At 43.9% G+C, this 72,089-nt stretch overlaps 2 protein-coding genes and 2 long non-coding RNA genes across 4 annotated transcripts; 2 read left to right on the top strand and 2 right to left on the bottom strand.

The window, feature by feature from the left end:
- Nucleotides 1-25,301: 25,301 nt before the first annotated feature.
- LOC124678954 lies at nucleotides 25,302-28,407 on the top strand. Its single transcript, XR_006994721.1, has 3 exons — nucleotides 25,302-25,438; nucleotides 27,600-27,646; nucleotides 27,767-28,407. It is a non-coding gene; the product is annotated as an uncharacterized LOC124678954 (long non-coding RNA).
- A 79-nt stretch (nucleotides 28,408-28,486) lies between these two features.
- Nucleotides 28,487-30,504, top strand: LOC124676947. The gene is made up of 2 exons (XR_006993861.1): nucleotides 28,487-30,046; nucleotides 30,214-30,504. It is a non-coding gene; the product is annotated as an uncharacterized LOC124676947 (long non-coding RNA).
- Nucleotides 30,505-57,722: 27,218 nt separating this feature from the next.
- On the bottom strand, nucleotides 57,723-60,414 carry LOC124670624 (cation transporter HKT4-like). The gene is made up of 3 exons (XM_047207101.1): nucleotides 59,052-60,414; nucleotides 58,268-58,492; nucleotides 57,723-58,090 (listed from the first exon to the last, which is right to left on the bottom strand). The coding sequence occupies exons 1-3, from the start codon at nucleotides 60,296-60,298 to the stop codon at nucleotides 57,853-57,855; spliced, it is 1,710 nt and encodes a 569-aa protein (XP_047063057.1). The 5' UTR covers nucleotides 60,299-60,414; the 3' UTR covers nucleotides 57,723-57,852.
- A 1,139-nt stretch (nucleotides 60,415-61,553) lies between these two features.
- LOC124678696 (probable cation transporter HKT7) lies at nucleotides 61,554-66,036 on the bottom strand. Its single transcript, XM_047214567.1, has 3 exons — nucleotides 64,826-66,036; nucleotides 62,137-62,358; nucleotides 61,554-61,993 (listed from the first exon to the last, which is right to left on the bottom strand). Exons 1-3 carry the CDS (start codon nucleotides 66,034-66,036, stop codon nucleotides 61,795-61,797), a joined length of 1,632 nt encoding a protein of 543 aa, XP_047070523.1. The 3' UTR covers nucleotides 61,554-61,794.
- Nucleotides 66,037-72,089: the final 6,053 nt, after the last annotated feature.

The following is a 72,089-nucleotide window of genomic DNA, read 5'->3' as shown; positions in this document are numbered from 1 at the left end:
AGGCTAGCAAGGTTATTTGTAACAAACACAAGGATGAACCGGTGCAGCAAAACTCACATAAAAGACATATTGTAAACATTATAAGACTATACACCGTCTTCCTTTTTGTTCAAAACTCGATACTAGATATTATCTAGACTCTAGAGAAACCAAATATGCAAACGAAATTAGCAAGCTCTAAGTGTTTCTTCATTAATGAGTGCAAAGTATATGATGCAAGAGCTTAAACATGAGCACAACAATTGCCAAGTATCAAATTATCCAAGACATTTTAGAATTACTACATGTAGTATTTTCCAATTCCAACCATATAACAATTTAACGAAGAAGAAACTTCGCCATGAATATTATAAGTAGAGCCTAAGGACATACTTGTCCATATGCTACAGCGGAGCGTGTCTCTCTCCCACAAAGTGAATGCTAGGATCCATTTTATTCAAACAAAACAAAAACAAAAACAAACCGACGCTCCAAGCAAAGTGCATAAGATGTGACGGAATAAAAATATAGTTTCAGGGGAGGAACCTGATAATGTTGTCAATGAAGAAGGGGATGCCTTGGGCATCCCCAAGCTTAGACGCTTGAGTCTTCTTAGAATATGCAGGGGTGAACCACCGGGGCATCCCCAAGCTTAGAGCTTTCACTCTTCTTGATCATAGTATATCATCCTCCTCTCTTGACCCTTGAAAACTTCCTCCACACCAAACTCAAAACAAACTCATTAGAGGGTTAGTGCATGATCAAAAACTCACATGTTCAGAGGTGACACAATCATTCTTAACACTTCTGGACATTGCTCAAAGCTACTGGAAGGTAATGGAACAAATAAATCCACCCAACACAGCGAAAGAAGCAATGCGAAATAAAAGGCAGAACCTGTCAAAACAGAACAGTCCGTAAAGACGAATTTTAAAATGGCACCAGACTTGCTCAAATGAAATTGCCCAAATTGAATGAAAGTTGCGTACATATCTGAGGATCACTCACGTAAATTGGCTTAATTTTCTGAGTTACCTGCAGAGAATTAGACCCAGATTCGTGACAGACAAAGAAATCTGTTTCTGCGCAGTAATCCAAATCTAGTATTTACTTTACTATCAAAGACTTTACTTGGCACAACAAAACACAAAACTAAGATAAGGAGAGGTTGCTACAGTAGTAAACAACTTCCAAGACACAAATATAAAACAAAGTACTGTAGCAAAATAACACATGGGTTATCTCCCAAGAAGTTCTTTCTTTATAGCCATTAAGATGGGCTCAGCAGTTTTAATGATGCACTCGCAAGAAATAGTAGTTGAAGCAAAAAAGAGAGCATCAAGAGGCAAATTCAAAACACATTTAAGTCTAACATGCTTCCTATGCATAGGAATCTTGTAAATAAACAAGTTCATGAAGAGCAAAGTAACAAGCATAGGAAGATAAAACAAGTGTAGCTTCAATAATTTCAGCACATAGAGAGGTGTTTTAGTAACATGAAAATTTCTACAACCATATTTTCCTCTCTTATAATAACTTCCAGTAGCAACATGAGCAAACTCAACAATATAAGTATCACATAAAGCATTCTTATCATGAGTCTCATGCATAAAATTATTACTCTCCACATAAGCATAATCAATTTTATTAGTTGTAGTGGGAGAAAATTCAACAAAGTAGCTATCATTATTATTCTCATCAAGTGTAGGAGGCATAGTATAATCACAACAAAATTTACTCTCCATAGTAGGTGGCACCAAAAGACCACTATCATTATAATCATCATAAATAGGAGGCAAAGTATCATCATAGAAAATTTTCTCCTCAATGCTTGGGGGACTAAAAATATCATGCTCATCAAAGCTAGCTTCCCCAAGCTTAGAATTTTCCATATCATTAGCAACAATGGTATTCAAAGTATTCATGCTAATATGTTCCATGGGTTTTTTAATTTTCGCATCAAACCATCCATGTCTTAAATCAGGAAATAGAATAAGAAGCTCATTGGTGTCCATTATGCCAAACTAGTGTAAACAAGAAACAAAAAGATGCAATTGCAGGATCTAAAGGAAATAGCTTCGAGTACTTACAACGGCGAAAATAGCTTAGTAGCCGAGATCCGGAGTGTGAGTACCTTTTACCTTTCCTCCCCGACAACGGCGCCGGAAAATAGCTTGATGTCTACGGGAGCTTCTATTCTTGTAGACAGTGTTGGGCCTCCAAGAGCAGAGGTTTGTAGAACAGACAGCAAGTTTCCCTTAAGTGGATCACCCAAGGTTTATCGATCTCGGGGAGGAAGAGGTCAAAGATATCCCTCTCATGCAACCCCGCAACCACAAAGCAAGAAGTCTCTTGTGTCCCCAACACACCTAATAGGTGCACTAGTTCGGCGAAGAGATAGTGAAATACAGGTGGTATGAATAAATAGTAGCAAGTAGCAACGGTGCCGTAAAATAGCTTGCCGGCGTGTAGTTGATGGTGGTAATATGGTAGCAATAGTAACGCATAGAAACGAGTAAACAAGCAGCGATAGCGATATTTAGGAACAAGGCCTAGGGATCATACTTTCACTAGTGGACACTCTCAACATTGATCGCATAATAAATAACTCTTTCTCATATGTGCTACATACACTCTTTTGTTGGATGATGAACACATTGCGTAGGATTACACGAACCCTCAATGCCGGAGTTAACAAGCTCCACAATTCAATGTTCATATTTAAATAACCTTAGAGCATAATAGATCATTGAAAAATAAACCAAGAACTAACATAGTGCACACACTGTCCACATTACACTATGAAGGAGGAATAGATCACATCACTACTATCATAATGATAATTAACTCCACAATCTACAAGAGATCATGATCATAGCCTACGACAAGAACCACACGGTGCACACACTAGTCACCTTTACACCATGCAGGAGGAATAGACTACTTTAATAACATCACATGAGTAGCACACAACTAGTAGCGATACAAAGCTCATCATATGGATCTCAATCATGTAAAGCAGCTCATGAGATCATTGTATTGAAGTACATAGGAGAGAGATTAACCATATAGCTACCGGTACAGCCCCGAGCCTCGATGGAGAACTACTCCCTCCTCATGGGAGACAGCAGCGTTGATGAAGATGGCGGTGGTGTCGATGGAGATGCCTTCCGGGGCACTTCCCCGTCCCGGCGGCGTGCCGGAACAGAGACTCCTGTCCCCCAGATCTTGGCTTCGCGATAGCGGCGGCTCTGGAAGGTTTCTCGTACCGTGGCTTTTTCGTCTCGAGGTTTTAGGTCAGGGACCTTTATATAGGCGAAGAGGCGGAGTCGGAGGGGCGACGAGGCGACGACACCATAAGGCGGCGCGGCCAGGGCCTGGGCCGCGCCGGCCTATCATCTGGGGCCTGTGTGGCCCCCTCCGGCGACTCTCGGGTGTTCTGGATGCTTCCGGGCAAAATAGGATGCTGGGTCTTGATTTCGTCCGATTCCGAGAATATTTCCTTACTAGGATTTCTGGAACCAAAAACAGCAGAAAACAGGAACTAGCCCTTCGGCATCTCGTCAATAGGTTAGTTCCGGAAAACGCATAAATATGACATATAATGTGCATAAAACATGTAGATATCATCAATAATGTGGCATGGAACATAAGAAATTATCGATACGTTGGAGACGTATCAGAGATGCAATAGGCAAACGTGGCTGGTAACACCACCTCTACTGCTCTCGTCGCCCAGGCTATGCGCCCGGTGGCTCCTGCACCCACGTGCACCGGCACCGCTTGTCAAGGTGGGTCGTCCAACTCTGGCCTGCCTCACAAAGGCAAGAAGAAGAACACCACCACCCAGGTTGTCGCGCCCTACCGCATGCCTAACCCTGCACCTACGGGTCCCTGGTTCTGCATCCCTCCCGGAGCCAGACAGTGGTGCCCACCTACGGGCGCTGGCATCCTCAGCCCCCGTCCTCAGGCCTACAACACCATCAACACGCCTTTGTTCCAGTCCACGCCCTCAACCTCCACATTGACATCGCCTGCCTGGGACAATGGCGGCCTCATCGCTGCCCTCAACTCGCTGTACCAGCAGGGTCGCTGGGTCATGGACTCTGGCGCCACGTCTCACATGACGAACGACGAGGGTAACATCCAGTTCTCTGCTCCCGTATCTTGTCCACACTTTGTCACTGTTGGGAACGGTACCTCTGTGCCAATCTCCTCTTACGGTTCTACTTCCTTCCGATCTCCTTCTGGTCATGTGTTTTGACTCAACCATGTTCTCCTTGTTCCACGATTAATTCGCAACCTTCTCTCTATTCGCAAATTTCTCGTGACAATTCATGTTCTGTTGAGTTTGACTCTCTTGGTTTTCTGTGAAGGACCTGAAGACATTCGCTGCAATAGTGAAGGGGATCTCTACACGTTTCTTGGCACCCCTCGCCGAGCACCACCCACCACCGCCATGCTTGTCTCCACCAACGCTGATCTCTGGCACCAAAGGCTTGGTCACCCCGTCAAGATACTATGTCGGCACTCTAGAGTCTATCTTTTATAAGTCACGCTTGTCAGCTCGGCAAACACGTGCGTCTTCCGTTTAGTTCTTCCACTTCTACGTCTAGTGCCAAGTTTGAGTTGATACATTGTGATTTGTGGACATCACCAATTATTAGTAATTCTGATTTTTGATATTACCTTGTTATTGTCGATGATTATTCTCACTTTTATTGGTCCTTTCCGCTGCGAAAAAAATCTAGCGTCTCCAGTACTCTTGCTAATTTTTTCGCGTATGCACGCACTCAGTTTGGCACCGCCATCCCTTCTATCCAAATGGACAACGGCACCGAGTTCCTAAATTCTATCGTTGATGATCTTCTTACAAAACACGGCACCACTCTTCGTCTGTTGTGTCCATACACATCTCAAAAAAATGGCAAGGCCGAGCGTGTCATTCGTACTATCAATGATACAATGCGCACCATCATGTTTCATGCTCATATTCCTGAAAGTTTTTGGGATGAAGCCCTTGCTGCTGCGACCTTTCTCCTTAATCGCCGTCCTTGCAAGGCCATTGGGTCGCTGATTCCTTACAAACGTCTTCATGGTCGTCCTCCTACATATGACTCGTTGCGTGTCTTCGGATGTCTATGTTACCCCAATGTTGTGTCTACAGCTGCACACAAAACTTCGACCTCGCTCGGTCTCGTGCGTGTTCCTTGGCTATCCGTCTCAACACCGTGGTTACCGCTGATTTGATCCATCCTCCGTGAAAATAATAATCTCTCTACATGTTGTTTTCGACGAAGGTGTGTTTCCGTTTCAGCTTGCAGCGTCTACTTCGGGAATGTCTGCTGCCTCGCCCACGCCACGACAGCTGGACTTCCTCTTTAGCGACATACGGGAGCCAGCCCTGCACGTGCCACCCAGCCCGCCCGCGCATTCAGCTGGTTCTCCTCCTAGGGCAGCTGGATCGCCTGTCGCTGCCCCGCGGCAGCCTCGGCAGCCTGCCTCGGCCACTTCGTCTGCCCCGGCAGAGCACAGTGCTCCCGCGGCTGCCCCGACACGCTCGCGCGCCCTTGCCCGGACCGAGCCCTCTGCACCCAAGACGACACGCTCTGGCCGTGTGTCTTGATGCGTGTAGTTAACACGTCCGTTGGGAACCCCAAGAGGAAGGTGATGCGCACAGCAGCAAGTTTCCCTCAGTAAGAAACCAAGGTTTATCGAACCAGTAGGAGCCAAGAAGCACGTTGAAGGTTGATGGCGGCGGAGTGTAGTGCGGCGCAACACCCACTACAAGAAAAGTTGCCATGGCCGACGAAGTTGAAGTCGCGCCGTGGTTGCTGGTGTACAATGGCCGACGATTTTTGGTCTCTCCGTTGTGCATGTCAAAACGTTTTTTTCTCGTTTTTGAGGCCACCTAGCCCGACGAAAACGGCCAAAACGTGGCGTATGGTGTCCCGGGACGTGGTGCATCTCGAATTCTCGGGTTCGCCGGCCGAGTCAACGCAAATCCGCACCGCCGAGGGATGTAGGGCCCGGATGGCAGCCTCTCCGGCATTGTTTTTTTCTCGATCGCGCCATCTCGTTCAACGCTCTCCGATCGAGCCGTTTACGATGCAGGATCATGGGTCCCGCATGTCATCCTCTATGAACCAAAATTCTTTCTATTCTTGGATTTTTTTGATCCCCGATTTCCGGCTACTTCCTTTTTCTTTTGATCCCTTGCCGCCTTGGAAACGTTGAGACCGCTGCTGCTAATTGGCACCCGCATGTCATCCTCTATGAGCAATCAACTTTCTTTTCTTGGAGTTTTTTTGGCACCTCAAATTTGGTCACTTGCCTTTTTCTTTCGATCCCCTGCCGCCTCTCAAACGGTGATACCGCTGCTGCTAAATGGGACCCGCATGTCATCCTCTATGTACTATAAAACTTTCTTTTCTTGGATTTTTTTGGAACCTCATATTTGGTCACTTGCCTTTTTCTTTCGATCCCGTGCAGCCTCTCAAACGGTGATACCGCTGCTCGCTAAATGGGACCCGCATGTCATCCTCTATGTACAATCAAGTTTCTTTTCTTGAATTATTTTTGGCTCCCGATATTTGGTCACTTGCATTTTTCTTTCGATCTCATGCCATGTTGAGGACCCCGCGGGCTCATGGGACCCGCATGTCATCCTCTATGTACTATAAAACTTTCTTTTCTTGGATTTTTTTGGAACCTCATATTTGGTCACTTGCCTTTTTCTTTCGATCCCGTGCAGCCTCTCAAACGGTGATACCGCCGTCGCTAAATGGGACCCGCATGTCATCCTCTATGTACAATCAAGTTTCTTTTCTTGAATTATTTTTGGCTCCTGATATTTGGTCACTTGCATTTTTCTTTCGATCTCATGCCATGTTGAGGACCCTGCGGGCTCATGGGACCCGCATGTCATCCTCTATGTACTATAAAACTTTCTTTTCTTGGATTTTTTTGGCACCTCATATTTGGTCACTTGCCTTTTTCTTTCGATCCCCTGCCGCTTCTCAAACGGTGATACCGCTGCTGCTAATTGGGACCCGCATGTCATCCTCTATGTACAATCAAGTTTCTTTTCTTGAATTATTTTTGGCTCCTGATATTTGGTCACTTGCCTTTTTCTTTCGATCTCATGCCACGTTGAGGACCCTGCAGGCTCATGGGACCCGCATGTCATCCTCTATGTGCTATAAAAGTTTATTTTCTTGGGTTTTTTTTCACCCTCTGATTTTTGGCTATTTCCTTTTTCTTTTGATCCCCTGCCGCCTTGGAAACGTTGAGTAAGCTGCTGACTCATGGGACCCGCATGGCATCCTCTATGTACAATCAACTTTCTTTTTCTTTTGATCTCAAGCCGCATTTGAAACGTTGGGACCCGCATGTCATCCTCTATGTACAATAAAGTTTTTTTCTTGGATTATCTTTGGCTCCTGATATTTTGTCACTTGCCTTTTTCTTTCGATCTCATGCCGCCTTTGAAACGTTGAGTAAGCTGCTGGCTCATGGGTCCCGCATGTCATCCTCTACGAACAATAAAAGTTTCCTTTCTTGGAGTTATTTTTGACCCCTAATTTCCGGCTATTTGCCTTTTTCTTTTGATCTCCTGCCCCCTTTGAAACGATGAGGACGCTGTTGGCAGGTCGGTCCCACATGTCATCCTCTGTGAACAATAAAAGTTTCCTTTGATGGATTTATTTTGAACCCCTAATTAATTTCGGGATATTTCCTTTTTTTCCTTTGATCCCCTGCCGCCTTGGAATCGTTGAGGATGCTGCTGCCTCATGAGTCCCGCATGTCATCTTCTCAGAACGGTAAATGTTTCTTTTCTTGGATTTTGTTGACCAAACGATTTTTGGCTTATTCTTTCTTTCGATCTCCTGCAGCCTTTAAAACGTTCGGACGCCGCTCGGCTCACGGGTCCCACATGTCAACCTCTATGAACAATAAACGCCGAGGATGCCGCTGCCTCATGGGTCCCGCATGTCATCCTCTCGTAACGAAAATGTTTCCTTTCTTGGATTTTTTACCAACAGATTTTTGGTTTATTTTTTCTTTCCATCCCCGCCGCCTTTAAAACGTTGACGACGCCGTCGGCTCATGGGTCCCCGATGTCAGCCTCCCCGTACAAGAAACATGTGATATCTTGATTATTTTGCAGACAATAAACATTGTATTTCGCTCTGAGCTATTGCAAACGGATAAATTAAATCTTTATTTTTGCATAAACAAACTTATATGTTGAATCTCCTTGTTTTGTGTTTTTGCGAAGCATAGGACTTTCCTGTTTTTTTTAGAAAAATCCGAACTTTCATGTTTTGGAGTGCGCTGAAATTGTACGAGTCAAAAGGCCCAGCAGGATAGTTCGAAGGCCCAGATGTGCAGATGCAGCCCAATTGAAATCTTTCTTTTCTTGGATTTTTTTCACCCCCTGATTTCTGGCTACTTCATTTTTCTTTTGGTCCTGTGCCGCCTTGGAAATGTTGAGACCGCTGTTGCAAAATGGGACCCGCATGTCATCCTCTATGTACAATAAAATTTCTTTTCTTGGATTATTTTTGGCTCCTGATATTTGGTCACTTGCCTTTTTCTTTCAATCTCATGCCGACTTTGAAACGTTGAGGAAACTGCTGGCTCATGGGTCCCGCATGTCATCCTCTATGAACAATAAAAGTTTCCTTTGTTGGATTTATTTTTTACCCCTAATTTCTGGCTATTTGCCTTTTTCTTTTGATCCCCTGCCCCCTTTGAAACCATGACGACGCAACTGGCAGGTCGGTCCCACATGTCATCCTCTATGAACAATAAAGGTTTCCTTTGATAGATTTATTTTTGACCCTAATTAATTTCTGGCTATTTCCTATTTTTATTTTGATCCCCTCGCCGCCTTGGAATAGTTGAGGATGCCGCTGCCTCATGGGTCCCGCATGTCATCCTCTCGTAAAGGTAAAAGTTTCATTTCTTGGATTTTGTTTACCAACTGATTTTTGGCTTTTTTTTGTTTCGATCTCCTGCCGCCTTTAAAACGTTGACGACGCCGCTCGGCTCATGTGTCCCCAATGTCAGCCTCCCGTACCGCAAATCCTCTTTCGCAAAGGTTGTATTTCTAGCTAGATAGCTAAGGTGGATTCGAATCGCCGTGGTTCGGTGCAGCTCGTGTAAGCCTTCTTGCACCGATTAATGGAACTAGTGTATAGCAAGGTCAAGACATGTGGCTTGGTGTAATGAATCTATTTGAATCATGTTGTGGATTCAATCCGATAGTTCTCTAACGAGTCAGCCAAAATAGAAATTAAGTTTTTTTCTAAAACGGAAATGCAAATTAAGATGAACACAAACATTAGTTATCATAATAGCCGACCATACATACATACTTGCTAAGAGCAAAAGCTTGCCGTAGTTTTACCACCCATACAATTAATTAGCAGTTCGTATAAGATAACCTTATATAATTATAACTACAAATGCATTTGCTACGGGCTCATGGGACAATAGAACTAGACAACCGCAAACTTGATGACCAAGCATGTCACAAGCCGGCATCGAAAGATCTTGACCTTCAACTTTGATCCAATGCGAAGTTTGGCACCGTCAATGAACTTTTTCCACTCGGAAGTAACAGACCAAGCGACCATCCGTGGGACCGACGGAGTACCGTCCCTCCACTGGTGAGACCTTCACTCTCCATGACGAGGGAAATCTTGCCCCTTCGGCCAGCATTGAGATCCTTGGCGATACTTTTAGGCAATTTCTGATTCAAAGCAAGAGATACCAACAAAAATTAGTCAATGACACCAATGCACCGAAGACCGAACCATGTGAGACTTTGAGCAGAGAAGACATCAAGATAAGAGCAGCTTATGCTGTCATATACTCACGAACATCGCCTTCAGATGCGTCCTGGTCACCACACGGGTGGCCACAGCAATGAGCCGAGACCTCGGTGATCTGGCTGGGGCAGGTGCAGGAGCCTGGGCTGGTACACGAGCTGGTGCTGATGCAGGAGACTGCTGGGCAGGTGCAATAAACGGTGCCTCTAGAGGAACCGGTGCTGATGCAGGAGATTGTTGGGCAGGTGCAGTAAACGGTGCAGCTAGAGGAACCAGAGTGTCGATGCGAGAGCCTCGCTGGGCAGGTGTAGTATATGGGGTCTCTACAGGAACCAATGCCGATGTAGGGGCCTCGCTGGGTAGATGCAATAAACGGTGCCGGCACGAGAACCGGTGCCGATGCAGAGAGTGGGAAGCCGGTGCCGGTGCCGGTGTGGGTGTGGGTGCCCTTTGTGACATCCGCTCCTGTTCCATCAGGGGATCTGCAGCTTTGATCATGTTAAACCCAGCAAGCTAGAACAGAGGGAATGGTTTAGAACAACTGCTCAGAATGCAGTAATCAAAAGATATGAGTACAAAAAAGTTACATATTATATATTTGGAAGTGTCTCCAACTATGTAAGCAGTTACGTATATCTGCCCATTTGAGTTTCTGATCCTCGCCTCGTCGCCCTTCTTCGCACCGTAGTCAAAAGCAAACTTTCTCCAATCATGTCCATACAAATATGTGATGGCTCGCGTCTTGTAGACATACACCTCATAGACCGTGTAGGTGTTCATCAATTTGCCATTGCCATGCATAGTGAAAGACCCTTCATGCGGACACATCCGGTTAATCATTGGACGAAGTTCACAAGGTACAATCCGTAGGTGAAAATTGATACTAATGTAAGAAGCAGGAAGACTAAAAACAAGACTTTACTATATGCCAATTCATGCTAAACCACCGAGAATACATACCCGTAACTCGTGAAGGAGTTATTAGAAAGGTAGATAGAGCCATAGGAGGTGTTATATGCGGGGTATGTACATGGGCCCGCCATATTCCCGCAAGCTCGGTATCGGGATGGTGAAGGAAACATGGGAGGTACTACTGGTGCGTAGCGCTGAATGTAAGTGGAAGAATTAGGTTGTGTAAAGTGCATAGTTCAGAGCAATGCAAATGTTGACAAGCGAGTGCATAACACTATGTTACAAACTGAACAGATCAAAATTTAGTGTATGATGAATATAAGCATGCTAATTTGGCGTTTCCGAATTCCAAGAAGCATTAGACAGAGCCGGTGATAATATCATACATAAATCATGGCATGTATATGTGGCTTAAGAAAATATACCCGAACCCTTGGATGGTTACGGCCCGGCTGGTCCTTGGACTTGAGCTTATATAAGCATCCGTAAGGTGGGGCCGACAAGAACTTGGTGGCAGCCTCTGCAGATGCCTCATCAAGCAAGCAGCTTGCAATCCTTTTGACCAATGAAGGCTTAGCAGCTTCGACTCGCATATGAAAATTGAAGAGCAACAGACATCAGCAGTGATATATAAAATGAATCTATGAGACACTGATGCATATAGTGTTGGATGTAAGTGGAAGAATAGGGTTGTGTGTGTTTCGGAACTATTGGTAAGCATAATTAGACAAAGCCGGCAATAAACAGACAAATCAAATCATGTATGAGGATTAAGAAAATATACCTGCTTATCGAAAAGGATACCACCCAACTGGCCCGTGGCCTTGTGCTTGAGGAGGTTTTCGAAGATGGTGGCGGCACCATCGTCTTCACAAGCAGCCTCATCGAGATCATTTTTTATCCATTTGAGTAGAGGCACATAAGCTTCATCCTGCATATGAATAGCAACAGTAACTCATCATTGATATTTAATAAATCTATGAGATAGACTGATGCAAATAGTGCGGGATGTAAGTGGAAGAATAGGGTTGTGCATAGACAACAGCTTGACAACAATGCAAATGATTATAAAAGAAGCCAACGGAACTCAACAAGCTTATATACTCGGATGAGACAGATCGAAAAGTGAAAAATTAGTGTATGATGATTGTAAGCAAACGCAGGTGTTTCGAACTTTTGGTAAGCATTAGGCAAAGCCAACAGTAATTAAACAGATAATAATAAAATCATGTATGTGGATTAAGAAAATATACCAGATTCATTAAAAGGTCACCACCCGACTGGCCCATGGCCTCGTGCTTGTAGAGGTTTTCGGATGATGGTGCCGGCACCATTGTCCTCACAAGCAACCTCATCAGCCTCATTTTGCATCCACTTGAGTAAAGGCGCAGCAGCTTCAGCCTCGCATAAGAATGGGAACAAATCTCAACAAAGGATATTGAATGACTCGAGACAGACCGATGCATATAGTGCTGGATGTAAGTGGAAGGGTATGGCTGTGTATGGACAACAAGTTCACAACAATGCAAGGGTGTGTTCGGTTCTGAAACAACGTGGAATGGAATGGAATGGTTCCATTTCAGAGGAATGGAATGGTTACATTTTTTTCGGTTGGGAAAAATGGAGAGCAGAACAGATCAAGGTTAAACTAATCATTTGCCTCAAAATTGTAATTAGCAATTGCAAATGACATTTTAATCTCAAAATCGTAATTAACAGCGCCTAATGGTGCTCTTTTAATCTAAAAATCGTAATTAACATCATTTTTTGTTGGGTTAGGGGAACTAGAGAGTAGATGAACATTACTGTATGATGATTGTAAGCAAACGAATTTGGTGTTTCTAAACTTTTGGCTTCGAGATCTTATGGGCTTCAACTATAGCCTACCCCAACTTGTTTGGGACTGAAAGGCTTGGTTGTTGTTGTTGTTGTTGTTGTTGTTGTTGTAAACTTTTGGCAAGCATTAGAAAAAACCGACAATAAACAGACAAAAATCAAGGCATGTTTTGTGGATTAAGAAAATATACCATATTCATTAAAAGATCACCACCCAGTGGGCGCGTGGCCTTGTGCTTGTCGAGGAATTTAGAAGATGGGGGCGGCATCAACATACTGGCAGCCTGATCAGCCGCAGCTTTGATCTTCCTTTTGAGTAAAGGCCCTAAAGTTTCAGTCCGCATATGAATAGAAAAACAAAAGGCAGATCTCAGCGAGTGATATTGAATTGCTGTATGAGATAGACTGATGCATATAGTGGATGCTCTTAGCCTTTTGCACCATGAACACTAGCTATGGACAGACAAAAAAAAACTACCCCAGTTGACTCAGCTTTGTCTAGATACATCCATCCCAAAGCTTAAGGCTTATTTATTTTTGAGAAATCAAAACAAGTAAAGTTTGACCAAAATTTTAGAACATTCTATCAACAAATATAATATTGTGTAGATACCGTAGGAAAATATATTTCACAACCTATTTAATGATATTAATTTTGTATTTTGCATGTTAATGATTTTTGGTAAAAGCTTAGTCAAACATGGTATAGTTTGACTTTCTAAAAATAATATAATCCCTAAGCTTTGGGATGGAGGTAGTAGTATCTAGAGCTAAAAACACATCTAGATACATCCGTATATACAGATAGTTGAGTCAATTAATTTGGATCTGAGGGAGTATCAGATTCATACTACATCATGGTAAGTTGGTTTAAAAAATTACCCCTCGGCGGTCCCTGCCCAGCTCGGCAGTGGCATTTCGCTTCTTGTGTCAGCAGATCGGGCCATGCTCCCGCAGCGAGGTGGGGCGCTATTCTCGTTCCCCATAGCCTCAGCACGGAACCCGGAGGTACCAACCCGATACAGAGAATATAGAGCATGGTGTCACGAGAGGCTTTATGCACAAACAGCCGAAGACATGTGCTACTTTAAGCATCTTCCGTAACAGGAATCGATTGAGGATGCAGACAGACAGAGTGGATAAGCAAACGGAGTACCTGCTTTGCGGGGCTAGGGACGCAGCTCAGGCTCAGCCAACTGCCCACATGCGTGGTGGCCTTATGATGGCGTGTAACTCACACGTTCGTTGGGAACCCCAAGAGGAAGGTATGATGCGCACAGCAGCAAGTTTTCCCTCAGAAAGAAACCAAGGTTTATCGAACCAGGAGGAGCCAAGAAGCACGTTGAAGGTTGATGGCGGCGGGATGTAGTGCGGCGCAACACCGGAGATTCGGCGCCAACGTGGAACCCGCACAACACAACCAAAGTACTTTGCCCCAACGAAACAGTGAGGTTGTCAATCTCACCGGCTTGCTGTAACAAAGGATTAGATGTATAGTGTGGATGATGATTGTTTGCAGTAAAACAAGTAGAACAAGTATTGCGAGAGATTGTATTCGATGTAAAAGAATGGACCGGGGTCCACAGTTCACTAGAGGTGTCTCTCCCATAAGATAAATAGCATGTTGGGTGAACAAATTACAGTCGGGCAATTGACAAATAGAGAGGGCATAACAATGCACATACATGATATGATGAATATTGTGAGATTTAATTGGGCATTACGACAAAGTACATAGACCGCTATCCAGCATGCATCTATGCCTAAAAAGTCCACCTTCAGGTTATCATCCGAACCCCTTCCAAGCATTAAGTTGCAAAGCAACGAGACAATTGCATTAAGTATGGTGCGTAATGTAATCAATAACTACATCCTCGGACATAGCATCAATGTTTTATCCCTAGTGGCAACAAGACATCCACAACCTTAGAGCTTTCCGTCACGTCCCAGTATGTCAATGGAGACATGAACCCACTATCGAGCATAAATACTCCCTCTTGGAGTTAATAGCAAAAACTTGGCCGAGCCTCTACTAATAACGGAGAGCATGCAAGATCATAAACAACACATAGGTAATAGACTTGATAATCAACATAACATAGTATTCTCTATCCATCGGATCCCGACAAACACAACATATAGAATTACGGATAGATGATCTTGATCATGTTAGGCAGCTCACAAGATCCAACAATGAAGCACAATGAGGAGAAGACAACCATCTAGCTACTGCTATGGACCCATAGTCCAGGGGTGAACTACTCACTCATCACTCCGGAGGCGACCATGGCGGTGAAGAGTCCTCCGGGAGATGATTCCCCTCTCCGGCAGGGTGCCGGAGGTGATCTCCAGAATCCCCCGAGATGGGATCGGCGGCGGCGGCGTCTCGCAAGGTTTTCCGTATCGTGGCTCTCGCATCGGGGGTTTCGCGACGAAGGCTATAAGTAGGCGGAAGGGCAGCCTCGGAGGGGTCACGAGGGGCCCACACCACTAGGGCCGCGCGGGCCCCCTCGGGCCGCGCCGCCCTAGTGTGGCGCCGCGCCTCGTGGCCCCACTTCGTCTGCTCTTCGGTCTTCCGGAAGCTTCGTGGCAAAATAGGCCCCCGGGCGTTGATTTCGTCCAATTCCGAGAATATTTCCTTACTAGGATTTCGAAACCAAAAACAGCAGTAAAACAACAATCGGCTCTTTGGCATCTTGTCAATAGGTTAGTTCCGGAAAATGCATAAATATGACATAAAGTGTGCATAAAACATGTAGATATCATCAATAATGTGGCATGGAACATAAGAAATTATCGATACGTCGGAGACGTATCAGCATCCCTAGCTTAGTTCTCGCTCGTCCCGAGCAGGTAAACGATAACAAAGATAATTTCGGAGTGACATGCCATCATAACCTTGATCATACTATTGTAAGCATATGTAATGAATGCAGCGATCAAAACAATGGTAATGACATGAGTAAACAACTGAATCATAAAGCAAAGACTTTTCATGAATAGCACTTCAAGACAAGCATCAATAAGTCTTGCATAAGAGTTAACTCATAAAGCAATAAATCAAAGTAAAGGTATTGAAGCAACACAAAGGAAGATTAAGTTTCAGCGGTTTCTTTCAACTTATAACATGTATATCTCATGGATAATTGTCAACATAGAGTAATATAACAAGTGCAATATGCAAGTATGTAGGAATCAATGCACAGTTCACACAAGTGTTTGCTTCTTGAGGTGGAGAGAGATAGGTGAACTGACTCAACATAAAAGTAAAATAAAGGTCCTTCAAAGAGGAAAGCATCGATTGCTATATTTGTGCTAGAGCTTTTATTTTGAAAACAAGAAACAATTTTGTCAACGGTAGTAATAAAGCATATGTATCATGTAAATTATATCTTACAAGTTGCAAGCCTCATGCATAGTATACTAATAGTGCCCGCACCTTGTCCTAATTAGCTAGGACTACCGGGATCATCGCAATACACATGTTTTAACCAAGTGTCACAAAGGGGTACCTCCATGCCGCCTGTACAAAGGTCTAAGGAGAAAGCTCGCATTTTGGATTTCTCGCTTTTGATTATTCTCAACTTAGACATCCATACCGGGACAACATGGACAACAGATAATGGACTCCTCTTTAATGCATAAGCATGTAGCAACAATTAGTGTTCTCATATGAGATTGAGGATATATGTCCAAAACTCGAAACTTCCACCATGATTCATGGCTTTAGTTAGCGGCCCAATGTTCTTCTCTAACAATATGCATGCTCTAACCATTAAAGTGGTAGATCTCCCTTACTTCAGACAAGACGGGCATGCATAGCAACTCAAATGATATTCAACAAAGAGTAGTTGATGGCGTCCCCAGGAACATGGTTATCGCACAACAAGCAACTTAATAAGAGATAAAGTGCATAAGTACATATTCAATACCACAATAGTTTTTAAGCTATTTGTCCCATGAGCTATATATTGCAAAGGTGAAGAATGGAAATTTTATATGATAACTTCCCTACTCATGATATGACGCTACTTGATAGTAAAAAGATAAAAGGTAGTGATGATGTGATACCGCGGCACTCCCCCAAGCTTGGAACAAACCAAGGGGATGCCAATACCGATGATGAATTACTCCTTTGGCGGTGGCGGTGATGAATTCCCGTCTTCAGACTTCCAAGGAAGAGGCTCTCCATCAACAAACGACATCTTGGTCTCGGGAATCCTGAAACTAGCAGCATGGCTTATGTGTTTAAACCTGTTTTCATACTCACAATTCTGATTCTGAACGTCATAGAGTTGAGCTTGGAGTTTTTTGGTGGTGTCGTGAAGTGAGAGGATGTCGCCCCATAGCTTTGCGGTTTCTTCTCGTGTTCAGCAATGAGTTCGGACACAATCTTGTGGAAGATATCCACCTCACGCTCAGCCATCTTCTTGTAGTTGAAGACTTCTTGTTCTAGCTTCTCCATCCTGTCTTCCAAACTTCCTTCTCCCTTAGGACCCTGGACATCTTTGATCTGCAGCTCCCCATCAACGAGCAGCAACTCCTTGGGATACATCCTCAGCTCGTTCATGTACAGGTTGTCAACGTCCTTGCAGGAGCTGTCCTTCGGAGTTTCTGACGAAGACATGATACCTCTAGATCCGAAGCAAATCTTGGCAGAAGCAGCTCAAAACAAAACACGTCGAGAAAATGATATACGGACCTCCAGGGGTCCGGGGGATTATATAGCAGGAATTTTTATGTCATAAGGAAAGTACCAGGTCGAACCGGAGTTGGAAAGGGGCGACGAGGCGGCCAGCTCATAGGGCGGCGCAGCCCAAGGCCTGGCCGCGCCGGCCTATGGGGGCACGCCCTCGTGCGTCTCCTCTACTCCGTTTCGATCTCGTAATTTTTCATATTTTCCAAAAACAGCAAAAACATTGTTTGGAAAGTAAATCGCGAACTTTTTATTACCTGTATCGTTACCTATTCAAAGTCGAGTTCGGCGGACTGTCAATTTGACCTTTGATGAAAGCCTCCGGTGTTTCCACTCGAATAACATCAACATCTACATTATAGGAATCACCTGAGATATAATGCTTGAGTCTTTGTCCATTCACCACTTGCGTGGCATTGCCTTGGAGAGAACTAATTTTAATTGCTCCTGAACGATACACCTCCTCAACGACATATGGTCCTTCCCATTTCGAGAGTAATTTCCCTGCAAAGAATCTGAGACGAGACCGATACAATAGGACTTTGTCCCCAATATTAAACTCTCTTTTGATAATCCTTCTATCGTGCCATTTCTTAACTTTCTCTTTAAAGAGTTTACTCCTCCGATTCATATTAATTGACTTCAATATGGATGTATCTAGACACATTTTAGTTCTAGATACATCCATATTAGAGTCAATTAATATGAACCGGAGGGAGTAGCATTTTCATAAGCTTCACTTCTCCATTCATCTAGAGAACTTAATTGCAGCAACCTCTTATTACCGGCTAGTTTAGGATCTTTATTTAGTTCTCTAACAGCCCAATAAGCTTTGTGCTCTAGTTCTAAAGGTAAATGACAAACTTTTCCATAAACCATTTTATAAGGTGACATTCCCATGGGGTTTTTATAAGCAGTTCTATAAGCCCATAGTGCTTCCTTCAATTTACTAGCCCAATTCTTTCTAGTTTTATTAACAGTCTTTTGCAAGATAGATTTAATTTCTCTATTTGATAGTTCTACTTGCCCACTAGTTTGAGGATGATAAGCGGAAGCAATTCTATGATTAATACCATATTTAGCAAGAGTTTTTCTAAAACCACCATGAATAAAATGAGAACCTCCATCTGTCATAATATATCTAGGCACTCCAAATATAGGAAAAATAATGTCTAAAAGCATTCTTAAAGAGGTCTCACCATCAGCACTTTTTGTAGGTATGGCTTCCACCCATTTAGTAACATAATCAACAAGCAACAAGTATATGAGTGTTACCTTCCGAAGAGGGAAAAGGTCCCATGAAGTCAAATCCCCAACAATCAAACGGTTCAATAACAAGAGTATACTTCATAGGCATTTCATTGCGTCTGGAGATATTACCAACCCTTTGACATTCATCACAAGATAAAATAAACTTCCTTGCATCTTTGAAGAGAGTTGGCCAATAAAAACCTGATTGTAGAACCTTTTGCGCGGTTCTATCTCCGGCGTGATGTCCTCCATAAGCACTACCATGACATTTACTCAATATCTCTTGTTGTTCATATTCGGGAACACATCTTCGCAGAATACCATCCACTCCTTCTTTATATAAGTGTGGGTCATCCCAAAAATAATGCCTCAAGTCATAAAAGAATTTCCTCCTTTGCTGAGCTGAAAAGGTTGGAGGCAAGTACTTGGAAACAATAAAGTTAGCATAATTAGCATACCAAGGACTGTCTCGCGAGCTCACCTTTATTACAGCCAATTGTTCATTTGGAAAACTATCATTAACAGGAACAGGATCATAAGCAATATTTTCCAATCTAGACAAATTATCAGCAACAGGATTATCAAGCACCTTTCCTATCTACAATATGTAAATCAAATTCTTGCAAAAGAAGTACCCATCTAATAAGCCTTGGCTTAGCATCTTTCTTTGTCATAAGGTATCTAATTGCAGCATGATCGGTATGAATCGTAACTTTTGAATCAACAATATAAGATCTAAATTTATCACAAGCAAAGACTACAGACTAACAATTCTTTTTCAGTAGTAGCATAATTTCTTTGAGCAGACATCAAGAGTTTTACTAGCATAATGAATAACATTCAGTTTTTTATCTACTCGCTGTCCAAGAACAGCGCCTACAGCAAAATCACTAGCATCACACATAATTTCAAATGGTAGGTTCCAATCAGGAGGTTCAACTATAGGGGCAGTTGTTAAAGCTCTCTTTAGAGTTTCAAAAGCTTCCTTACAATCATCATCAAAAACAAAAGGTACATCTTTTTGAAGAAGATTAGTAAGAGGCTTTGAAATCTTAGAAAAGTCTTTAATAAACCTCCTATAAAACCCAGCATGACCAAGAACACTACGAATACCTTTAACATCCCTAGGATAGGGCATCTTCTCAATTGCTTCAACTTTAGCTCTATCAACTTCAATACCTCTCTCGGAAATTTTATGTCCCAATACAATTCCTTCATTAACCATAAAGTGGCATTTCTCCCAATTAAGAACAAGGTTAGTTTCTTCACATCTCTGCAAAACTTTATCAAGGTTTCGCAAGCAACTATCAAAAGAATTTTTATAGACGGAAAAATCGTCCATGAATACCTCTACAATACTCTCACAAAAGCCATGAAAAATAGCAGACATGCATCTTTGAAAAGTAGCAGGAGCATTACATAAACCAAAAGGCATACGCCTATAAGCATAAGTTCCATAGGGACAAGTGAAAGTGGTTTTCTCTTGATCTTTAGTTTTAACGACAATTTGTGAAAACCCAGAATAACCATCAAGAAAGCAAAAATGAGTATTTTTAGATAACCTTTCTAACATTTGATCAATAAAAGGCAAAGGGTAATGATCTTTCTTAGTAACCTTATTAACTTTTCGATAATCAATGCACATTCTATATCCTACAACTACTCTTTGAGGTATGAGCTCATCATTATCATTAGGCACAACAGTCATTCCTCCTTTCTTAGGAACGCAAAATGCACAAGACTAACCCATCTACTATCAGCAATAGGATATATAATACCAGCTTCAAGGAGTCTTAATACCTCATTTCTTACCACATCCTTCATCTTAGGAATTAGACGACGCTGAGGTTCAACAACGAGCTTCGCATCATCTTCCATATTAATGGCGTGTTGGCAAATAGAGGGAGAAATCCCCTTCAAGTCATCAAGAGTGTAGCCAATAGCACCTCGGTGTTTCTTCGATATTTCCAATAACCTTTCTTCTTCAAACTCGAAAGCTTAGAACTAATAATAACAGGATATATTTTCTTATCATCAATATGAGCATATTTAAGATTATCGGGCAATGGTTTTAAATCAAAGACAGGATCTTCCTTTGGTGGTGGTGTTGTACCCAAATCTTCCACCGGTAAATCATGCTTAAGAATAGGTTGACGAAGGAAAATTTCATCAAGCTCATCTCTTTCTTCCCTAAAAACTTCACTCTCACTATTCTCCAAATGTTGCTGCAAAGGATTACTAGGAGCAAGAGCAATAGATGCACACTGTTCAACCTTAAAATCACTATTAGGCGAATCAATTTTATAAGGAGTTTTGGTAAATTTAGAGAAGTTAAACTCATAAGATTCACCAGCAAATTTAGTCAAAATTTTCTCTTTCTTGCAATCTATAATAGCTCCACAAGTATTTAGAAAAGGTCTACCAAAAATGATAGGACAATATTTACTAGCGAAGAACCAAGTACCAAAAAGTCAGCGAGGATATTTAATCTTACCACATAGAACTTCCACATCTCGAATAATACCAATTGGAGAGATAGTTTCTCTATTAGCTAGCCGAATAACCACATCAATATCTTCAAGTTCACAAGAACCAATTTCGTGCATAATCTCCGTGTAAAGCTCATAAGGAATAGCACTAATACTTGGACCAATATCACATAAACCATAATAACAATGATCACCAATTCTAACAGATAGCATAGGAACACTAGCTTTCCTAGACTTATTAGGATGCGAAACAATATTAGAAGCATCTTCACAGAAAATAATATGACCATCTTCCACATTTTCAGTCACAAGATCTTTAACAATTGGAACAACAGGTTCAACTTTTATTTGTTCTTCAGGTTCTATAGGTTTCTTTTCACTTTTATGAACCGCACTATTTATAACAGAGTACTCCTTCATTTTAGCGAGGAAAGGAGTTTTTTCAATATAAGCTTCAGGAATAACATGATCAACAGTTTCAACTACAACACATTTATTTATAGATGAATCAATTTTATCTTTATACGGTTCATGATACCTATCAAAGTTCTTCTTAGGCAATTCATAATGAGAAGCAAAAGCTTTATAAAGATTTGCAGCAACTTGAGAATCAAGACCATAAGTAGCACTCATATTACGAAATTTATCAGTATCCATAAAAGCTTCAATGCATTTATAATCATAATTTATACCTGATTCTCTATCCTTGTCATTCTCCCATCCTTCGGTATTTTCTTGGATCCGATTAAGAAGGTCCCTTTTAAACTCTTCCTTGTTGCGTGTAAATGATCCGAACAAGAAGTATCCAGCAAGGTCTTGTCTTGAAAAGAAAGTCTTGCATAGAAATTATCAATAATAATATTACCAGGAAGCTCATGAGTGGGGCATTTGAGCATTAAAGACTTCAATCTCCCCCACGCTTGGGCAATACTTTCTCCTTCATGAGGCTAAAAATTATATATGCGATTCCGATCTTTGTGAATCTCACTTGGAGGATAGAACTTAGAATAAAACCGGGGCACAATATCATTCCATTCAAGAGAATCCCCATTATCCAAGTAATTTATACCAATGCGCCGCTTTACCGGACAGCGATACGAGAGAATAGTTTCTTCCTCACTTCATCCATAGAAATACATGCACACTTGAATAAACCGCATAATTCATGTAAGAACAGTAAATGATCTCCAGGGTGGACAGTTCCATCCCTGTATAACGGTTACCCACTACACGTTCAATAATTTTAATAGGTATTTTGTATGGTATTTCTTCCTTACCTGGCGCCTCATCCACTACCTTTGAAGTAGTAGTAGATTTCCCAAATAAACTCTCAAGAGAAGATCTCTCCATAATGAATTATAGCAGCAGGCAGAAATAAAATCAGCACAAACAATAGAAATTTCCCTTACCAATTCCACTTACCAATAGCGCTTCACTCCCCGGCAACGGCGCCAGAAAATATGCTTGATACGCGTACAGCACGCGTCCGTTGGGAACCCCAAGAGGAAGGTGTGATGCGTACAGCGGCAAGTTTTCCCTCAGTAAGAAACCAAGGTTTATCGAACCGAGTAGGAGCCAAGAAGCACGTTGAAGGTTGATGGCGGCGGGATGCGGTGCGGCGCAACACCGGGGATTCCGGCGCCAACGTGGAACCTGCACAACACAACCAAAGTACTTTGCCCCAACGAAACAGTGAGGTTGTCAATCTCACCGACTTGCTGTAACAAAGGATTAGATGTATAGTGTGGATGATGATTGTTTGCAGAAAACAGTAGAACAAATATTGCAGTAGATTGTATTCAATGTAAAAGAATGGACCGGGGTCCACAGTTCACTAGAGGTGTCTCTCCCATAAGATAATAGCATGTTGGGTGAACAAATTACAGTCGGGCAATTGACAAATAGAGAGGGCATGACAATGCACATACATGCTATGATGAGTATTGTGAGATTTAATTGGGCATTACGACAAAGTACATAGACCGCTATCCAGCATGCATCTATGCCTAAAAAGTCCACCTTCAGGTTATCATCCGAACCCCTTCCGGTATTAAGTTGCAAACAACAGACAATTGCATTAAGTATGGTGCGTAATGTAATCAATAACTACATCCTCAGACATAGCATCAATGTTTTATCCCTAGTGGCAACAGCACATCCACAACCTTAGAACTTTCTGTCAATGTCCCAGATTTAATGGAGGCATGAATGAACCCACTATCGAGCATAAATACTCTCTCTTGGAGTTAAGAGTAAAAACTTGGCCAGAGCCTCTACTAATAACGGAGAGCATGCAAGATCATAAACAACACATATGTAATAGATTGATAATCAACATAACATAGTATTCTCTATCCATCGGATCCCGACAAACACAACATATAGAATTACAGATAGATGATCTTGATCATGTTAGGCAGCTCACAAGATCCGACAATGAAGCACATGAGGAGAAGATGACCATCTAGCTACTGCTATGGACCCATAGTCCAGGGATGAACTACTCACTCATCACTCCGGAGGCGACCATGGCGGTGAAGAGTCCTTCGGGAGATGATTCCCCTCTCCGGCAGGGTGCCGGAGGCGATCTCCTGAATCCCCCGAGATGGGATTGGCGGCGGCGGCGTCTCAGTAAGGTTTTCCGTATCGTGGCTCTCGGTGCGCGATCTTCCAATAATCATGAAACATGCAAAATAGATGAAATAACATAAGTATCATCTCCAAATATGAAATATATCAATGAATAACAGCAAATTATGATATAAAATAGTGATGCAAATTGGACGTATCACTCCGCTGATCGAAATCTTGGTTAACCTTTCTTCAATATGATTTTCCTTTTGGTTGACAATAAATTGGAGCTTGGCTAATTGCTTTCCAGACAGACAAAGGCACCGGTCCTCCTTGCTCGTGTATCCTCCGGTCCTTTGGCTTTTCTTTTTTCGTCACCGGCTGAAAGGATTGTATGGACACTTAGAGGGGGATGGTGCTGGTTGGTGAATATGTGCTAATCAAATTTTACTTCTTTTTAATTTAGACTTAACATAAAAGGTAAATTTAACTATGTTAATTTACCTGTATGACAAGATGCAAGCAACTAACAAGGTACGACAATACAAGTTGTAAAGTGCGGTAAATGGATATAGGTAACCCCAGAGAGACCTAGCGGGGATAGAAGGGTTAGTTCTCATAATTCCTTTCGAACCTAAATAGTTGGCGCAAATTTAGGTAAAATATGGATTAAAATCTGTCCAGATTTATTGAACCTGCAAATAGTTGATATGCATGATTTGAAAATTTATGTTTAATAAATGCGAAACTTAAAACTGATCACGGTGCATACACACCTGATATGTACAAAACATATTTTAAAAAAGTTAAATATTTAGGAAATATTTTTCACATGTAGAGAAACATGTTCTATGTGCACACGTAAAGTTTCACATAAAATCGATAATTTTTGTGCCCTTTTTGTTGCTAAAATAATCTATTTCTCGAGATATTTTTTTATCTTTTTACACAGGGCACAAAATATGTCGATTTTTTGAGCATGTAACATATCAAGATATACGCAAGATATTTTTTATATTTTTAAATCTTTACTATTAAATGGGAGTTGGTCGTTTGACACTCAACGCACTTTGGTGGTCGTCATTGAAAGCATCCTATCCGTCCAATCTAATCCTACGGTCTCCGGTCTCCGTTTGACATCCAATCCCGCAACAATCATGGAAACAATCGATCACGCTACGAATTAATAAGGAAACAATCTGACAGCCTTTTTTAACGCTCATGCCATCAATCAATCATGATACAAATATTTAGGAAACAAAATCAGAGGTATTTCCTTACTTGGTCTCCATTTCTATAAAATTATTACTCCGTATTTCTTTCCTTCTTTTCCCATATCTATATCTACCTATTGCTCGAATACACGGAACGGACAACCCGATTCATCCGTAATCAAAAAATCCCGTCCACTTCCTTCCCCAACCTCCGCACGCTCCCGCCGGCGTCGCCCGGCGTCGCCGCATGTACCCAGCGCCAGCACCGGTGCCCGTTACCAGTGCCGCCGCGTGTCACCAGCGCGTCTGTACGAGTGCCGCCGCCCGTATCCAGGGCGGCCCCCGTCGCCGTCGCCCATCATCATAAGCTCGTCCGTCGCTGCCGTCTCCGCCGCCCGTCATCAACTCGTCCGTCGCCGCCATTCCCCCACGCCGACGCCCTGTCAGAAGGCAGACGCCCTGACCTGTAGTTTCAAGAATGACGGCGCCCTGCCCGTGGCGAAGATGCCAGCGCCCTACACCTGCCGTCCGGCGCCAAGGGCACTCCACCCGCCGTCCCCTGCACCCAGTTGCACGGCGTACTGCTCCTCCAAGGCGGGGCTCCTCGAGAACATGTCCCGCTGCACACGAATTCGATGCTGAAATTTGAAGGTACCTGAATTGCACAGAATTGATAATTGTACATGTACAAGCGATGAGATAACCAACAATGCATATTCTGAACCTAATATTGGTACCAATAATTTTCGGGAGGGAAGAGAAGGAACCAGAAGGGGACGCTGGTGATGACAAGGAGGAGAAGCGACGGGAGCGCATGACTTCTCCAGTCGCAAGCGTTCGCTTCACTCCCGCTACGACTGAGGGGGAATGTTAGAGTACGTGTATAATTAGAGATAGACTAGGATCTTCTTGTATCCCAAGTCATTAGATATCTTAGCCTCCAAGTCATGTACCTCTATATATACCCCATGAGGGTCATTGCAATACAACACAAAAATTCTAGGGTTCTATATTTTTCACATGGTATCAGAGCGGTTAGCCTCGCGGCGCCGATCCTAGTTCCTCCAACCACTTCCGCATCGCGCCGCCCCCGGGGAGATCTCTCCTCGGGGGCGCGGCACCCGGTTTTGATCAAAGATCGGATCGGTTCTTAGTTTAGATTAGATCCAAATTTCGAATTCCCAATTTTCATAGATTAGATCCGATTTAGCCAAATAAAATCCCTACATCCACGACCCAAGATCCGGTGCAAACAAGTGCGAGATTTCCTACTTCAATCTGTTTTAGATCGTCTCCGGCGTGAGGTTTACAGGCTCTACATCAACATCTGCCTAAACTTCGCTGCTGCGGCACGCGGACGAATTACGAGCGCCGCCGTTCAGCCACGCTCCAATCTACGTCTACTCGCGGCGGCGCGTCTTCGTGCTCCACTCGAGCTGCACCTGCGCACGTCCGCCCGATCAGGCCGGCACCATCAGCACATCTCCAGGAGTTGCAGCGTACGCGCGGGAGTCGGCCACACGGACGTCATCTACGCGTGCGTGCAGCGTGCATGTACATGCGTGACCAGCCAGGAGCAGCAACTAGCATCGCCACCCACCCTGCAACAATGATTTTACACATGGCGTACACCTACACCAACAGCACGGTATACGATCAATCTGCACTGCACCGCGAACTACACCACGCTCAACAACTACATCAAGCTGTACCATTACATCAAGATCTACGTCGAGTTCTACATCGCCAACGACATCGCCAAGGTCTACATCAACATGGTCTTCATCGACATCCTCGTCAACACTGCCGTCGCCGCCTACGACACAAAAACCCCGCCGCCGCCGCAGAATCGCTGTCGCCGCCGCGCTACGACAAAAACCCGCCGCCGCCGCAGACCCGCTGCCGCCGCCGCGCTATGACAAAACCCGCCGCCGCCGCAGAACCGCTGCCGCCGCCGCACTATGACAAAAACCCACCGCCGCCGCAGAACCGCTGCCGCCGCCGCACTATGACAAAACCCGCCGCCGCCGCAGAACCGCTGCCGCCGCCGCGCTATGACAAAAACCCGCCGCCGCCGCAGAATCGCTGCCGCCGCTGCGCACAACCTAAAACCCTACGACCAAAAACGCGCAATTTTTTGCGCCTTCGGCGAATACGGCTACACCATATACGACGACTACGACATCGACCACATCTCGACCACGGCTACATCATGCTCGGCTACCTGGACATCGACATCAACAAAATATCTACGGCAACTCAAGAACTCCAGTCAACAGCGTCCGCGTCGTCACTTGCGTCCACGACACTCCCGCTGTGACTGCGGGAGGGAAGAGAAGGAACCAGAAGGGGACGCTGGTGATGACAAGGAGGAGAAGCGACGGGAGCGCAGAACTTCTCCAGTCGCAAACGTTCGTTTCACTCCCGCTACGACTGAGGGGGAATGTTAGAAGTATAATACGTAGAGATATTGGAGTATTCTAGAGCTAGAGATATAGTCGGTTTAAACTTAGCACAACTTGTCTTGTACTCCAAGAACCTCCCTTTGTACTCCTATATAAACCCCTCACCAGGGTCCAGATCAATAAAACGAAATATTAGGGTTCTATATTTTCCACATGCACTACTATTTTCTGTACTACCAAAGTAATTTCCCAGTACCGTCCTGCTTGAAACCACTGGAAATGTTATTATTAGTGTAACAATGTTTGTTCTTCCCATACGGAAGTCTGGCCATTTGCTTCCCAATTCCTCTATCTGCAATTAAAGTATCCATCGAGTTCTCAGTAAGCAGAATTTCTTGAACTTTCAGCTTGCTGCGAGAATGATATGACGATGTCCCTGCTGGCCGCCGCCTAGGTATTTTCCTGTCCCTAGGACTCATGTTGTCCTGATGTAAACACTGCTATGTTTGTCTGAAGTCTTACCCATTTGTTTATATATTGAGTATCATCTTATATGTTTTTCTCTTCCAAAAAGGAAACTGGGACACTTTGCGTAACCAAAGTCAGTTCTAAAATTGGATTAACTTGAAGCATGGCCAACACTTCTTTTGATTCGAACTGGGATTGTCGTTGATGGAGAAGTGATCATGGTAACTATGGTATTAATTTAGATATATGTGATCGCAAAGGTTCAGAAGATGTATTTGATTGGAGCAAGATGTGAGTTCTTTTCCAGAACTAATTTGGTTTATTTTGCTTTGACTATAGATTGCATGCCCTTTGAATTGATATTATTGTTTGACCTTAGCCTGCAGTCTATGGAGCTGAAATCTTGCTGCTCTCTGATTTTTTATTGATGTAGAAACAAGCAACCTGGCATCTCAATTCAAACCTTGTGCCCTCTCTTTGTGTTTGATTTGTCGTATATGTGTGTTTCCTCGGGACATATAATTTAGAGCTAAACTTTTATGCTTTAACCTGCAAGCTTGTGACCATTCAAACCTTGATATGGGACACATGCCAAGCGGCATAGGGCTTGGCAGACACAAAGGTGTAATGTGCGACACAGGTCTATTATGTTCATGTACATGTGCAAATAATGTTGTTTTTACCAGGTCACCTAAACTGTCAGCTCTCTTTCGCTCCAAGGGTTGTAGACTGATCGGAGGCTGATGAGGAATTTTTGGCAAAAAGGACCACCTGCCCCAATGAAATGGCAAAAAGGACCGTCCGATCCCGTGCTCTCCTCCGCTTATGCAAAATTACCCGCCGATGCCATCCGTAATGCTGCCCACCTGATCCGCCCATACCGATCTGGAATTCTGGATCCGATCCACCCACGGTCGTCTCTTTCTCTCCTGTGGAGATGCCATAGCATGGCTGCCGCCCCCCTGTGTACATATGTAAACTCATGTCCTCAAGTACCTTCACCTATGTATGTGGTCGTCTGCATCATTGAGCTCATTCTGTTCCAGGTACCTTGATGTCTTCCCGTAGTTTTGGTCTTGCTCGTAACTGTAGTAGAGGCCCGCATCAGTTCCTGACATCGTTGTAAAGCTATTCTCTATTCGGTACGGGTCTGAATTAAATAACCGGTCACTGAACAAATCAGCCTAGCCAGATGCAGCTAAACCTTCATTTCTTTAATTAGTTCGGTGATTTACTGATTACCATAGGGATTTGAGTACTACAAGCCTAACATATAGCTTCATCCGTATTGAATCTAGAAGGCAATTGATGAATTGGTTCAATAATCCAGTAGAAATTAATGAAATTGGAATTTACCAAATCATGGCACATTGTTGGATAGAAAGGTTAGGATGGGGTTGTTTGGTATGTTTGAATTAGTGAGCCTGTCATCTACAGAAAAAAGAACTACCAGTTCAGATCATGGAGCACGTGCGATATTTAAGATAATTCTGTTTGGGAGTAGCTTCTGCTAATAGGCTTTCCCACAGGTGTGAGAGCTGCAAGACAAGGTCTATGTCGCGATCTGCCAATCTGGTACGATTCATCAACCGCGCTTCTACTTCTGCTGCTTAAATTTTTACTTGCCCCTCTATTTGTACAATTAGTTTGGTTGGGTAAGATGGATGGGATGGGATAGCGGATGGGTATTGTGTACGTAATTCAGCACCAGGGGAAGGAACCGACACAAGGGAAATAGCATGGATCTGATAGCTGCTCCGCGTAATTTAGCACCTGCATATTTTTCTGAACTATCTGGTGTACATTCTCCATATGCTTTGGATAGTGGAGTACTACTGTGTATTTACTGGTGTGCTATGTTCAGTTAAGTGTTACGCTGCTATCTACATTCACAATATCTTTTTGTTGACATGCGAAATGATCTCCCTAACATATGGGGTTATACAAAAAAAAACATTTAAGTGAATTCATTGGCCATCTATAGTCGTATAGAGTGGTGCCAGACAGGACAATTCACTAATGTAAGACCTTTTAGCAAGCTAATTTAGATGGAATACAATATTAGTGCTACCAATTTGTAATGTGTATAGATGAAAGAAAAACTGCTACCAGTGAGTTCTTGCATCTTAGGTTAGTTTATTGAGTGATGATCAAGAAAGACAATGACAGATGTGCAAAGAAGCAATGATATATTCCAACTCTTTCAGTCATGTACCTCTATCATGTCTGTTTTTCTCCTTTGCAGGACCATGTGGTGGTCTTTTGTTTTTTGTGGTAGTTCTTTCATGCATACTGTTAACAGCCAAATCCATCTTACTAATATTTATTTGCAGGCGGGGTTCATTGCTAGGATTATTCTCTATTTTTGTATGAAGTACTTTCAAATGTAAAGTTTTCTTTCTCAACTATGAATTAGTATCTGATCTGATCTGCTTTTAGCCCAGAGAATATTCAAGGAAATGCCTATATCGTATCACTCTTCTTTAGGATAATTAGTAGTATGTACCTAGCATAGGTCATAAAAGGAAATGATATAGTTGCTTTTCTCTGTAGGGTCAAATTTTTACTGACCAAGCTCTTCGCTGATTTTTGTTACACACGGGTCTTACACTTCATCGTATATGAAAAACAGTAACTTTTTTTTGTATGTTTAGTCGTTGATTTTTCTTACTTCATAGGTGGTCCTTACATACTTGGGCAAACAGAGACTAATAAGAATGTACATGATCATGCATTGATGCATGGAGTTATGTAACTTGGACTGTAACAGTAACTACAAAGGCCTCATATATATGCATCAGCTAGGAATCCTAAGCTTCTTTAATTAATATTTAATGATTCAAACTTGTTTTCATAGATTGCTTTGTTGTTTCTGAAAACCTTGTATATTCTATATCCTTGTAAAAACGATATTATGAGGAAATGAACATATTAATGGTTATGATTACATGAGAGAGTGGGTACTGAGTAAATACGTAATGCCGAAGATGAGATTGCAGGTAGCATTTCTAAAGACAAACTACACGAGCAAGGTCTAATTACCACAGTGTGTGACTATTCTTGTAATTTTTGCATAGTTATTTGATTTAAAAATAAAAAAAGTGACTACATGTATGCCTTTGGTTCGATCTGGATCCAAATTCGCTGATATTTCACCAAATCACACTCATCAATTTTTGGGAAGTTTGTGCTGTGAGTAGTGAATTGCTTCCACGAGCATCAGGTTGGTGCCGAATAGACAGGGATTAAAATGACACCTTGCATAGCTGAAGTGACACATATTGGAAAAATGTGTGATAATTCATGGCATACTCAGGATGGACTGACCTATGGTAGATGCGATGATCTTGTCGATGTGATGAGATCTTGTAAATGGCAGGGACTGAAGTGCACTACATCAATTTATGTTTTTAGTATAATCTTGTATGTTCGTAGTTATCACTGTGTTTTAAAAAAATATTAGAATATCTTGTGGTTGTCTTTATCTTTACTATTATATTCGAGTTGGTACGTTATCAAAAATGTTTGATGTCAAAGATTGGAGACATCTTAACCGTCTAATCGCAGTAAACATCTTCCACTTCATATCTAGCCATCCATGGCCATAACTTTACAGAAGTTAAGGGATCGCATCAATCAATAATATGACAGCAATCAGGACTTCCCAAAACTATGACGGCAGAAGCATCAATCATGGGATCTTAAAGAAATCAGGTCGGTTAAATTGGTAAGGAAGTATTTTATGCACCTATCAATCAGGAGATTGCCATAATCGTTGTAATACATGGAAAGCAATTGCCATGTTTGCTTCTGTCTCCTCCTCACCTCGTTCGGCGCAGAATCACCGATCATCTCCGCGCCATCTTTGTCGCCCACATCCATCACGACATTGTTGTATCTCGTTGGAATGTATCCATTGCCGCCAGCCTAATTTCGTTGCTGCTGTGACCAAGTGAAGCCCGCATCGTCGCCGGCCCTACAGGTCTTTGCCTCCTACCCATCCTGGATCACGTCATCTCCCGTCTATGTCACCACTACCATCTCCTCTTCCAAGATCGTGCATCCGCCTCAGTACCATCAGGCCACCACCCCGAGGAGTTCTCTAGATTGCCGCCAACGACCCCCTCAAAATCTTCTTCCTTTACCCGTGACAGGAACAACGCTTCGCCCTTGTTCTCACGCATTCCCGAGAGATTTGAATCCCCATGGGCCATGGCTAGAGCCGAGGGCCATTGTGCTAGCGCTCCGCGCGCCGTAGGGCATTGCTGGTCACCCCTGCCACGTTAGACCACCACATGGGGAGGCCGGCGTCTCTTAGCTGTAAGTCAACTAATTTCGAGGTGGACGAGGAGCTCATGCGGAGCGTGATTCGGATCAACGTCGAGGGCATCACACGGATCGCCCACAGCCACACCATGCTTCCGGGCATGGTCGACGGGAAGACAAAGGCGCTGTTGTCTAACCTGCAACGGCGGGTGTGGCACCGCCCATCAATCCAGCCCAGTTTCTCACATGGAAGCAGCGAACCAGCAGCTCCTCTTTTCCTTCCCCTTTGCTAAATCATGGAAATCACTCATGATTTGCAGGCTTGTTTCTGGATGCACGTAATGTGATTATGTTTGCTTTTTCTCGATACCATGTGTAGTCTTTTTTTAGAACTGGAACGATGGGCTGTAAATTCTTTGGTGGATTGCCATCATCAGGCGGGTATCTTGATCTGTTGTTCCCTTCATATAGTATGGTCGCCTACCTCGTAAACTGAATGATTTTTGTTATAAGAAGGAGGAGCCATCGAGACGGAGGAGGCGTGATCTTCTGAGTGTCGGAGCACGGTCCTTCGACTGGCTCGTGAATGCTGCTATCTTCCCAGCATCATCCTGACACGGCGATATTGTTTTGTCCGTCACTTCATCAGTCGCAACAAAATTGCAGAGGAGCATAATGGAGTTCAGGTAAACTCTTTGCAGTATATGGAGATAATCCTTGTTGCCTGGGTTGTTTCAGTTTGCAGTTTGCATTGTGGTCATTCATACTTTTGAAGGAGATGTTGTGATGTTCAGGTAAGCTCGTGACAACTGAACTGGAGAATACACTGCCTAGATAGAACAACAAATTTTCAGTGATAATCTGACAAACATGATGAGAGGACAAGAAGAGCAGAGAATCATTGCAAATTATTTTCTCTAATGTGGTTTCAGTAAACTGCAGACTACAATACCATAATGCTGCATCATGTTGATGGTTTCAAATGGTAAACATATGACCATCCCCATACAAAGTAGAATTAAAAAATTATATTGGTGAAAGAAAATTTAGAAAAATATAATCATATTTCTTATAAAGAGAGGGAAAATCACCTTAATTAGGACACTATAAATTTACAGATGTTTCAAAACAATATCAGAGTTGAGTGTATATAATGACCGGAGGGTTTAAGGGAGGAGAGCTTCTTCCCGGTCCCCGGTCCCCGGCCATGCCGCTTCTTGTCCGCAGCGTCGTCAATCAGTATATAAACGGGTAGTACTTCTATTTTTCAATATCTGACAAACTGCTATGTTCATCAGGTCACCTATAAACAACTGCATGTTCATAGTGTTAATGAGCAAATGACATGGCGTCTAACTGATAAGGAGTAACAAGAAAAAAAGTTTGCATGTAGCATGACCTCGAAAGTGACCCTAAAAATCATGGTGTTATACATCACCAGAAACATGACAAACCTCATTAATAATCTTCTGACTTACAAAGAAAAAAAGATCCGTCATACCTAGAACATTGGAGTAGTAATTTTGTATCAAAAACAGCTTATTGCATCCACATGAACAAGGACGAACGGGAGTTCTGTGCATTATAAGTTGTATTGTTTCATTCCAACTTGTAGGGAGATCTTATTTGTCAAAATACTAATGCACTTCAAATCAATCCAGCTGACTACAATTATAACCATCTATTCTGAAGAACAGCTGACTTATGTGGCCTACTCATTTTTTTCAGAGTTCTTGGATTGGTGGCAATGATAAAATTCCTCTAAAAAATAGTTTTGTGCTGATTTTTTTCTAAGCTATTAATATCTGCTATTGTGCGTGCAGTGTAATTTCTCCAAAGATAGCTTGCCTGGTTAAGCTCAGATAAAGGACGGTTCCTAGACACCTAGAAGGAACTTGATGGAAAGAAGAATACTAGGGAGCAGAGATCACGGGAGCACCTAGACAACAAATAAGTGAGATTGCATTAGCTCATAGTTCCAATCCGAGTTGATTTTTATAATTTACATGATGCAACCGTTTAATTCACTCCTCGGTTTTATTTGACACGGAAAGGAGTGGCTAATGTAGATGTCTTTTATGTACTGATTTCTTATCTTAGGGATTAAGAACAAAGAACTGGGCTGCCAGGTTGAGCGCGCCGATGCGTGGTGCATCAGTCACCACTGCGATGAGAAGTTGTAGAGGACATGCAAAGCTGCACCTATGTCCGCTAAACAGGGTAGTGCCCCCGGTCATGTTTCCAGGTCATGGTTTTTTATGTAAAGTAATAGTTGGAGCAATATATAGTCCAAAATATTTAATGTGATCATGATTTTTTTATATGCAAAATTAACAAGCATTGTATAATGCCTTTTTCATATCTTGATTTTTCAGAGTATAGATATGTATGATTGGTCCATTGTGCCCCGGAGAATGCTTGGTATTCATTCTTCCACGTTTCGGATAAAGTGCAAGAAAAATTCTAGGATTAGGAGTCCATTTTAATCTAAACAATCTCTACTCTATGTTGTATGTAGGTTGGGAGGGGGGCAGAAAGGCTGTTCATGTGGGAAGCTAGGGGCAAGGTAAAAGTATAAATGCTAAAGAAAATGGGAGGGCAAGGATTACCATATCATGTATGTTAGAGGCAACGTAATAATGGAGAAATGCAAAGTGGAGGTGTTTCATGTGCCACCATAAGAAGTTGGAGACGGAGACAAAAAACATTAACAAAACCCAAACCAAGAGGTTAACATGGAAGAGAGACTGATATGTTGTGAAGAGTGAGTGAGAATAAACTGGAGTTTGTCACCACGTGGTTCAAAATCGTATCGGTTTCGTTGTCGATAAGAACAACTCGGTTAAAAATGGTGTATCTTTATTGTCGTTATATGTTAGATTATATAATCAAAATACAATCTATATATACATATATGGCTGATAAAAATTAAAGGGCCGTAGCAACGCACGGGCATTCACCTAGTAATAACAAAATTTTACATCTATTGTATTAACATATAGCAAGAAAAAATAGAGGCCGTAGCAACGCACGGGCATTCAACTAGTATGTTTAATATGCAACTTCAAATATGGTGCAGCCGCTTTGAGTTGACTACTGGATTCCAGCACGTATTGACAGCGAAATAGAAGTTCCTCCAAGGGGTGCCCCGTAAACCGCGCAGAACCCAAAAGGCCCCGCGCCGCACGCTCCCGTCTACCCGTCGCCGCGGCCCGGCCAGGCGGCCTCTGTGGCTCGCGCGCCCACGCCACCGAAATCCAAGCTCGCCCCTCCTCCCCCGTCAGCGTCCCCGCCGTCGCGCGAGCCCCCAGCACACGCGTCCCTCTAGGATCTCGACGAGGCCCGCCAGTCGGCGCCCATTTGGATTTGCGCGGTCGCGGTGACCGCGGCGAGACGGGAGCGTGGCGGACGAAGCCGGAGCGCGCGACTCGGGCACAATTGGACGGCAATCGGCGGCGACGGCGGCTTAACAGCTTCTCCAGGTGCGCCCCCTCGCTACCTCCTCCTCCGTTGTACGGGTAGGCATGCACGCGCAACGGCGCAACTCGCGCCCTCTGGCCTGGATCGGAGCAGCACCCACGAGGGTGGTAATCGGCGCTGCTATTTTTTAGGTCTGGTTTGGTGGATCTGCGGGGTAATCGGTAATAGCATTGAGAATTGTTTTCATCGAACACGTTGAGCGCACGCCATCCAACATGACTGGTGCGCGCCTGGTTAGCCTGTGAGACTGTGAGTGGTACGCAGCCGCTAGTCGATCCAGTTGATTCATGAGGATTTTGATGCCGTCGTGATCAATTGATCTGGTTAGATCAGACCGACGGATGGACACGCACACATGAGCTCTCGTGGCGAACTGGGTTTCCTTACGGGAGTGTTTAGGCTAAATTTGTTCTCGATTGGATATGTAGAGACTCAAGCGCGCTAGGTATCTCCTGCACGTTTTGTGTTGTTCGAAAACCACTGGGAATTGGGCTCAAGTGGTCAGTTTTAGCAACAGAAATGGATCTAACTAATATACTAGTAGTAGTTGTTTTATGAGGAAGTGGGCAATTCATGCGTTGGTGTGTACTGTACTGTATGTTAAATTGACAGCCAAACTTTGCCCGTGAGCTGTGTTTTCTATTGGGTTTTCTGTTTGAATGTTAGAAGAGCCTGTAAATTTGGTACTCCGTACTAATAAAAGTTATAGTGAATGAGACATAACAATGCATGGATATTGTGTACAGAAGAGTTAGGTCAACGAAGCCAAGTTGAACAACTGTGTGCATTAATTATGGATTACTTTGCACAGTCTTGTAGCCTTGAAGTTCGATAAGGTACACATTTGCCTCACAAAACACAATTTGACAAATCCCTATGGCAATCATTTCACTAACACAACAACAACAACAAAGCCTTTTGTAGTTTTGTCCCAAGCAAGTTGGGTTAATATGATACCTGACAGAAACATATGGAAACGGTGATTATTTCGGTAAGAAAAACATAAATTTCCCATGATCATATTGCATATCGCCTATCAGAATAACTTACACTGGCATTTTGTGTAGTCTGACTTTCAGTGATATAAGCACTTTCATCCATTATACACTGCCACAAGCATATCTTCTACATAGATCAGGCATGCATCTCTATACATTGGTCTACGATGGTGTGATATGGTATGTGCCTAGGGGTGGACCTAGGGGTGGTATGGCCCACACAAGGTACAACCATATTCCAGTATTGTATAATCGGTCTTTTCCAACAGTCTAATGGGGTTAGGTTAAAAATGGATACATTATTATTTAGTGTGAGTTGCTCAAATAGCAGTGTCCAGTTTATCAATAGCGCTGAATAAACTTAAATAGTAGCATAAATGGTGTCTAACTCGAGAGGTTTTAAACATAAGGCCACCAGGTCTGGCTTTATATATGAAGCCCCAATGACACGCCGAAGCGATCATAGTACAACATACACGCTAACACGCACGTCTAATACCAAACACACACACGGACCACATCTAGATGCTACAAGGCTGGTACCCAACATCCACACGAATCATGCGATACAACGACAGGGCAACCCGCCCCCGATACAAACTGATAACTAGCAAAGAAGCAAGACCACGACTGCAAGTAGGCAAGTGCATGAATGTCGCTGCGCTCAGCTCCTCGTCCTCGCGTAGAGCCTCCTAACGTCGTCCAGAGCCGAGTCCTGTCCGTCCGTCTGACCATGGACATTTTGAAGATGGCGTCAGCTGGGCTATTGATGATGGTACCCTCTATAGCTAGCTTGTTCCTAATGTTCCAAAGCGACCAGCATTGTGCCGCAAAGGTGAATCAAACTAGCCTACGCAGTGGCCCAGCCAAACCCTGGACTATGGCCACAAAGTCACCGACCCTGTCGGATTCCAATCGCATTTCAGGAGTTCCCTAACTCCTGCCCACATGAACTTAGCCAGATGGCATTTAAAGAAGATGTGGTCGCAATCCTCCCATTCCCCACACAGGACGCACAGACACCGTCAGACGGACCCTTCCGTTTAGCCAGCTGCTCCCCTGTTAGGAGTCTACCCCTGAGAAGCTGCCAAAGGAACACCTTAATCCTAGGTGGCACCTTCGTCTTCCAGACCTGTTTGAAGTGTGCTACAGCCGCCCCCCTGCGCCATCTTGTGGTAAATGGAGTTAGTCGAGAATTGTCCCGAACCCTCGAGCGCCCAGGAAACCTCGTCCACTCCGGTAGCCATCGGGTGTAGGTCGAACACCCTGCACAAGTTGTCCCGTTCTACCGACTCCACCAACCCAAATGGTCATCGAAATCGGATCCGCCATCCCTCGACAGATCGAACTCCCGCCATCGTCGCATACTGGTTGTCGCAGCATGCAAACAAGTGAGGGAAGATGGCCCTAAGCGGGCCACGCCCTGTCCACCAGTCGAGCCAAAAGTAGGTCCTACGCCCATCGCGGACCTTGTGGCGTGCTCCCAGCTTGAAATACCACTTAATTTTCTGGATAGCCCTCCAGAATTGCGAGCTAGCCTTCGGGACCGCCGGGGAGAATAAGTCATTATCCCGCCATTCTGGTAGAGTTTCCAAATCCACCTAAGCATGAGAGCGATGTTCATGTACTTGGTGTTGAGGATTCCCAATCCTCCGAACTCCCGTGGCCTACAGACCGTGGCCCAATCTACCATATGGTACTTACGCTTGTCCCCCACTCCTTCCCAGAAGAAGCGAGCTCGGGAGCGGTTCATAGCCCCATGTGTCGAGTCGTGGAGCAAGTACAACCCCATAGCAAACATAGGTAAACTGGACAAGCAGGAGTTTTGGAGCTCCAGCCGTCCAGCTGCGGCAAGGTACAGTCCTGCCACGGGTCAACCCTATGACCCACCTTCTCCGTAAGGAAGTGCCACTCAGCCACTGATAAGGCCTTGTTGCTGATCGGTAGTCCCAGGTAATGCATGGGGACGGTTCCCAGCTTGCAGTTGAGACCTCTAGCCACCTTAAGCTTAGCCTCCTCAGTGACACCAGTAACCGCTTCACTCTTGTTGTAGTTAATCTTCAGCCCGGACATATTTTCATAACACATGAGGATGAATTTGTGGTTAGCGACTCCCAAAGTCGTAGGCTCAATTAAAATCATCATGTCGTCCGCGTACTGAAGATGGGAGACCCCCAGGCAGGTGGGACACCACACCCTGTATATGTCCCGCGTCCTTGGCCTTGGCAATGATGGCCGCCAAGGAGTCAACCAGAAAGTCGAAAAGAATCGGCGATAGCGGGTCCCCTTGTCTGACCCCTCTCGCATTACGGAAGTAGGACCCCACCTCTCCGTTAACATTCATCGCTGTCTGTCCCCAAGACACCCGATGAATCAACCCTGCCGAGAAACCCTTTGTCAGAAGCACCTCTCTAAGAAAGTCCCAATCCACCCTGTCATAGGCTTTCTCGAAGTCCAGTTTGAGAAGCAAGCCCCCAAGCTTCTTCTGTTTCAGTTCGTGAGCAATCTCGTGGAATGCCAAGACCCCTTCATGGAGACTCCTCCCTTTGATGAAAGCCGTATTGGCTACGGTCAATGACTCTGTAGGCTACCGGAGCTAAGCGTAACGCATAGGCCTTGGCAATAAACTTAAAATGATGTTAATCAACGCTATAGGCCTGAATAATCTGATCTGATCCGCTCCTTTGACCTTCAGGATCAGGGAGAGGATACCAAAGTTTAAGCGGGCAGCATCCACCCTTCCTAGGACAAAGTCATTGAGAATCTCCAGCACTGGTTTCTTGACTCCCCAGAATCTCTTGAAGAAAATAACTGGAAACCCATCTGGTCTAGGAGCCGAGTCCGGTTTCATGCTGGCCAGCACCTCGTCTAGCTCCTCTGGGGTGAAAGTCAGACAGAGTGCATCGTTTTCTTCCTCCGACAGTCTCATACCCGCCGGCCAAAGATCCGGGTGTAGTGAGAAAGCCCTAGTGTCTCCCTGGGTCCCCATGAGGTTGCCATAGAACTGGTAGACATGTTCCATGACCTGCCCCCCGGTCTCCGTGATAAGTCGAGGAATCATACATTTCCGTCTCCTCCCGTTGGCAATCGCGTGGAAGTAGGCCGTACACGCGTCTCCCTGCAGCGTCTACCGCAAACGACTCCGCTGCCGCCAATACTCCTCCTCCAAACCATCCATGTTCACTATCTGGTCTTCCAGATGATACTTGAGTGCCCAGCCTTCCTCATCCAACCCTTGCGAGTCCGCTAGGGCGTCCAGCTGTTGCACCCTCCTGAGCATAGCCTCCCTGGCTTCACGTTTCTTTTTCCCCATGTTGGCTCCCCAGCCTCTAAGGAATTGGCGTATGACCCGGGAGATACACTGCCACAGATCAACACTACTACGGTGTGGACCTTTCCCTGTGATGCACTCCGAAATCTTGTCGGACACCAATTCATGGAAGCCTGGCACCCCCAGCCACCAGGTTTGAAAGAAAAACCTAGGCTTCACCACGATCCCCTTCTCTCCATCATCTAGGATCAAGGGGTTATGATCAGACCCAATCCATGTCACCACCGTGAGCGAGCACAGCGGGAATCTTTGTTCCCAGGAAGGGGAGACAAAGACCCTATCAAGCACAGAGCGGGTTGGCGCCCTTTGACGATTCGTCCAGGTAAATCGCGCCCCTACACGGTTAAGCTCTGTGAGCGACAAGGCCGTAATGGCATCGTTAAACCGGCGCACCCTAGGTCAGTTAACATTATCATTGCTCTTGTCCTCCATCCTCCTGATCAGGTTGAAATCCCCACCAATCACCAACGGAGTGGCGCAAGTCCCTACCTCCCGAACTAACTCCTCAAGGAAATCCCCTGTCCTCGAGTGATCAGCCGGTCCATACACCAGCATGAAACGCCATTTTAACCTGATCCTACGCTGCCAGGACCCCACCTCGAAGCGCTCCTCCCTGACGCCTAAGAGGACCCACCAGATTGTCCGTTTGCCAGGACCCAATCCCAAGCAAAGAGACCTCCGCATTCCAGGCCCCTGAGCTCAGCCGCAGAGAAGTCTTGTTTTACTGTCTCCGGCAACCCAATGATATCAACCCTTTCCTTAGCCATGTAATCGCGAAGTTGAGTCCGACACCCTAGTCGACCAAAACCTCGGATGTTGTAAATGAGCCCCTTCATTCTGTCCGTCCCTCTTAAACTGGTTCCTTCTTGGCGCTAGGTTCGCTATCTTTTTGGCAACCCGTGAGACGACAGCCTTTCCCTGCCTCGCCCCGGCACCTCGCCTAGCTGCACGCACGCATCCACCAGACCCTCCACCGCCGGGGCCTGGCCCAGGTCTAGGTGGGTCGTAGCCACCCCGTCGGCCTCCCCGGTCTCCCCCTCGGCATCCCCTGCCGCCGGCGTGGGGGCCTCCGCAGCCGTCTCCCTGGCAGCCGCCGCCACCGCCGCTTGCTCTTGTAGGCGGGCATCCGCCGCCTCGGCCAAAGCTGCTTGCACAAGCTCCTTTGCTCTAATGAGGGAGCGAGCCTCCTCCTTTGCACCCGCCCTCGGGTTAAAGATAACACAACTATCCGTTGCAACTAACTCAAGATGGGAATCAGAGAGGGAGTCGAGAAGAGTGTAGTCATTACCTTGACCCTTGTTGTTGTTAATGACCGTCTCGAGGTTCTTCTCGCTAGCCCTCCTTTGCACCTTCTCCAAGACCGGCGTGGCCTCGGCCACCCTCTTGCTCCTCGTGCTCTTGCGAGTGGCGAGTGGCCGTGACTCCGGCCACCCTCTTCGTCCTCGCGTATGGGATCGTCGGCGTGTGTTTCGCTTGCGGGACGGGGGCAACCAGGGTAACCACCGACCGCAGGTCGGGCTGCACCGGCTACCTCGCGCTCTCCACCGACACCACGTTCTCTACCACCTCCAGAACCCGCACCTCCGACACCGCCTCCCTAGCGCTCGTCCTTGCCACCTTGGCCGGTGGACCAACCGGCGGCTGGCTGTCTGCCACCCAGGAGGCCAGCGGGTCAGTCACCTGCGAGCCGGCCTCCGTCGAGATCAACGACTCCTCAGCCACCGCCCCTCCCTGGCCCAACTCCACCTCCATCGCCTGCTCCTTGCCCGTGTCCTTGGACAGGAGCCCCTGCTGCCACACTCCCAGCTCCAGATTCAAGCCGTATTGGTCGAAAGACCTCGGCAGGTTAGGTCCCTCCCAAACCCGCCCCGCAACCGGGGCACTCCGTGACCCGGTGCCTGCTTCCCTGCAGACTTGCATCAAAGTAAGTAAGAGTGTACCACGATTGCTTTCCGAAGTTCAAAAATGACTGTAGCGAATGAGAGAGTAGCTTAGTTTTATCAGTAATTAGATCCTCACACTGTTAAACACGCCACTTACGCAAACACACTATGTAATTCTTGTAGATCAATCATTTTGGTTTGCACTCTAAGTGTGTATCATACCCATGGGAAAAAATAGCGCGCTATTCCAACGCTAATAGCACGCTATAGCATATCTGGAGAGCCGACGCTACGCTATTTCGGCGCTATAGCGCGCTATTCGCGTTAATAGCATGCTATAACATGCTAATAGCGTATTTTTAGACTCACGCTATTTTGTTATAGCGCGCTATTTTTTTCCTTGATCATACCACACAATCCCCTCTCCTTGACATAGATTACCAAGAACTACCCTGTCTGGACGTACATTCCTATACTGGTTTGGTGAACTGTGTTCCTAGTTATACACAGTCTGTTGGATGTTTTCCCCTCTTCGTGCTGCCACACTACAATTCTACTACTTACAATCTGCTAGCATAATAGTCCTCTGTATCTCCTAGATTGTTGTAAGTCACCAGCAAGCAATTTTCCTGCAATAGACTTGCAAACAACAAAACCTGAAGTGAAGAAGGAGATGCATCAGGATTATCTCCGAAAATTTAATGATGAATTTCATCTGGATGGAATCACAACTTTGCTGTTAGGCTTCAGGCTTACTGTGCCAACTGCGAGTTAAATTCTTAATCTTGTGTCTCTGGTCCCTCTTCTCAGTTTGGTGATACGTGCTGACTTCTGTTTTCTAACATAAACCTGTGGGAACTCGCTGTCATTGTTTGCTAGGCATAATTTAATGCTATAAATTATGTATAACTATATATAGTGCTGGTGATTTGTGTGAGTAGCTAGCCACCAGTAGGCAGCAGCAACTCTAATTAGCCATATGAGTATATAGTCAGAAAACATTCTGTTTGCTATAGGACTAATCTTATGACACATTTGTCTTCAGCAGAAACTGCATGTGTTGCTTTTCATCTTTTATATTCATCAGACACCATCAGATGTGATTTGGAATAATACTATCTTTCGGTCACAACTTTGGCCGTTCTGCCGAAGTGTTTCAGTGAAGTAGACTTGTTTCCAAGTTAGCTACGATAAGTAGATATCTTACACAATAGTCTGAAGTATCAATTATATGCATTTTTGAATGAGTGCGTCCCCAGGATCCTTCAGTATCAATCGCAATATTTCCCCGACATTTGATGTTAGCAAACTTATGGGGACTATATCAGAGTGAATACTTGTATACGTTGTGAGAGAAAATGGAAATTCAGTTTATATTACTATTACACAGATTTCTGTAATTATTCTGCAGGTAAAATCTAAGCACACGTTTGGTAGGGAATGGAAAGAGGAGGTACTCGCAATCTGCCTTTGATATGACCACCAAAAGTCACATTAATTAGCATCAGCAAGAGAACTATTTTATGAATTAGCATCAGCAAGAGAACTATTTTATGAATTAGCATCAGCAAGAGAACTATTTTATGAATTAGCATCACCAAGAGATCTATATTTTCTCCTGAGCCATCCTTTCATTATTCTGCGAAAAAGTGGACATGTGCATTTGGTCAAAGTATCTTCCCTTATGTTACTCTATCTAGAAAATAATATAAGTTGAGCCGAACCTTGTAGGTAGCACTGTACTAAATTCGAGTCAATTAAAAGGGATCGGAGGGAGTACTTAATAGTTAGCAGGATGTGTTTCGTCCAGTGTGTCTTTTCCTTCTGCTGGGTTACTATGTCCTGTGGTGAAATGATGAAACTTGATATTTTTCATGATCTTGTTTGTCATCATTCTTGTTTGCCAACCTTTTAGATCTTATACTGATATTCTGGCTAATGCTGAGTTGGCAAATTAATGCGCTGCACCTTTTTTAGAATATGTTATTTTTAGTCCCTTTGGACTAAATAATGCTATACTTCTTGTAGCTGGATAAAAAATCGGTGCATGTGCTTTAGAGTAACATAAATCAGTCTCTTTCGTACAAAGATGTATGGTTTCATTATGATCTCTTTTTTTTATTTATTTTGATAAGAAAAGGATTTCTCACTGAGCTTCATTAACGAGTACCAATTCATTCTCATTTAATATTCTGTGTTTATATGCATGCTCTCTGTGATGGATAGTGTAGGCTTCCATATCCGAATGTTGTGCACCTATGTGATCTCAAAGATATGCAATCAGAGACATACTCACAGAAATATACAAGTATGTATTACTTCAATGGTCATGTTAGAAATGTGTTGTTGATTTTGTATGTATACTTTGTCTTTCTAAACTAGTGACGATCAATGATCAAAATGCTATATAGCCTGATTATTGCAGGTCAACAGCATGTAGTTCATTACTATTGACACCACATGGAGTTTATGTTTAATGCTATTCCTTGCACACATGCATGAATTTGTTGCACTGACAATTGATAGTTCTCTAAGATGCAATTAGTATTACCTGTACGGAGGGAGAAACACCGGGAAAATTCAAGTTTCTCCAGGCCGTGCAAGAGCAATACACAAGAGGTCGAGAGTAAGGTGTAGCCAAGGACGGACTTGCCGGGCAACTGGCAATCATTTCTAGATTACCACCTCAAACTGTGCTGCCGGCAAGTCATCCTTGGCTGCATTCCACTCTCTGCCTCTTTGTGCATGGCCCTTGCGGCAGTGAACTCTTCACCCCTCATCTCCCAGCTAGCTATGGAGGTGCTTCTGGTATTCATTGAGGGGAGGGTATTTATAGGCAGGGCTACAAGTTGATCTGGAACGATGCTGAAGTTTCCTTTTGATTTATTTTTAATAAAGGTATTGGCATCACTTTCCCCTTCTTGGAAGATGGTGACCTATCCATATATTGGGGCTTTCTGGATTTCCATTTTTTCTAATAATAGTTGTGGACCAAAAGGCTTGCCTCTGGCATCTATAGAATTGTTTTGTTATGTAGATTATGTGAGGTATCTAGGTTGGATGGTGTTCAGTCTACAGTGGATTCCAGAGCTCTTGATTAGAGTATAGTATCATAGTGGAAAACATTAGTGCTGCTATACAGTAAGGTAGTTTCTGATTTTCAACCTGTCTAATATGGGTTTCATCATGTTGTAATTTGCATATCACATGATACTGGACCCATGCTTGTATTTAACAAAGGCATATCACGTGGCTCTGGTGGTGCTTGTGCAGGAGGTGCTTCTGGCTTCAGCATGAGCATCTATTACTAGAATGCTGTTGGTTTCCGTTTTTGGCTTCTTTCTCTCAATCATTTGATGGCTCTGATTCTCACTTAGGTTGACCTTTCTGTTTCTCCCATATACACTCACTATAACGTGGACCTTTAGTTTCTGGATCGTCATATGGTGATATACACAAAAGGTTGTAAAGCTAAATCATATGTACAGGACCAAGGGAAACTTCCACTGTCTTTGTGAAGCCAAAAATGCGCCTTGCACTTCGAATGTTTGGTTGTGTGCTGGTGACTTAGAAAAGGCTTCACTGCCAGCTCCTGTTGTCTTGTGGAAATCATGAGTAGATCAAGTTGGGGCATTGCTGTAATTGCTCGATCTCCAAGGCCTGAAAACTTATCTAAGTTTAAGTCTGAGATTGGTTTATTTTATTTTGGGAGATCCGGCTTGGCCATCCACAGATGTATTTGAATCCAAATTCGTTTGATATGTTGAGAAACAAAAGCACAAACTCTGATGTGAATAGTAGTACACAAACACAATAAATTTGATTTAGTTGCTATTCACATCAGGGTTTACTGTTTTTGTTTTTTGATCTATGGACTGGATATGGATTTGTAATTTTGTGCCGTGGTAGATACATGTCATGTCAATATTGCCAAAAATTTCATTATAATTCGAGATGTTAAGTGTGTCTTTAGTGCACTACTACGCTAATCACCCTATTTACATGTATGCTTCAAATATGGAGTATATTTCTTCTTGCTCATATTCTATTCATTTATATTGTAGGAGTAGATTTATGGTTCGTCAAATTATGTCTCTTCGTCAATATGAGTATGGGTTCATCCTTGTTAGTTAAACATAATAATCTGAAGCTTGGACTTACTAATCTATTCTCTTGATACTCTATGCATTTTCAGAGTTAATACTTGTCACCCCTGACATTCTTAGTGTGAAATAGCTTTGTGGTTTGGTCACTAATATTGGACTTCTTTCAAATAATATTGGCTGGAATCAGTGGGTCAGTGTTGCGGGAATACTTCATACTTTGCAATTACGGCCTGTTACTTTTGGTTATCTTTCAAGAAAACTGTTATTTTTTTTACCGATCTGCATTTTCTAGTCACCATTGGGTTTTTAGACGAAAAACTAGCCATCATTAGTAATGTTTGATTTATCAGGAAAAAACCAAATCTGACTATGTAACATGCTTGTGAATTTAGTTTTTAGACATTAGCAACATCATGTTTTGCTGTTAGTTCATGTTGATACTTACATCTGGACATCTTAGCTAGTATTCTGCGTTATGCCATTATCATAGTATGATTTATTAGCACACTATTGAACTTGACATTTGGTAGTGGGCTGCTATGTACAGTAATTATCGTCATCTGGTGCATGAAAAAGGATATTGGCTGGTCTCACCATTTGGTTCAAGATTATATCTACTGGCTTCCTGTGTAATAGCGGAGAACACATCAAAATGTATCATGTGTTAACTGTGCACATTCATTACTTTCAGATTTATCAGATACGGATCATAGAGGGCTGTGGGCTCGTGACCTTGTGTTTTAGACTTTGTAATTGTCCATATCACTTTTAGCATGAAACTTATGTGTCGAGTCTGAGAATCATGTTTCATCATCTATCAACCAGTCAACTTTGAGGTAGTTAAGGATTCCATACTATGAAACAATGTTTTACATGAGGATGCGTCATATTATTATGATTTTCTATTGCCATATAAGCTAAATATTAATCTGAGCCTTGCTCTTGATTGTTTCTTGAAAAAGGTCTATTGGTCATTATGACTTACTGATGCTGGGAGTTTAGTAGTTTACCCATGGTACCTTACATGTACTTTCATTGTGCTAATAACGATCTAAAGATATCGTTAACATCGCCACCTTAATTTTAGGCTTTCAAGCAATAAAGTAAAGTTTTCCACTCAGAGGACACGAATGGGGCAACTAAGGAAATGCATCACTTTCTTAACATGGCTACATCACCGCTGTACCTTCCTGCTTCTCATGCTGTACATGTTTAAGATTTCTGTTACAAACACAATCGTTGTGGTACAATATTGTAAGAACAATTTCTGTCCTAACTGTTAGCCTTGAGGAATCTTTTGTTGTCGAGTGCTTGCTGTACATCTTTTGGACTTGAGGTCTTTTTGGCCTTCAATTTGCATCATGGAGGCAACTGAGGAAAGTCATTATCTTATCTTCAAAAGGCATGAATGAACATAAAATAATGGCGAAGGAACAGTGATATTGTCTGATACACGCACTTACGAATTATACAGATCTGATGCCAAGTGGGTTGAGCTAGCTTGTATGCAAGCCTTTACTTCTTATGCTTTCATATTCATGCATTTTGCAGATGAAAGAGCAAGATATTATTTTACCTCTAACATACCCACACATAGAGCTGGAGAGACATGATGTCAACTAGAGGTTGAACTGCTGGAGATGCAGACCTTTCAAAACTGGAAAAGTTATGTCAAGTAGAGGTTAGACTAGCTAAAGATGCATATCTTTGATGCTTAGCATACTTACTACTCATGTATTTCTATAACAAAAATTGACAGAAATGCAGATATTTGAGATCTCTTGACAATGCTTGAGGGCCAAACACCAGAAGAAGAGAACTAGGTGTAGCCAAGGACAACCTGCCGGCTAACTCTAAGGCTCAACAAAGCTGAGATTTCCCCAACACCAGGAGTCGGCAAGTCATCCTTGGCTGCATCCCGTTCTCTGCCTCTTAGCGTATGGCTACCCAGCAGAAGCTTTCTTGGTATCACTACAGACTACAGGTAATTCCCGCCCCTGCTTCCTCTCCTTGCTTCCCCTATCATGACTGCTTCACTACGTGTGGTATGGTCTGCAAGTGTGCATTGCTATAGGGTGAGAGGGCCTGCATTTATAGGCATGAGCAAGTTGGATTTGGAATAACACAGAAACCACTGCCCCCAATGAATTCTTTACTACAAATATGTCATCACAAAGTTTGCCGTTTTGGGGATGAGACATGATGACTCACCAATTGGTTGTCCTGGGTCTGATGTCCATTTTTAAATTAAGGATTCGGCATCTTCTGGATTCGTTGGTTGAGACTTAGGATTGAGCATATGATCTGTGCTTCATGTGCACATGCGGTGAGCAGCCCTTGACTTAGCCAAATTTTATGACTACCGAGAGTTCTTTTGGTCCATCTCCAAACTTAGTATGTCCTCCTAAATATAATACGTTTTGGGAGTTAAATTTAGACTCCCAAAACTTCTTATATTTACAAACGACGGGTGTACCTTTTATTGGAGTATTGGAAATCTATGAACAGTAAACATTCTCCTATCGATTTATTGAATGGCATACTCAGTATGTTAGTAGGATATATTTCACCATGTTTTATTTTGGTTGGTATGTTTACAATTTCACCAAGCTAGCTGTTGCTGTAGATATGTAAGGTTAAAACTATTTATGCGGATACACATGTGCCGCTTAGGATTGAAACTGGATGGCAGTCTTTGGTTCATCCTGCATAAGAATATGATAATTGCATCATAGAAATATGTTGTATGGAACAATTACATGCTTTATTAACCGCATTTGTTTCTAATAAATGTTTGTACCAAATTTCTGTTAGAACCATTCAGTATTCAAATGAAATTCTTAGAATAGTATGAGTGCAAACAATTTATGCCAAAAAACGTTCCAACCCTATTTGTTAATTTATGCTTGAAGCATATAGATATAAAAAGTTGATATGTATGTTGAAACAAAGTACCTCATTAAGCCAGCATGTTGTTCTGTTATGGTACTTTGTGAATCTCTTGGCAAATCTGGGACATGACACATATGCTTTTCATAATGGTTGGTGCAGCCACAGCCAGCATCAAATCAATACCTAGCCAGCATTTTAAAGACTAATGAGGTATAGGTTGAGTCCATTTTAGACATTATAGCAATTCCACTGATGGTGTTTGCTAGGGCCAATATTTCTGCTACACCACAAAACAATGTGTCCCCAAAGCAATCCTACAAGTTACATCAACTTGAAAGAGGCATTATTTGTGCTCCTGCGGGGACCTACAAAATCAATATAGGTATGGTGGTGATACTGTTTGCCGGTGCCTCGGTGGCCGCTGTTCTTGTACCATTATTCTTTACCATATCTGGCTTGAGAACCCACTGGTGGTTCATTTGGAGCATCTGGCAATTGGTTATTTTGGCAGTGTCCTACTCTTTGATGGGGTCCCTTCTCCCATGATTTGATGCCCTGCGTATCTCCATTGGATTGTGTGGTCTCACTCTCCTAGTCTCGCCCTCTCTCCTTTCCCCTAATTTGATTGGTGGACAGTCTACTCTTAGGATAACTGGTCCTAATGACACGATATAGATCTTCCAGTACTGATGTACTGTGCAGAGTTATAGAGGTAGTACCTGATACCCCCTCCAAAGTCAAGCACTCCTCATTGGCTCCCAAAGCTTCGGCACTTATTCTGTACGGTTTATCAATGGCGATCCTAAAGTAGTTAGTTGGCCAAGTGAGGTTGTCTCGAGTTCAGATATTATCATACAAAGAAGGCTCGGTAGAAAGGAAAGCTGCTATTTGCATCTTCAGCTACTAGAGCTAAGCTTGCTTCTTTGTAGTTATTGCAAGCTGATGAAGTTAAAGTTTTTCTTATTCGAGCTAAGTTGATGAAGTTGGGCATGAGATATGGGCCGACATATCAAAACTAAAACTAAATTATATAAGTCAGCCGCTGAAACCTTAATAATGCTTGTTTACACTGGAGATGCTGCGTTCGTGCAGCCAGCAGGCACCTATCGCAATGGAGAACACAAAACTTGTTGATGTCCACATGCACTAGTTAGTGGCTCAGGTATTTTGACTTCAAAAATAGTGTGGCCCGGATATGAAAACGAGCTTTCAGTTGGAATAATTATGTAGTCATAGTTCGATACTGTGAATTTAATCATTAAAGTTGAAAAACTGGTACATAAGTACATATTCGTGGGAAAAGATTTAGGTCGACGCGCAAGCTTTTTTGAGAAAGAGATCTTTGGTCGAGGGTGCGACAGGGAGTCAAGATATGTTATCACTTGCTGCCACTAGTTTTGTCGTCCCATTTACTAAAGTTCTCGCATAAACGATAATTAGTCAAATCCAACTGTGGTTATGCTTTGATGAGATCCAGTTGATCTTGCCAGCCCTCGTTCGGCCGTTCCTGGCCATGATCTGCTCCTCTCTATTTGCTGGCGCTGAGGCGAGGGCGTCAGTATTGATGCCTGTTTCTGCACCACTTGGTCGGCAAAATGCAATTATATACCGAGTATTTTATTTTGGATCGGCGTGTCTCGGGAATTGGATTCTTTCAGGGGGCGTACATGCCGTGCGGTCCGTCCAAAATCTCAGAATGCGGCGGCCCTTGGCCTCCACAGGGAGCCGCTTTGATGAACAGCGCGACCCTAACGAAAGCGGTCCAGTCAGTGAGAGGGCTGGCTTTCTGGTCTGCTATGGTGCCTATCATGTGCCATCGATGGTTCTTTGACACGTCCCGTGGGAAGTCCGGTGACAAGGCACACCTAGAAAGCTTCGTAAAGGCTGGTTTGCATTCTGCAAGAATCTACGTACGCATTCACGTGCAACAATTTGCACTTGCACTCTCCGTTTCGAAAAGATTAGGATCCTTCTACAGTACCTAAACTTGTTCGGTGGAGCCGAACTTGTCACATTGCAAAGAATAATTTCAATTTTTTGCGTCTTATCTTGTTCTGCCATGTTGTATATGCACTTTCTTTTACTACGTTGACGTGGCATATGTTTGACCATTCTGACCGACATACTCGGTTATGTTGTAGGGGCTGCATCAGCGAAAAAAACCCTTTGGCACACGAGCACCAGTGATCAAATATATATACAACTACATATACATGTGTAGTATATGCCACAAATTTGCATCCGAATACATTGTCACATATGACCTGCCAAAAAACACAAATATTGGAGGGAAAAATGAGTTATTTTTGCTTTTTCAGATTCATGATTTCGTGATAGCTCATGCTTTGCTAAAGTGCAATCATGCACACAGACTATGGGAAACCATGCGTGAGACATGGTGCCTTCCTTCAGACGCTGATCTTCAGGTGAACCCGGAGTCTTGGCTGCGAACTATCTTGCAAAATTTACCAGACCAAATGATTGACACGATCTTGTTGGTTCTATGGCGGGCATGGTATGCTCGCAACGAGGTAACCCATGCAAAGCCCCTCCCGTCAGTCGAAGGATCAAAGCGATTCTTGTGCAGCTATATCAAGATCCTGCGTAACATAAAGGACCGAAGTACAGAAGAGCTGATTAAAGGAAAGCACACATCTGTCCTAGACCTTCCTCACGTCCGTGTTGTCTATCGGCCAAAGAAACCTCCAGATAAAGTATGGTTGAAACTAGCACTGGGATATGTTAAGCTCAATTGTGATGATTCAGTTAAACTGGAGGATGGCTCTGCTGGTACTGGAATGGTGCTACGCGATGAAAATGGTCAAGTGATTTTTACTGCATGTCGCCATCTTTTGCATTGTGAGGATGCCTTGGAGGCGGAGGCGTATGCAGTCGCGGAAGGTTTGGAGTTATCCTTGCAACGAAGTAATCTTCCTATCATAGTGGAGACAGACTGTGTTGGCCTCATCACGGCGATTAACAATGGGTCTCAAGACCGCTCCTCCATCAGGCATATTATCTCTGAAATCAAACTACTAGCTAATGGCACTACAAATGTATCTTTTATAAAAGTGGATCGCTCACAGAATAGGGTTAGCCACTGTCTTGCAAATTTTGCAAGAACAGAATCTAGAACTATGGTTTGGATCGGCTCTGGACCTGACTGTTTGGCTCAGGCTCTGGTTTACGACCAAGATGTAATCCCTGCTGCTTAATATATCCTCTTTTACCCGCAAAAAAGAATTTGTGTAGCCTATAATACAATGTATTGTGAAGCAAAAGTTTGCAGATATGTACATAAAACGTGTTTGTATATCGACCTAATTGTTTTTTTTGGATTTGTTTGAAACTTTAAAATACAGTTTCTGAATGTTTTTTTAAAACACCGAGACATGTAAAGCTAGGAAGCCAAAACATATATTTCCAAGGGCCTTTAGCATACACATTAGGTTGTAACATCCCAGGATTAGGAACTATAAATAAAGAGGAAATAAAAGTGTCTATTACCGTTTATGCATACAAAATATGGGATTTTTTTGCGATTTTAAATAAAACTTGTCAAAGTGATTGAAGTTTCACCTAAGTTGATGGAACTGAAGTAGATTGTTAAGTAAAGTGCGATAAATTTTAATGTGATCTTTGTTAAAACCTTTTTTAGGTAAAGGTGATTTGATCAATGGGTTAGTTCAAATGGGACTAGAATTAAAAGGACAACACATTACTTACCGATCAAATACTAGATCTTCTAAGGGATCATTTGCAACTACTCATGGATACATATTTTAGTACAACTCAATACAAGAGGAAGTTAGCAACCCAATCATAACTTACCTTTTCGATGTCTATATCCAATATCCATGTTTACCATGATTCACATGGTATTTCTTAAACCACATTCTTGAACTCATGACAAGGAATTCAACACAAGTATAGTCATTTCATATTGATCTATTCTATTCTTGTCCATTCCAAATACATCTATACCACCAATCAGAAGGGAGTGACTTATACCTATTCAAGAGATATCACCATCTATATCTTGAATTAGAGCCCTAGGATATAATCCAATTCACTTACAAGTTGAAGATGTTAAATCAATCCTAAATTGACTAGAACAAATATCTTGACCTTGATAGGTACACACGTCACCATGAGACTAAAACCATTTCTAGGAAAGGTTCCAAGCGAGAGTCTTGTGGAATAAATAAGTAATAAAAAATCCTCTTAGCCAAATGATGTTCTAAGAGAAGAGAGTGGATTTGGTGTTCAGGGGTACCTGCGCACCCCCTAGATACCGTTGATTTGCTTTTAGATTCGCGGAGTGCTAACGGAGATCGAACGGGATGTGAAATCCCAATCCCGCGATTCCGCCTGCATCGAGCACGGCAGGCTCGATTCCGCCCGCGAGCCCGGGCCTCGCCGCCGTGGACCGCCCTTGCTCCGGCGACGTAGCCGACGTAGCCGCCCCAGTGAGCTGCCTCCTCATCGTCCTGCTTCGCGCCGCCATCTCGCCCCGGCCGGACTCGCCGACGGCCCGCGCCAGAAGTTTCCAGACGCACAGCGCCACGAAGCTGATTCCTCTCGCAAATCAACTCGTTTCCTCTCCCAAATCGAACACGAAGACGCGAGGAGGGACTCAACTGATTCCCAAATCGAACACGCCATAGAGCAGCTTGCCCGCGCGAGCGTCCACGGAGGAGGGGCGGAAGTCGACCTCCCGAGTACCCGCACCTCCATTTCTTCCCTATAGAGCGGCTCCGCTGAATCGATTTTGAGCCTGGTCCTCACTGTCGTTTTTGGAGTAGAGCGTCGATGGCTCTGGTTGGAAATCCTCGACGCGGTGCACCAGAGCTCGGCGGCCTCGACGGATCCCTTGGTGCGGCTGATGAAGCGGAGCCCCTTGCCGCGCGCTTGGCACCGGCGTGGGACCGATTGACCCGGGCCTGGATGCGTCGCCGCTCGCGGGCCGCCATGGCGACCTCGCGCTGCAGCTCGCCATGCGTGGGCGTGGGTGCACGGGGGAGGGGAGGGCGCCGGCGACGGAGACCGGGCGGCTCAGGGGTGCGCGACGGGATGGCGGCGGCGCCGTAGAGCGTGGTGCTGGTTGGCGGGATGGCGGCTTGCTATCCCTCCCCGTACCCGTCCCTTCCAGTCACGCGTTTTTTTAATCACCATTAGCTACTCAGGTTACTGCCCTCTGGAGCTCCACGAGATTGGCCGCATCGACGCGGTACAGGCGCCGCTCGATGGCCGCGACCATCTCCGCGAGGCTGTTGAGCAGGAGGATGAACGCCCCTGCCGTCGGCGAGGAGGTGGTTGGTGGCGACGGTCAGCGAGATGGAGGGGGTGTAGATGAGGTTCAGCGACCGGTCGACGCACGCGAAGTCGGCAGCGGCGAGGGGCACGGCGGTGTCGGCGACGACGAGCTCGGCCCCGGCGTTGCTGCAGGCGACCTGGGGATGTTGGTCGCCGGGTCGCGAACGACGCGGCCCACGAAGGGGAAGAAGCGGGTCCTTATTCCCTTGATGGCCATTGACCGCTCCTCTCACCCCGCTAATCTCCGGGCCGGAGAACGGAGACGGTGACAGACACACTCGCTCCTGATTTTTTTAAGATTGAATGTTTTTTCAGATTTTTTTTTTCGAAATTTGAACATTTTCGAATATGAACATAATTAAAATTGAACATTTTTAAAATTTTATTTTTGTTAAAAAAGAATTCATTATAAATATGAACTTTTTTCAATTTTGACCGGTTTTGAAATTTGAACGGTTTTGAAATTTCAACGATCTTCAGATTGAACGTTTCTCAAAATCAAATAATTTTCAAATTTGAACATTTTTGAATTTGAACATTTTCTCAATTTCTAAAATTTAAACATTTTTATTTGAACAAATTTTAAAGTAAACATTTTCTAGTTTGAACAAATTTTATAATAAAACCGTTTTTAATTTGAACAAATTTTAAATTGAAACTTTTTAATCTTGAATTTTTTTAAATTTGATCATTTCCTGAATTTGAATATTTTTATATTTGAACACTTTTTTAATTTGAAATATTTTAAAATCTTGCTATTTTTCGAATCTGAAAAATAAAAGTAACAAAAAAGAAACATAACAAAAGAACAAAAGAAAAACAAAAACAAAAAACAAAAAACAGGAAAAAAAATAAAAAAAAAAGAAAAATCGAAAAAAGAGGCAACTCGCACCTAACTGAGCCGTGTGAAGAAACATAGCGATGCGGCCTACGGACTGGTAAATGGGCTGTTATCTTTTTTTCTCAGCGGCGCCAAGCTTAGTGGCCGCATGAAGCGGCCTATAGGAGCCCCCATTCGCTCCCGTGAGAAGCCTATCTTGCTAACGTGGCCCACCGGGGCCATAGTCCGGCCCGCTTCTCTTACGCTCGTCGTCTCCCTGCTTCGTTACCCACTCCGACCGCTCACCGGCCGGATCCAAATCCCTCACCGGCCGGAGATGCGCGCGAAGGGCACTGAGGAGGAAGGTGGAGTCCGGTGGCGCGCCTCCTCGTCCTGTACCTTCCCGTGCCGGCGTCGGCGGGGTGGCGACCTCAGCTTCCCTGACGGAGCGCGCGGCGGCCGCGGGGGGAGAGGGAGGATGGTTTCGGCTGCGCACCGAGTGAAGCAAAAGCCGCGCGCCGGAGCTGCAACGGTCGGAGTCGCCGGCAGGTCGGGTAGGCGGTGCAGTACTGTGAAACCTTTAGTCCCGCATCTATAGTTTTGTGGTTCTGGTTCTGTGCAACAAAAGCTCCAACGTATGGTGTTACGTGCAATTTCCTCGTTTTAATGGGACTGCAGTGGTATATAGACGCACACTTTAGCAGGGTTATCTCCAAGTATCTTTAGAGATGGGATTAAGATTAGGTGCGTATTAGGGTCTTCCTATAGGGTTAGGAGGAAAGGTTAGAGGGGCGCGAGTACAGGGATTTGCAAACAAAAAGGGGACTACGTACTCATTTTTTTCTGTCGCGTAAACTTTCTTTACATGAGAACAATAGCGGTTGAGATACATCAATCTCTTCTGAGCAACCTCTTTTCGTTTCTTAAGATCACCCTTGCAGTAGGATACCATCCGTTTTGGGTTCTTTATTATTATCTCCTTCAGTGCTCGTTCGGCACACCGGTTTTTCAGTGGATTAGGGTGTTTAGCTTTTCTGGGACAGCTCAAGATTCTCACAAATACCAGATGAACTGTTCGGCCGGGTTTCAATCGGGTTGGACGTGTCAAACCTCAAATATTCCCGAAAGACCTGCTAATACACGTGTGAATTAAAACGCTAGGAACTCCTCGCGTTTTTTCTCTCTCGTGCTTGCCGTACATTTGTCAACTCCAATCGATTATCAGCTTAACCGGCCGGGGGAGCAGGACCGCATGTGACGATGCCCCAGGTACTGCGAGCCCCACGTGCATCATCCTACCCATGAAAAGCTAGCTGCATACATCGATTATTAGCCTAGCTTAGCAAGGATTTACCATGGATGCAAACGTACCCTGTGAATAACACGTGTTTTCGCCCAAAACACTAGATGTAATACACGCTAATCCCTGCCTGCCGAACGAGCCCTCAAGGGATTTTCAGGATTGTTTCTATGACGGTTGGGAGGTGTATAGTTGGGAGCTGTGCTCGGGGTGGTGGTAGGGGTACGTGGCTATTCCTCCCAGCTCCCAAGACGGTGAAGGGGGTATTAGGTAGGGGGGGGGGGGTCCTTTGCCATAGAGGACAGGCTGGGGCGGGTGCTGATATTGGAGCTGCGCACCCAAATAACAAGGATTGATATGGCTGTGCAACCATAAAAGAAATTTAAATAAGAGAAAAAATGCCCCTTTCCACTTTTTGTCCTCAACTCTCCAATCCTTTTTTTGTTTTCCCCAATTTTTGTAGGTCTCTAAAGATTAGATTGCCATTTTTGCTTTTCCCCTTTTTTTGAGCGTCTAACTTGGCAAGTTTGACTAACCAAGAAAAAATCTCAGTACTTTTGACAGTTCCATGTTTTTCATTACCCTATCATTATTTAATCTCCTTTGAATCGCAGGATTCCCCTAGCAGAAACTATGAGGTAGTGACAGTTGCAAGCCTGCAATGACTATATCCTGATCTTTCAACAATGACGAAAATGATGTGAGCCTTCTGCCTTTGTCCCTACTGAAATAGCTACACAATTCAGTGTCGTGGTTCTCTAAAATGAGAAGAATTAGCAAGTTCAACGATGGGTTTTTATGTTTCAGTTCGCCCAAGATTTTTTTAAGAGTATGCACTCTTTAGAAATGTTAGAGCTTTTACCACCTTCATGGTTATTAAATTTTCCAGTCTTGGTGGCTACAAATCTTTGCTTATTTTTTCGGCTACGTGTAGAAACTTTAGGTATTAGTTTTGTACATGGTTAATAAGTTGAAAGGTGCCAAACAGATCCCACTAAACAACGTGACCAGGAAGCGTGCCCTGGAATTTAGTCTGTGACCATATCTAGAAAACTTCTCTATTGTTTTTAATGTACCAATTATTACTTCATGCAGAATCATCTGAAGCAAAGGCCATCTGAAGCAGATGAGCATCATCAGAGTTATGCAGTTGTAAATCAGAAGAGCATCACCTGCAATTTAAATGCCGAACACAGATAAGATGCGAGGTACCAAATAGGATGCAAAATAGACAATGTGATCAGGAAGCACACCATTTGCGTGGCCCGACATTTAGCATCTTACCCGCAAATTCATCCTATTCTATGCTTATGTGCATTCTACATGTATTTATTGTCTATTGTGGCTATTTGTGGAAAATGTGATCATGGCGTACGTTGTGATGTTAGTATGTCGAAACATGAGGCTGCGTGTTGTGGTGTTAGTATGTAGAAATATGAGGCGTATGCTGTGATGTTAGTATTTCGAAATATACAAGTCAGTAATTTGTATTGAATCTGAAATTGTCAATAGCATGAATAGTGTATGCAATTCTTTACCCTTTCGAGAGGCATGCTATTTTTTTGCCACAAATCTCTCTGAGGCAGACTGCTGGGTCTGCATTGGCATGTTATTAATTGACTATGTTGTTTTTCTGAACCTGGTGTGTCTTTGTATGTCCTTTTTTGAGCGAGCACAACTTTCGAGGTCTCCATTTTAGAGATGGGTGTGTCCCTCTCACGCGCAAAGCGCTGGCAGTGAACAGATTTACAAACTCAGAGTTGTCTTATGTTCATAAAAAAAGATTCTAACATCATACTACTATCCAACCACTTCTGGCCTCTGATGTTGTGTTCTACGTGGATGCACATTCAGTGGTTTCTTCCTTTTGAGTCTGAACGTTTTGAACCTTCCCAGGAACATCACCAAGATGATGATGAGCCTTCCTTCATCAGACCACCTGCCGACAAAACCATACGAAGCATCTCTGCATGTGGCGTCAGGCTTCAATAACTTGTTGCAGCTGTACCCGAGGGAGTAGCCAACATTGCCGTAGGCGCTGCAAAAGAAAAAAATGTGCATTAGTTGTTTGGAAGCAACGTACATGATGTTCTTGATTGCAATTTCCTATTTCTGCGGCTAACATAGTTCAACCTTTTCTTATGCTGTTAGCTATTATTTAGCAATACCTCATTTCTAGTATGGAAGAAAATTTTGGTTAAAGATGTCAACTTGCCTGATCACTTCAAATATTACGCTGAACATGCTGAAATTGAGTGGATCGGCGGACATTGACTTCCTTTCAGTTATACATGCCAAAATTGTGAATATTGCTAAACAAGCAGGCTTGGTAATGACAAACTTCTCCCATGTTGCTTGGTTATTTGGATTTTCCTCTTTATCTGTCAAGGTTTGACTTTCACCACTGGTAGCGAGGAATGAAGTACCAGAAGGAAGGTACCTGCAAGTCAATAATCTGTTAAAACCATAAGGAAAATACTGATGTAGCATGCTGGTAATTGTCTTCTTGTTCAAAATAGTTAGACCTTAAAATCTCCTTTTCTGTGGACACAATAGTAGCGGCGCTGTTAAAATTTATTGTCATCGGTTACTGTGGAGCGGAACAATTATTCTGTCTTTGCTAGCTCAGCCTAGAAGAGTTCTATAGTTATTTTGGTTGCAGTTTAGGTGTGTCTTGAATGCACGTTTTCCGATTTTGGTCTAGGTAGCATGAGACATGTTCTGTGTTGTAAGACTGACATTTTTGCAAGCTGAGATAACTACTTTGGCAACAATTGCTATTGTCAACTTCAGATATAACTAATGCAATCTGAGATAACTAGCTTGGAACTATTTATGTTGTTTTGGTTACTAAAAGATGCACTCTATTTATTATCTGCCACTTTTATGTTCAAACAAGCATAGTTTTCTCTGCCATCTATAAGAGCTAATCTCAGTATGCTACTGAACTTCATTAAATTCATCTTGAAGGCTTGAATATGTGTTGAGGAGATACTTACATGACAGCTGCAAATATCACCAAAATTGGCGGCGAAAGGCCTGAGATGTCAATGACAGTTTCACCGGCATGTCTTGAACTAGCACCCTGGAACACCGAGGCTACCAATTTCTGGAACCATTTCATTCCCTTGAAGGCCTTTGAATCCGACTCAAAATAACAAAGACACACTGCTTGCAGCAGAATTAGCAAAACTCCAGTCAGAACCAAGTAGACAGAATTCTTATGTGTTCGCAAATGCCTGTATCCAATCTCCTTTGGGTGCCGAAGGATGTAAGCATATTCTTCTCTTTTGCTGACCTTTCCCAAGGCCCATATGCTTAACCTCAACAGTGGTGCAAACAAAGTGTTGCCTACTAGAATCTGTGGGGTAACTAGAAGCAGAAAAGTGGGTTTATTTCTGAAAATCGCCATGTTATGATTTACCGGAGTGAAGCCGCAGTTTGCAAACGAAGATATTGCTGTGAAGACCGAGAAGGTCCATATCTTGATATCTTTATTCTTCAGTAGATGTCTTGCATCAGAGTCAATCCACAGGTAGATGACAATGACTACAAAGCCGCACAAAATTGCTGCTATGAAGTAGCCTGTCACTACATGAGCTAAAATATTGCGGGAGTTCTGATTCATTCCCTCTACCTGACTGTGTGGCATGGTTGCCTCTGACTGGATGCCTTCGATATTATTCTGATTGTTATTAAAAACATCGGAGGATTCAATGTCCCTGCTTATGAAAGCCAATCTTCTCTGGAGGGCATCATCAGTATTGGCCCTAGCATTTTTGAAGTGCAGCCCTAGTATTGAAGTGAACACTTCTCCTCCTAATATCATCAATATGATCAAAACCCAGAGCTGCTGGTCGGAGAAGTCCTCCATCTCAACTGTTGCCATGCTTGACACTGTCACTGTGGACACGGAGGTGAACATCAGATCCAAGTTCCTTCGAGTTGGCTTATTCAGGGACTTGAGATTCTTCAGGGCAAGAAAACCAGCAAAGGATATCGACATGAAGTAAATAAGCTGGACTATCAAAGGATTGCTTTTGAAGACCAGAAACTGGTAAGAGCGTCTGAACAATTTTGATGTACACTTGGAGAGAAAACCTAGCCTTCTGGACAAAAACTCATGGAAATGCTTCACTTTCTCCTTGCTAGTTCTAAATGCTTCAAAATTGGATATTGAGAGCTTCATGGCTATGTGTGGTGGCAGATTCTGCAAGGTAACTACGACTGAACTGAATCGATGCATTGAGGTTTGTGGGCTTTTGAGTTCCGACTTACAAGTGCTGGAGTTGGCAACTGGAAGCTGTTTTCATGGTGTGTTGTGCATTAAGTATTCCCCCTGCAAGCACTGCCCAGGTTGATCAAGTTCTGGAGCTCAATATGTAGGTTGGAGCAAGACAAGTGTGTCCACATGTATAATCATGATGCTGATAGTGTCGACAAGGGCCCAGTCTCAAATATAATTGATTCATGGACCAGCATGTGCTTCTAATATTATAGCAAATAGCCAACGACTTATGAGCTGATTGAAAGGATTTTTTCAGCAATTATTATCATTCATTTAACACTTTCTGCATCTGAAGATATCCTTGATTTGATTTAGCACTTTATCTTCACAAGCAAAACCTTATATGCCAATAATCCGCACTTCAGATTTGAAACTGCAAAAGCAATTGTTGCATTATTCTGGTTTATCCTAAAATCTACCTTAACTTTAGGTGTACTCACTACTGTGATGCTGAAATTGACTACCATTTAAATTTGCTGCTGCAAAATGGTATGTGCATTACATCCTATGGGATGCTCCATCCAAGAGACACGTCAGTAGAGATTGAAATAGTTGCCGATTGTGAAGTTGCGTTGCAACATTTGCATTCTGCTGATCGTATTTTCAATCATCAGAGCATCCTGAATAAATTGTTCCGTTTCATCCATTTCCCTGAAAGCTCCACACAAGACACGGCTGCACTGATTGAAGATATGACTGGTTGTGAGAGCTTGTGTTGCCAAATTTGCATTCTCTTGATTAAATTTTCAATTATTAGTGGGGGTTGGGATTTCTGGGCTGATGTTTATCGATATTTTTACATAACTCTTGTTTATGTATCAGATCCCACTAGACTGGATATGTATCTTCATTACTGTAGAATAATGCATCCCCTGTTGTGGGAGTAAATGTGCAAGCATGCACACAAGTGTGTGGTGCAATTTTTCTTTTCATTCTTTTATTCCATTTTCTGTTCATGTGGCACAATCTAGTTGCACGTGTGTGCTACTTTTTATGTCAAAGAAAAGTGTGTGGCTAGTGAAGTTTGCGGTAAGATAGCAAATTAGCAATATAATGCTTTTCCATAAAGCAGTACTTGTGGCCTCAGGTACTTCCGGGCATATAATATGAACCCAGCTCCTCTTGGTTGGAGTCTTTCTTTACACGCTTACGCGTATATTTGTGAGTCCAGATGTGTGGCAGCCAACTTTTTTGGCTCCACCTAGTTGTCAGAAATTACTAGTAGCCCATCTCCGCGTATCAAGAGAATCGGGCGTGCCTTCATATTCTTATGATCAACTTTCATTCACCTAATCATAAATTGGCAGCACATGTAGGTGGCTCTGTACAAGGATGACAAGTAGAAGGTTCCCTTCTACATCTAAATGAGTACTGTTTGGGGTAACAGAAGAGAGGAAAAAGAGAGAGGAAATAGTATGTGTGCCTGCAACTACAATGGTCACCAGGTGATTCATCTAACTAAGCTTCCATGCTTTGCCTCCTTTCATACTGAACTTCTTGAGCCTCCCGAAGAGCATGACAAGAATGAGGACAAGCTTGCCAGAATCGCTCCACCTTCCAACTAAGCCGGTCCATCTATCTGTGCATAGCTTGTCCGGGTTGATCTTTCTGCTGCAACTGTATCCAATGGAGAATCCTACGTTCCCATAAGCACTGCAAAATTTGAATAAAACACGTCAGCTTCCTTTGAAGGAAATCACGAGATATGGAAAGGAACCATGAATTTGTCTGGTATGACCATATGATTGATAAATATGTTGTCTCTTTTCAGGTTTTAATCCCTCGGAGTGACTTGCCTGACGACCTCAACAACAATGCTGAGCAAGTTAAAGTTGAGGGGATCTTCTTTGAGCTTGGTCCTCTCGGTGATGCAGATGGCGATGACAAAGATAGTCAGGTAAGAGAGTTGTGACAAAACTGTGCTCTCGAGCAACCCGATCCCCTGGCTCTCCGCGGGATGATCCTTTATGCTGGAGTTCTCTTCAAATGGAAACCATGTTGTGTATGGAGGTAGGTACCTGGAAACAAGAACATCTAGACTGTGAGACAACAATGACTGCAAGTCTCAGGATACAGCAGGCCATGCAACCGTAATTGTTGTAGGCATGATAATATGATATCCACATGGAGAAGTTCTGAATGCAACCACAACTGATTACCAAAGACACAAATAGCCACAGAAAAGTAGTTGATTCGTAGCTTTGGGTCACATGGACAACTGGCATGAATGGAAATTAGAGGACTATACGACTCGCTTATCTATTCCTGGTCTGGAAAACAATCAGTGCTGCTGACTGGGCATGTGAATGATTGCCACTAGACGGAACAATCGAGGTCTGCTTCAGCCAGAGGTGAAGCCATTTCTAGATGCTCTGGTTTAGTGGCTAGCATGAGCAGTTGAGCACATGGCAGATCCGATTGTTATCTTTCAGCGGTTGTTAACCACGAGACGGGAGCTCATTCCTTTCGCAGAATTAAGAATGATGTGCCATTTGCTCGTGTCGTCCCAAGAATGATGTCCATCACTGTCAGTGTGTGAACCTAGAAATCGAGTGTTGATCCAGTTTAACTACCTACACGGGGTAGACCTTGACAGAACTCTGTTCAGTGGCGGCAGCGTGTGCCACGGAACCATCCTATTCTACAGAATTTTCTCGAGCCCATATATCCTGCAAAACGATATGTTGCTTTCATTTTAGGGTGGCCATTTTGGAACGATTTAAGTTACTCGATTGCTGGTGGGATCTTCCTCAGATTCTTGCAAATAGCACGTGGCTGATGTGCGAAGGTACGTTTCACCGCTAGCGATTTGCTGATGAGGATTCCAGAGGCATATTCTCAGTTTGGTGGGCATTTGATGCATGGGCCTAGTTTTGAACGGCGACTTGGAATATCAATCAGTCTCGTTCGATTTTGGTGATCTTGGAGGCCTAGAAGGAATGCAGTTTTGTGGTTTTGTGATAGTTTTTTTTTACGATGAACAGCCGGAGGGAACTGGAAAACAGAGTGATAGGCTTGCAGAATGCTTTTTTATTCGGAAGTGCATAGTCGTGCTAAGGTGCCTCAAAGTTCTGAAAAATAATATATCATGGCTGTCGTGCATTCTATAACATGTAGATTAGGAAACTTTCATAAGAAAATGTTTGGCCATGTGTGTCCTGCACACAAGAAATAAAAACTCCATTATGATACCAAGGTTATTTCTTTTGGTGCAGGCCTCAAATGGTCATATCTTTTGGTGAAAATTTGCAAGCTCACATGCTTCAAAATATAGTATACACTAACATTTTATCTTATGGAAACATACTTTTATATTTTTTCTTCAATGTATCATTAAATCTAAGGCTTGGTCAATTTGTCCACACAAATGAGTGAACGTTTAGCCCCAAAATTTGTTCACAAAAAGTGTACTTCTATTTTCTGTTTAAAACAGGGAAAAATAGTTCTCTCTCATCTCGTGGGAATCAAGTTCAATAACATCCAGCACACAATCTCTTATTTTTTACATGCACTTAGCTTGTTGGAGGTGGGGAATTAAAGATGAGAGATGGTGGGTGATACCTTATCAATGCATTTTCTACTCCACTCCATAATTTATCCTGAAATTCCTACACATCAACTTATTTGTGAAGGGAGGGAGTAGCCATGAATCAAAGATGTGGGCACAAATGGTCCAAACACTGTCACAGAGAAACTTCTCTGTCACATGCTTCTGCCAACCTAAGACGTCAACAAGAGAACAAATAGAAACTTGGAGTGATTCATGAGTACAAATACTTTTTGGCCCGTAGCGCGTAGTGGCTGTCGGGTTTCTAAACAGAAAAGTACCTTATTGTGTTCAATAATTCAGCGAGCCTCAAATTGCAGGAAAAATACATCGATGCCGGTTGTCAATACTTAATAAGCCAAACAAATTGTCGGTATGATCAGAAGAGACACCTGCGGTCCTCACCAGCTCGAGCAATTTAATTAAAAACGTCTAGGTGGTCAAATTATATTGTATATTTGCCATGTACGTACGCAGTATATTCAGCTCTGGTCAATGTACTTGTACTAGTATAAAATTATAAATTGTATATTTCCCATATACGTACGCAGTATATTCAGCTCTGGTCAATGTACTTGTACTAGTATAAAATGTGGCACTTGAGAGTAACTGAACGAGGTGTGCTTGACTAATTACATTTTGGCAAATATTGTCAAAGATATGCAGCTAATGTATGTGGCAAGACTGACAGACTCGTATTGTTGATTCCATTTTTTCTTTGGTCAAGATGAATCTCTTTTATCCGAAAAGGAGAACCTCTTAGGCGATCGATGCACACAGAAATGGATGGTCAAGATGAATAAAGTTCAAATTTGAATCATGAAGGGATATGAACCTTTTGATTAATTAATTAGTTATATGCACCTAGAGATAGCATTGCACTCTCGTAAGCACCGACAGCTATTTGGAGTAGAATGAGAAAGAGACAGATGACTCACATCATAAGCACGAAGAGAACGAGGATGGCCGGCGCGAGGGTGGAGAGGTCGACGGTGGACTCGCCGGTGTGCCGGGCGTTCACCGCCAGGAACAGCGCGTTGGACAATTTCTCCCACGGGCTCATCCCCGGCAGTGCACCGCCCCACTCCATGCCGCACATCATCGCCATCTGCACGGCGATGAGCCCGGCCACCGTGGCCACCAGCATCACGCACCGTCGCACCGGGAGCAGGTGGTCGTACCCCGTCAGCTCCGCGCCGTTCTCACTGGCCGTCACCACCAGCTCCGGACGCCGCGTCGCTGCAGCTGCCGCGTGCACGCACGCGGCCAGCAGCGGCGCAAACAACGTGTTCCCGACGAGCACCAGCGGCACGAGCAGCAACTGCAGTCCGGTGTCCCGAGGGAATGAGATCATGTTCTCATTGTTCGGCATGAAGCCGCAGTTCGAGAATGTCGAGACCGTTGTGAATAGGGCAAAGGTCCACACGTTCAGGGCCTTGCCCTGAAGCGTCTGTCTCGGGCCCGGCGACGAGTAGACGTAGGCTGCAATGGCGGCTGTGCCGAGCCCGTGCACCGTAAGGAAGATGGCGAGGACAATGAAGAACAGAGAGCGCACAGCGTTGAGCCGCAGCCGCTTCGCGTCCACCGGGCTGACGCTGCTCGTCGACGTCTTGTCAATGTCGACGGCATCGGCGACCGGTCGCATCTCAAGCTCATCGTGGCTCTCGACCCGCCCAGAATTTTCTGTTGCTTGTTTCCTCAGCGTGGACCACTTGGACGCGAGGCCCATTAGCGACACGAACACCTCGCCACCGACGAACATGAGCAGAGTCAGGACGAGCAGCTGGCCGTTGGTGAACACCTCCATCTCGACCACGGCCATGCTCGACACCGTCGCGGCCGAGACGGCGGTGAAAAACAGGTCGATGCCGCTGGGCCGGCTCCCGTCGCCACCAGGTGCGCGGAACTTGAGATCCCCGAGGAGGATGTACCCGCACCAGGAGACGGCGAGGAAGTAGACGACGTGGACGAGCAGCGAGCCGAGCCGCGGCGGCCAGACCTGCCGCGTCCGCGCCATCGGCTCCGTGACGTCGTGGTGCGCGTGGTACTTGGAGAGCGAGCGGAGGAGGGATAATGCCTTATCGAGCGCCGCCGCAGTGCGCCGCCGCACGTCGTGAAAGAGTTCGCCGAGCTTATGAGCTCCGTCCATGCGGTTTGCACTATTTTTGGACATGAGAGCTATTTTTGGGTTTTACGTACGCGCCTTCACGAACGTGCATGCACGGGCGGCGTAGGTGTGTTTGGCCGCTTGAGGGTGTGGAGAGTGGAGACGTCCGTCAGTCCGTGGTCAGCTAATATATACTAGCTGAGAGCTCAGCCCAGGATAGTAGGACGCGGTGTTGTTTACGCATTTTAGCGAGTTGTAAGTGCAACACGCAGAAGTTGAACCGAGGTACCTCGCCGCCGCGCGCCGCCGTCGGGCGAGACCGGAGACAGTTGCCAACCTCTAGGGATTTGAGTTGGCGGCCAATTCTCGACACTTTTTTTAGCTGTTTTGTTAATTCTAAGTCTCTAACTCTTTAGCTACTTAGATTTACCTTGCGATTCCTACTGATGATCTGACAACTGCTTGTGGGTTTTAACTCACAAGAAATGTTGCAAAATATATACATACATTTTTTTTCGAGAATACATCCTGAAAGGTGTACTAATCATATAGAAGAAAGGGCAAGAAATCCCGAGCCACGTGTATCACTGCCAACAAGGAGTGGCAGCTCCCCTTCTGAACGAAAGCCTAATCTCCATCCCTCCACGAGAAAGGAAAAGGCTCAGGAAATCCAAAGGACTCCGAGCGTAATAACCTAGCTACACGCCATCTCTGGTACTCCTCCCTAATTCTTTGCCTAATGGCCGCCGCTGCCGGGGTGGCGCCATTGAACACCACCACGTTCCGATGCCTCCAAACACACCAGAAAGCCAAAATGATAGCCGTCCACATATCCCTCCTCACAGAACTAGTGCAACTGAGCGAGGTCCACCAGGGCAGAACCTCCGTGTCCACGCCGGGCATCCACTCCAGCTTGCCCCAACGTGCTAGCACCCAAGCCCATACCTCACGAGCAACCACGCAACCAAGCAGGAGGTGCTGGAGCGTCTCCTGCTCCTGGTCGCAAAGGGAGCAAGCAGTCGGCCTCGGCAAGCCGCGCCGCTGAAGCATGTCCGCCGTCCAACACCTGTTGCGGGACACCAACCAAGCGAAGAACTTGCAGCTATACGGCGCCCTCGAACGCCAAATCTCCGAAGCAATCGGTGCCACCACGGTCCCAGCGAAGAAAGCAGAGTAAGCCGACTTCACGGAGAATAACCGGTCCGCCGACCAGCGCCACACAAAGACGTCCTCTTGCTCTGGTACCAGCGTGTAACCGGCAAGGATGCCCCACAAGTGAAAGAACTCTGCCACCGCAGCGGGACTCAGGTCTGGTCCGCAATCCCGCAGCCACCCACCGGCTAGGTCGTCCTTGACCGAGCGGACCTTGGCCTTCCGGGCCGGGATCATGGCCACCAAGTTGGGAGCGTGGTCCACCACCCTGGCGCCCTGTAGCCAGCGGTCCTTCCAGAACAAGGCTCGCTCGCCATTACCAACCACGACCGCCGTAGCAGACTCGAACAGGGCCCGGGCCAGGGCGGGGATCTGGAGGTCAAACTCTGCCCAGGCCTTGGTCGTGTCAACTCTCTGCAACCATGCCCAGCGGCAGCGTAGAGCAAGGTTAAGCAGCTGGAGGTTTGGGAGACCCAGCCCGCCCACAAGATTTAGGGGAGGTCACCTTGTCCCATGCCACCAAGCAGTGGCCACCACTGACGTCCGCCCTCCCCTTCCACATGAAACCCCGATAGATCTTCTTGAGGGCCTGCAGCGACTTAGCGGGGATATTGATACGTCCCAAACGTATCTATAATTTCTTATGTTCCATGCTACTTTATTGATGATACTCACATGTTTTATGCACATTATATGTCATTATTAAGCATTTTCCGGCACTAACCTATTGACGAGATGCCGAAGAGCCAGTTGCTGTTTTCTGCTGTTTTTGGTTTCAGAAATCCTACAAAGGAAATATTCTCGGAATTGGACGAAATCATCGCCCAGGGGCCTATTTTTCCACGAAGCTTCCAGAAGACCGGAGGGGAGACAAAGTGGGGCCACGGGACGCCGCCACACTATGGCGGCGCGGCCTAGAGGGGGCCCGCGCGGCCCTAGCGTGTGGGGCCCCCGTGACTCTCCCGACTCCGCCCTTCCGCCTACTTAAAGCCTCCGTCGCGAAACCCCCAGTACCGAGAGCCACGATACGGAAAACCTTCCGCAGACGCCGCCGCCGCCAATCCCATCTCGGGGATTCAGGAGATCGCCTCCGGCACCCTGCCGGAGAGGGGAATCATCTCCCGGAGGTCTCTTCATCGCCATGATCGCCTCCGGATCGATGTGTGAGTAGTCCACCCCTGGACTATGGGTCCATAGCGAGTAGCTAGATGGTTGTCTTCTCCTCATTGTGCTATCATGTTAGATCTTGTGAGCTGCCTATCATGATCAAGATCATCTATTTGTAATCCTTCATGTTGTGTTTGTTGGGATCCGATGAATATTGAATACTATGTCAAGTTGATTATCAATCTATCATATATGTTATTTATGTTCTTGCATGCTCTCCGTTGCTAGTAGAGGCTCTGGCCAAGTTGATACTTGTGACTCCAAGAGGGAGTATTTATGCTCGATAGTGGGTTCATGCCTCCATTAAATGCTGGGACGATGATGGAAAGTTCTAAGGTTGTGGATGTGCTTGTTGCCACTAGGGATAAAACATCAATGCTTTGTCTAAGGATATTTGTGTTGATTACATTACGCACCATACTTAATGCAATTGTCTGTTGTTTACAACTTAATACCTGGAAGGGGTTCGGATGATAACTCGAAGGTGGACTTTTTAGGCATAGATGCATGCTTCGGATAGCGGTCTATGTACTTTGTCGTAATGCCCCGATTAAATCTCATAGTACTCATCATGATATATGTATGTGCATTGTTATGCCTTCTTTATTTGTCAATTGCCCAACTGTAATTTGTTCACCCAACATCTGCTATCTTATGGGAGAGACACCGCTAGTGAGCTCGTGGACCCCGGTCCTATTCTTTACATCCGAAATACAATCTGCTGCAATTGTTCTTTACTGTTCTTCGCAAACAACCATCATCATCCACACTGTACATCTAATCCTTTGTTTACAGCAAGCCGGTGAGATTGACAACCTCACTGTTACGTTGGGGCAAAGTTCTGTGATTGTGTTGTGAAGGTTCCACGTTGGCGCCGGAATCCCTGGTGTTGCGCCGCACTACACTCCGCCACCAACAACCTTCAACGTGCTTCTTGACTCCTACTGGTTCGATAACCTTGGTTTCTTACTGAGGGAAAACTTGCTGTTGTGCGCATCACACCTTCCTCTTGGGGTTCCCAACGGACGTGTCATCTACGCGCATCAAGACTGTTTTCTGGCGCCGTTGCCGGGGAGATCAAGACACGCTGCAAGGGGAGTCTCCCACTTCCAATCTCTTTACTTTGTTTTATCTTGCTTTACTTCACTTTATTTTACTGTCATGTTCTCTATATCAAAAACACAAAAAAATTAGTTACTTGCATTTACTTTATTTAGTTTGCTTTATTTACTACTGTTAAAATGAATACTCCTGAGAACACTAAGTTGTGTGATTTCACTAGTTAGGCTTAATGGAAAACAACAAAAATATTAGAGATCTTTATAGTATCTATCTTGAGTTAGGACATGAGGTGTTTGAAGAGAAAATTAAAAAACCTATGGAACTTTATATGCATGATAATGCCAATGTTGTTATTGTGAATGCTTTGAACACCATTGTTGCTAATGCTATGGAAGAATTTAAGCTTGGGGAAGCTGGTTTTGATGAGCATGATATTTTTAGTCCCCCAAGCATGGAGGAGAAAATTTACTTTGATGATACTCTGCCTCCCATTTATGATGATTATAATGATAGTGGTATTTTGGTACCGCCTACTATGGAGGATAAAATTTATTATGATTATACTATGCCTCCTATATTTGATGATGAGAATAATAATGATAGCTAGTTTGTTGAATTTGCTCTCACTACAATTAATAAGAATGACTATGCTTATGTTGGGAGTAGTAATTATTTTATGCATGAGACTCATGATAAGAATGCTTTATGTGATAGTTATATTGTTGAGTTTGTTCATGATGCCACTGAAAGTTATTATGAGAGAGAGAAACATGGTTATATGCATCTTAATAATGTTAAGTTTCCCCTCTTTATGTTGAGAATCTTGAAGTTGCGCTTGTGTTACTTTTCTATGCTTGTTGCATTATGCCTACATGACTTGTTTATTTACAAGATTCCTTTTCATAGGAAGTGGGTTAGGCTTAAATTTGTTTCGTACTTGCTTTTGATGCCCTCTTTTTCTTCAACTCCTATTTCTTACGAGTGCATCATTAAAATTACTGAGCCCATCTTAATGGCTATAAAGAAAGCACTTCTTGGGAGATAACCCATGTTTTATTTTGCTACTGTTTTGTTGAGTTTTGGAAGTTGTTATTACTGTAGCAATCTCTCCTTATCTTTATTTTAATGCATTGTTGTGCCAAGTAAAGTCTTTGATAGTAAAGCCAATACTAGATTTGGATTGCTGCGCAGGAACAGATTTCTTGCTGTCACGAATTTGAGCAGTAGTCCCTGTAAAAAAATCAAAAAAATCTGCCAATTTACGTGCGTGATCCTCAGATATGTACGCAACTTTCATTCAATTTGGGCATTTTCATCTGAGCAAGTCTGGTGCCACTTTAAAATTCGTCTTTACGAACTGTTCTGTTTTGACAGATTCTGCCTTTTATTTCGCATTGCCCGTTTTGCTATGTTTGATGGATTTCTTTGTTCCATTAACTTTCAGTAGCTTTGTGCAATATCCAGAAGTGTTACGAATGATTATGTCACCTCTGAATATATATATGAATTATGCACTGACCCTCTAATGAGTTTGTTTCGAGTTTGGTGTGGAGGAAGTTTTCAAGGGTCAAGAGAGGAGGATGATACAATATGATCAAGAAGAGTGAAAAGTCAAAGCTTGGGGATGCCCCGTGGTTCATCCCTGCATATTTTAAGAAGACTCAAGCGTCTAAGCTTGGGGATGCCCAAGGCATCCCTTCTTCATCGACAACTATCAGGTTCCTCTAGTGAAACTATATTTTAATTCCGTCACATCTTATGTGCTTTACTTGGAGCGTCTGTTTATTTTTATTTTTATTTTGTTTGAATAAAATCGGATCCTAGCATTCTTTGTTTGGGAGAGAGACACGCTCCGCTGTTTCGTATGAACACATATGTTCTTAGCTTCATCTTTAATGTTCATTGCGAAAGTTGGACTATTTCATTCATTATTATATGGTTGGAAACGGAAAATGCTGCATGTGGTAAATGGTTTAATGTCTTGAATAATGTGATACTTGGCAATTGTTGTGCTCATATAGATCTTGTTTAAGCTCTTGCATCATGTACCTTGTACTCATTAATGAATAACTACATAGAGCTTGTTAAAATTTGGTTTGCATGATTGATCTCTAGAGTCTAGATATTTTCTGGTTGAGGTGTTTGAACAACAAGAAGACAATGTAAAGTCTTATAATAGTTACAATATGTTCATATGTGAGCTTTGCTGCACCTTTTATACTTGAGTTTGCTTCAAACAACCTTGCTAGCCTAGCCTTGTATTGAGAGGAATTCTTCTCGTGCATCCAAATCCTTGAGCCAATAACCATGCCATTTGTGTCCACCATACCTACCTACCACATGGTATTTCTCCGCCATTCCAAAGTACATTACTTGAGTGCTACCTTTAAAATTTCTATTCTTTGCCTTTGCAATATATAGCTCATGGGACAAATAGCCTTAAAAACTATCGTGGTGAAGAATATGTACTTATGTGTCTTATTTCTTAATAAGTTGCTTGTTGAGCGGTAACCATGTTTACGGGGACGCCATCAACTCTTTTACCTTTGTTGAATATCATGTGAGTTGCTATGCATGTTCGTCTTGTCTGAAGTAAGGGCGGTTTTCACAATCAAATGGTTTGAGTATGCTTACTGTTAGAGAAGAACATTGGGCCGCTAACTAAAGCCATGATTCATGGTGGAAGTTTCAGTGTGGACAACTAATTCTCAATC

This window comes from Lolium rigidum, chromosome 7, assembly GCF_022539505.1.
Source record: "Lolium rigidum isolate FL_2022 chromosome 7, APGP_CSIRO_Lrig_0.1, whole genome shotgun sequence".
In the NCBI taxonomy this organism is placed as follows: domain Eukaryota; kingdom Viridiplantae; phylum Streptophyta; class Magnoliopsida; order Poales; family Poaceae; genus Lolium; species Lolium rigidum.
Note: the sequence above shows the minus strand (reverse complement) of the source record. Positions and strands in the feature narration are given on the sequence as shown.

Excerpts from the sequence above, each read along its gene's own strand:
- LOC124670624 (XM_047207101.1), bottom strand. The coding sequence starts at position 60,298 with ATGCATCGATTCAGTTCAGTCGTAGTTACCTTGCAGAATCTGCCACCA. Across the intron at positions 58,493-59,051 it reads GTGATATTTGCAGCTGTCAT|GTACCTTCCTTCTGGTACTT; the intron begins GTAAGTATCTCC and ends ATTGACTTGCAG. Across the intron at positions 58,091-58,267 it reads GTAATATTTGAAGTGATCAG|CGCCTACGGCAATGTTGGCT; the intron begins GCAAGTTGACAT and ends TTTCTTTTGCAG.
- LOC124678696 (XM_047214567.1), bottom strand. The coding sequence starts at position 66,036 with ATGGACGGAGCTCATAAGCTCGGCGAACTCTTTCACGACGTGCGGCGG. Across the intron at positions 62,359-64,825 it reads GTTCTCTTCGTGCTTATGAT|GTACCTACCTCCATACACAA; the intron begins GTGAGTCATCTG and ends TCTTGTTTCCAG. Across the intron at positions 61,994-62,136 it reads ATTGTTGTTGAGGTCGTCAG|TGCTTATGGGAACGTAGGAT; the intron begins GCAAGTCACTCC and ends CAAATTTTGCAG.